Source organism: Lynx rufus, unplaced genomic scaffold (assembly GCF_022079265.1).
Source record: "Lynx rufus isolate CCGP_SWC_20201006 ecotype Redwood Valley unplaced genomic scaffold, mLynRuf1.p SCAF_8, whole genome shotgun sequence".
Taxonomy (NCBI): domain Eukaryota; kingdom Metazoa; phylum Chordata; class Mammalia; order Carnivora; family Felidae; genus Lynx; species Lynx rufus.
In genome coordinates, this window is record NW_025814896.1 from 57,605,281 (window position 1) to 57,677,369 (window position 72,089).

Below are 72,089 nucleotides of genomic sequence, written 5' to 3' on the forward strand. Positions count from 1 at the left end.
ATCACCCTCTTCTCTGGACAGAATGATTTTCAAAAGAGGCAAACTCGCTCTCATTTTCCCAGGTCTTAAGAATGCTTTCTCTGGACCTCACACTCCCTTCTCTCCAATTCCATGACCCTTTGCCCTCCTTGAAGATAGACAGTCTTTTTCTAGAAGCGGCCCAGCATGCATTCTCCACATGCTCATCTCTCAGTGACTCCCCACACCAATCAGATCCAGCTTCTGTCCCCACCACTATGCCAAGATTTCTGTCATCATTGTCACAAACAATCTCCAAGCTTCCACGGCCAGAGGCTCCCTTTCTTTCCCTGTCACAGCCATCTTGCCAACAGTGTTGGGAAAGTACAAAACTTAGTCCCTTCTCAAAACATTCTCCCCACTGGCCTTCCCAAACCTATCAACCCTTCTATATCTCTTTCTGGCCTCTCTTCAGGCTCCACCTTCTCTTCACCCTATAAATGCTGGGTTCGCCAGTGCAAAGAGAGTTCCTCTCTCTAGCCATCCTCCCTTGCAGCCTCATCCTTCCCATGCTTTTCAGTGTGGTGACTTCCAGATGTGAGTCTCCAGCTCAGACTGCTCACAATTACTCTTTGCTGAATAAACAAGTAAATATTTTAGATGAAGCTACTGAGTGAAAGTAAAGTGGAAGAAGTTTTCAAAGTATAAGTTTAAAATCCAGGATTGGAATGCCGGTCTTCAGGCACAGATTTAAAACTTTTGCCACCACACCAGAGGTGTGACCTGAGTCACCAGAGGATCTTCCCTACAGGTGACTCAGATAAGGAGTTCATGAGACATCCAGTTGGCTTAACCTTCTGTAAGGGCATTAAAAAAATGTATCAACCAAGGCATGCTGCTTTAGAAAGGAACTCTTTTACTTGGCAAAACTTATTAGTGTTACACAAATATTCACTAGCGGTTATCAATTGCTAGATATCAGTTGTTAGAAGGTGTTCAAAGACAAGGGCATTGCCATTAGGCATCCATAGGGTCAGACACGACCAATCCATTGCACATGCATCGTCACATATGCCCTGGATCCAAGGAAGAGAGGCTATGGGAGCACTCACTGAGTCTCCCCTTTATCCCCCACTCACCCCTGGGACAGGCTTGCTACAGCATAAAAATAAAATAAGCCCCCACTTCGGCAAACCTTATGAGACTGACAGACATTTGCAGAAGTATGCATGCACATATGAGAGAAACATAGGCATTTATTATGTACATATATATATTATAGATGTATAAAATATTTCATAAACATACATGTATTATGCATCTATGTGTATGTACGTTTAGACCTGTCTATTGACAAATGTAGATGCAGCGTTATCCAAATCCATATTTACACATGCACACATAACACATATATGCAGAAATAAAACCATACATAGGTTCATGGGTGTATGTTTACAAAACACACACATATAGGTTAATCCAGCTTTCTGTTTGACATCTCTCCAGGAATTTACACAAACCCATAAAATTCTTGAGGAAAAAGTTCTTGCGTTGGGGGGGAGTGAAGACAACATATCAGTACTTCATACAGTGTCTGTATATGCCGCACAAAAATATAAGGCAACAAGCATTGTTCCTTATATATCACTCTTCTTATTATTCTTTTTAAAGGTATATTGTTCAAATACCTATTTGTTTAGATGGTTTGCAGTGACGACACAATCTGTAAGCATTGGTGAATTTTTTTTTAACAGTGGCAGTCTCTTTTTAGAATAAATGGACAAAGAAATGCTAAGGAAAAAAACCCAATTGCCAAAGGGGGAGCTATCTACATTTTCAGTGAATTATGTCACAATAACTCGTAGACTCCCAGAAGAATGAGACTATTAAAATGTTTGCTGTGTATGTATTTATTTTATTCCAGTGAGCCTTCTCTCCCCTACATTATCTACATAATACTCGGGATCAATACAGGATGCCAATTACCCCACGCACTCTTATTTCATAAGAACAATTGAGACTATTCCTATCATTTGTGCAAACAAGAAAAATTATTACTTGAAGAATTCAAAATCATTCTAATGTGTTTACTTACAGATAGATGCCTTATAAATAGAATCGACTGGTTAGACATAATATATGATTCTCTATATCCTAAGGCGTATCATTTTAGAAAGTTCAACCCGCCAACTGCCCCTTCAATTGTTCACAGCCATGGGGACACACCTGTGAGACAAATGACCCCTGAGAAGCCAGAGTTGGACTCTTAGTACTCCTCCGCTGTCATTTCAGACTTGTCCTCTCTAATACTTCCCACCCTCACACACTGGTCCAGGCTGATCTCAACGTTCCCAAAGACAGAGGTCCTAGCACTTGCCTTGATGGAGCTAGCTCAGAAACTCTAAGCTCTAGTAGGACCTTTGTTCTTTCTTTCCTTTTATCCTGCCAACCAGGTTAAGTGTGCCAGCTTGCTTTATGCTTACTATAATATGTATGACGTTTAATATTTCCTCACCCTCCTTGGTTTTTAACATCTAATACACTGTCTTCCCAAGTTTTTGTTGGAATTTCTGTACCTACTCTGGGTCATCGCCGAGGAAATGTCTCTATGTATTTAATTCTTTTGGACAATCAACAAAAAATGTAGTTTCTATTTCATCTCTTTTGTATGAGCCCCTTCATTCCTGGTGGCCTTTCACCAAAATCAAATTGGGGACCTATCCTCTTACTCAATATATTTCTTTCCATGTAAGCCCAGTACTACGGGTCTTTCTCCACAATGCTACTTTCTTACAGATGTATGTACAGCTTATGTTTACTGGCACCTCATATCTGTCTAATCCTTATGACATTCTAAGCCTCTTTGTAAGCTTAATCTGGTTGCTTTTCATGAAAATATAAGTCAAATTATGTACTGAACTGAAGAGACCATCATCAATTGAGTAAAACAGTTAAAGTGGTACTCAGGGACATACAGCTATATTACTGTCCCCCGAGAGAAACGGATTTGTAAAATTTTGCTTATCTCAATTATATTGATTTCCATCATTCACTTTATCTCTTTGTATCCAAATTTATAATTCTGGGTGGACACACACACACACACACACACACACACACACACACTTATGTGTTGATGATAGATACACAGATAAGTACCAAATGCTGACACCTCATCCACCATGCACCTTTCTAAGTGGATTTAATATTCAACTTCAATAAATACATTTCATGTATTAGTCAAAACAGTGACTAAATGGCCAGGAATATCACACCTAGTAGCATTTTTTTAAGTCGTACCCTCCACCCCCAAACTGAACACCATCATTCAGCTTCTCTGCACAGTTTTTCCAGCCAGTTCCAGTGCATGTACCACCTGCTGCCCGACCAAACTGAACCCCCAGAGCAAATACAGTATGGAAAGACAACAGCTTTCCCCAAGTCCAAGGGCGTGAGGCACTGCCCTCTTATTTCACTCCTTCCAGGATGGCACCAAAAAGACATCTCATTTGTTACACTGAAACTTTATGATGCAAAATCAACACACTTACAAAGGGTTTTGACATATTATTTGGAAGCTTCTGAAAATTAATCAGTACACCGAATAGAGGCAAACACACTATCCCAAATCACACATGAGGCTGTTACGAGAATATACTGCATATTCCTGCTATTTTAAAGTATATTTTACTTACAGACACAGCACACAGAACTCACCTTCCTTCCTTCTGCAGATTGCTGGTAAGTAGATGGGGAAATGCATCTGAATTAATGTGATTGATGCATTACAACTATGAAATACTTCCAAAGTGTGTATCTGTGTAAAAGTGTCATACACATCAGATATTCAGCCAATTGCCTTGTGATAAATATATGGTAGCCGCATAAGTGTATTAGAAAACGAGGATAACCATCTGAAATTTATAAATATTCAAACCTTTACTGAAAGCAGCTTGTATGTGAAATTTAAATGACATATAATACACTAGAAAAAAGGCTCCATTCCAAAGTTCTACAAAAAGGAATTGTATTTACAGATGACATGAACTAATCAAATACATCTAGCATCGTCTGGAAAACTTAATGGCATGCCATAACTTAATATCACAGCAAATATGCATAACAGAACCCATAATTATTTTTCTAATAATCAGGCCAAAAGCAAAGTAAACGGAGCAATATAAAAATGAAAACAGAAAAAGACAAAGGCAAGGATCACAAAAAACATTTATGATATAACTCAGATGGCTTGAGAAACCAGTTAAACCCCTGAAGCTTTTTTTTTTGTCTTGTATTCTTGTATTTGGTTTTTATTGCATGCAAATCCTATCTGTCACTAAACATTAAAATGCCCTCATGATTCTGCAGATACCTCAGACGGTGGCGATCCCTCCAGAAATCCCTCCCACTGAAACAGGTTAACGGAAAGGATAAATGTGTAAGAAGACAGGCGATCTCTCCCATCAGGGGAACCGAGGAATGGAAAGCAATAGCCCCTCTATCCCACAGCATCTTCTCGGCGGTCACTCTTAATTTGTCTCTGAGTCCTGCCTTAGGTATTCACAACAGCCGCAGAGCAAAATGCTGTGTCCAGAACAAAGCTCTCATACCACACAGGTTCTCTATTCCCTCACCAACACCAAACTGCTCCTTGGTGGAGGTTTCCAAGATGCAAATTCAACGTGGGCTTCTCAGATGGATTTGATTTCAATGAAAATTAGTGCCAAACAAACATCTTTGATATGCAAAACATCTACATGTCTACACTAGCAAGTAAGAAAGAATTATTCACCAACCAGCACAAAGTTTTCTTCCAGGAGGTTAAAGGAAATAGATCTGTAAATGTTAAAATATCTATTGTAAAGATGAAGGAACTGAGAGACAATAATTAAGGGAATCAAATTATCAGAAGAACTACAACCTAGAAAATCTTGGGGAAAGTTACTATTTCATGGTCTTTAATACAGCAAAGCTATTATTTCATGTGGAAATATTTTGAAAGTTTATAGCTAGTGCATATTAAAAGCACATTTCATCAATAAATTTTCACATGCTGAACATATTAGCCTATAATTTTAAATAGGAATTTTAAAATATCAAACAGAACTCTGAACTAAGCTAAGGTGCTTGGTTGTTACATATTTTCAGCCATGTTACATATAATTAATCCACTGAGCTCGTGAAAACCCAGTCTGCATCATATGTAATTTGGCAGTGCAGATTTGCCACTTTTAAACATAGTTTAAGGTTTATGTAAGCATGCACAATTAAGTAACCTAAGTGATTAAGTAAGTAACCAAACTACTGTTGGGGAGAATGTGGAATAAGCACACATTCTCAGTCTGGTTGTGGCCCATTTCAGCCGATGTGTTTAACTGATAGCACACTGCTATCTATTTTTAAGTCATAAATAATTGGCTCACAGGAGTCAGTGAATGTGTATGGGGATACGCATGTGTGTGGAGAAGAAATGGAGTAAGTTCTCTGACAGCATTTGTATTCCGTTCTTAATTATTCTCCAAAGATTTTTTTTTAATAGCAGCAGAAGTGAACGCCAAGAAGGAAGCTTTCAATCAAAGCTTCATTGGCCCAGGTGGTGGTGTTATTCCATTAACAGGCCTTTGTAACCTGCGTGAGCTTTAACAGGTGCAATGAAAGGGAGGCCCATGTTACCTGCTCCTTACAGAACTAGGTTCTTGATAGCACCTATGTGAGATGGACACATGTGGCTGTCGGGAAAGACTCTAGGACCTTCCTATTAGGGGAAATCACAAGTAAAATATAAAAGTGAACTTCAAATAGCAACTAAATAGCTCACCAACTAATTCTATGCTGGGATCACCAAAACAAAATGAAAAAAAAAAATTCTCTCTTCTAAAACCTCTCAAGAAAACATGGGTGGCAACAGGTTGATTAGTGATGTATCTGAATATGCTCAAGAAAACATGGGAAGCAACTGTTTGATTAGTGATGTATCTGAATATGCCGTCCAATAACTAGAAATAGTAATCCTGCTAGCAAAGAAAAAAATATCCCCGCTGGGGCCAGAAAAAATGACCAGCCATAGAGAACAGAAGGGGTGAACTCCAAGCAGTCTCTCATTTTCATGTTTTTGTAGCCTTCCATGTCAGCCACTGCCTGGACCCAGATGACATACAGCATCACCACCAGGGAAAACAGGATGCCTGGGAAGGACAAAACGAAAGACCTTTAGGCTTTATGAAGATGTTTTCCCAAGAATGCTAACCAATCATTTGCCTGATGATATGTCTCTAAAAATACAATCCTAGCCAAGTCACCTACTTTGTGTCAGACTTTTTATTTATGTGTTTTATATGTACATTGTCTATCTTTAATTTTCAAAGCATTGAGATGAGAGCTATGGCAACATAAGAACAATGGCAACAGCTGTCATGCATTTACTGAGTACTTACTGTATGCCAGGCTGTGTATTAGGCGTTTGTGAACATAAGAGTCAAAGATCCTGCCTGGTGGAATTTCTTCTAACATTTCCCATCTGTACTGTATGTCTGGTTTGGGGTGAGCACTGTAATATATTATTTATTGCAGTATACAATAAACTGGTAAAAATAGGTACCATTAACCCTTGGTTTTTAACTAGCAGTTTTCAGAACTGATTTTCAGCTCAGGTCTTTCTGACTGTTGTTATGTTATTATAACACAGCTGACTGGTGCTACGGGTAATTGTGTCAATGAAAACAGAAGCTGAAGTGAGTACCAGACAAGAACAGAGATGAAAGCACTGGACTAATGTAAAAGAATATACATGATTCTTTCGAATTGAAATATATACGGTAAGATGGATCACGGCATAAAGGAAACATTGCCTGGAAAAAGTTCAGTGGACTATAAAACCACAGGTTTAAGAGCAAAAGCCTTACCAAACAAAAGAAAGGAAGTAAAAAGAATGTGGGGATGTGGGGAGGGAGCAATATGACAGGAGAGCTTCACGGATGCTAAAATTTGAGAACACCACAAAGCATATACTTTTCCATGTGGCAGCTACTGAAAAAAAAACAAAAGGGAGCAGCACTTCTGAGCTGCAAACCCAGGTGAGTCAGCTGGCTGACTCACTCACTAGTGACAGATCTGGAGCAGGACGCAGCCTGAGGGATTCAAATCTGTCCCTAAGCAAAATATACTTGAGGTCATTTGCTAGCTGTTCAAAAGTTCAATTCAAACCTGTCAAGGACCTATTAGTTTTTGAATTAAGGAACAGAAGCATCAGGCATCAAATCTCCATATTCTAATTGCCAGTCAGTCTGAAAGGTAAACATAACCCTGGGACTGAGAGCAGAGATGGTGGCATATTGGTAGGACACAGTAGCTTTTAGGAGCCTAGCCATTAATCACCCTTCCCCAGTTGATTGTGCTCCTACAGTATTTAGGATGCCCTCTCTCTCTTGGGCCATCAATTGCATAAAGAATCTTGAGAAGCACTCACAAAAGAAGAAGGGCTCATAAATATGCCGAGGTGAGTCTCAAACTTTCTCATAATCGTGATACAAAGTACAGAGCAATGAAGAATCAACATAGATGCTTCACTAATAGGAAACATCCTTCACACTGTGGTCTGTAATGTAAATGCAAATATGGCAGCACAGAAGAGTGCAATTTAACCACCGAACAACAGCGATGTCAGAGAGAAATAGTAAAGTCATAGCCGGCGAGCAAACTCCTCGCAAAGCCGTACCTCAGATGTTGACAACAATATGGCAAGGCCATGTGTTGTCGAGCAACTCTGTGCATTTCAATACATTTTCCTGCAAATATATAGACACCGTTCTCTCCTAATGTAAAAGTTTGGCTTAGTTATTTGCATACCATTTGCCTTATGCAAACACACTGCAAACCTTTGTTATTATTTGCGGATATGTTTCTTTATCTCTCTTCCGTCATATGAATCTCTTGTGCTTTCAGGTATTTTTACTAAAAAAAAAAAAAAAAAAAAGAAAACTGCCTTTGTGAAAAACTAGAAGCCTTATTTGTATATCCTTTCAAAAGTTACAAAACTCATTACTGAATTTAGAGTATTCAAAAAAACACATTGCAGGTAATCATGTGGAGATTTTTTATAAGGAAGAATTAACTTATACTTAAAATATACTTAAATATTAAAAAATATACTTAAAAACTGCTGTTATTCGAGAGCATTTGCATCCTGAAAGCAATGAAAATAGGCATTTCTATCACTGCAGTCTTTAACTTGTTCACCAACTGAGGATACTGTCCATTTAATTCATATCATACCAGCTTCTAATTATATCTTCCCATGGGGTAAGACAGAGTTTCCTTACCTATTAAAATTGCCAGTGTTTTATACCAGTGTGTGTATGTGTGCATGTATACACTTGCACATGGAGACAGAGACAGACAGAAAGAAAATGAACTAACAGACATTGAAAAGTAAGAATTTATGATGGGGAGTCTGCGTGAGACATCTGGCCAACAGAGGAATCAGGAGACTGTTACATAGAGGTAGACTGATGAAACAAATAAATATATTGAGGTTAGTTGGAATCATGTTCTTCACCGCCTGAAAGGGGAGTTACAAATTTAGAAAGGGGGAAAGTTAGAATAAACTCTATTCTATTTGTTTGGAGTTAAATATATCAGTGTGAATTTATGGTTCTAGGTAGATAGACAGATAGATGATGGATAGATAGATAATAGATAGAGAAGTAAAAGTGTGTGTGTGTGTGTGTGTGTGTGTGTGTGTGTGTTAAAATATACCCGTGTGTATATGCCTACATATATTACCTGGTTCTGTTCCCTGAGAGGGTCTGAGAGCAGTAACACCCCAGTAGCATGGAACATACCAAGTACCCAGATCTTCGCTTCTAAATATCAGACCCAAGCATCTCAAAGAAATAGTTGTATCCAGGCTGGGACAGAAAGTACCAGGTAAGTCAGGAACATCAGATGTGCTCAAGGAATTGTGGGAGTGTCTCAGAAGTGAGCTTCAGGGACTTCCCCAGACAGTTCTGAGGCAATCTGACTATCAAACAACAAATGATAATGGTACATTATACCTCACTGAATAAAATAGAAATCTGAGCCCACAGTGATATAAATAAATGAATAAATAAATTAGCAGGGAGACGGGAAAGCTTTTCCTTACAGAATGCTAACTTATAAATGTAGAAGGAATAGTTGAGTTAGAAATCGCCATTTGGCAATCATTTAAGTAATAATTCAGGCAAGAAACAAAAATGGATGCTAAAACTAGTAAATGAAATGTAGATGAGAAATAAATATTTACACAGGCTCAAAGTCTCTTCCCACAAGACACTTATCAATTTGTAAAGGGGAAAACAGTAATTTTATACTGAAGAAACCTAGCAAATATCACCTTATTCAAATGATCAAAGTGAACATCACCAGTGGCATCACATATTCATGTCACTAACCACCTTGTCAGACACAATGAGAATAGCACAGCATCACTGCTGTGATGCAGCCAAAAATGAAGAGCCTAAATCCAGCCATAGGAAAACATCAGACACGCCAACTCAGGAACACTGTAGAAAATCACAGGCCTGTACTCTTGTAGAGTCAAAGTCATGAAGGTCTACCTAGGATTTATTCTGGTCTGATGGAGATTCGAATGACACAACTACTAAATGCAAAGCCTGTTCCAGGACTGGATCCTTTTGCTGTGAAAGACATTATTGAGATGGTTAGTGAAACGTGAATGGAGTCTCTGGGTGAAGAGACTTTCAAGTTCAATGTAAATGTGAAAATATTTCAAAACAAAAGCCAAAATGAATGAATAAAAAAAAGTGTAGTGGGAATCTGTGGCTATGCGTGTTAGAAAGAGCATACATATGCTCTATATATATGGGGGAATGGGAGGAGGGTATGTGTGTTCATATACCCAGCAAGATACATCTTCTTTCTGCAACTTTATTTGTGACTATTACTGAACAGTAATATTACTGATCCGGTTCACCTACCAAGTGGAGAGTCTCATCTGGGAGAATACTAACAGCAAAATACTAGGGAGAAATCTTAATTATTATCCCGTGATATCTTAAAGGACTCTCATTCATGAAAATATAACTAATAACTGTCTTGAACAACAAGTGATTTGCATTTCAAGCTCACCCGCCACTATGATTTTAGCAGAACTAGAAAATATTGCTAGTATTTAGGTAATAATTTACTTCTAAAATTAAGTTAGATTTAAGTTTGGTCATATTTTGAAAGCATGATTTATTTCCAATTAAATTTAAAAATACCTAGTTTTTGGAAGACCAACAAAAATTCATAAAACAGCTCACTGGAGGCATAATCAAAGTAAGGTACCAAAACCCATGAAGATTTGTGATAATAAAATCATGGACAAATAAGTCACAAGAACCTGTTGGTTCCCTTATTAATTAGCAGTGTGAGGAAGAGCCATTAAACTTATGATTTCACATGGATTCTCTTACGAAGTTGAAAACTTTTCCCTCTAAATATCAAGAATTCAGGGAATCTGGGTGGCTCAGTCAGTTAAGCATCCAACTTGATTTTGGCTCAGGTCATGATCTCATGGTTCATGGGTTCGAGCTCCACATGGGGCTCTGTGCTGACAGCATGGAGTCTGCTTGGGATTCTCTCTCTCTCTCTCTCTCTCTCTCTCTCTCTCTCTCTCCTGTCTCTCTACCCCTCCCCTGCTCGCTCTCTCACTCTCTCTCTCTAAAAAATAAATAAACAAACATTAAAAAAATTAAAAAATATCAAAAATTCAATTTGGAAAGCATTTTCTCTGAAACAAAAGTCACATAAAATTTAGTCAAAAATGGCCATCAGGAACACAATTGCTAATGATAAACAATATGGAAATGATCACAATGTGGAAAAAAAATACAAAAGAATTTTCCCCAACACCAAGTCACAGACTGAAAAATAAAACTACATGTCCTCAATATTTCATAGAAAAAAGTATGGAAAAATAAGACACACTATGAAGATTTTGTATACTATCTTATAAAAAACAAATTTAAAAATGTAGTCCTAGGGAAAAGTTAGCCACAAGAATGGAAACTCTTCAAAAAGACAGGCAAATGTCAAACCCTTATATCCTTGCCTAGAAATAGACATATTTGTATTAAAAAACAAAAGCCTTTTGGAGTTACTGAAAAACGATAAGCTTGATCTTTAACTGCTTAGATGTAACTGAACTGCCTCGAAATGTGTTTTAAAACTTCTTTTTTTAATGTTTATTTATTTTTGAGAGAGACAGAGACAGAATGCGAGTGGGGAGGGGCAGAGAGAGAGGGAGACACAGAATCGGAAGTAGGCTCCAGGCTCTGAGCTGTCAGCACAGAGCCTGACGTGGGGCTCGAACTCCCGAGCTATGAGATCATGACCTGAGCAGAAGTCAGACGCTCAACCGACTGAGCCACCCACGCACCCCTTGAAATGTGTTTTAACAACTTGAATCACAAGCAGCTATTGGTCACTTGGGAAAGAATCATAAACTCAAGATGCTTCCATTGGTCTCTCTGTGTCATGCTCCCACACAAATTCAGTGGCAACTCATTTCAGCTTTCATTGGGCACTGAAAATGTCACAGAATTCCGTAGTCAAAAAAATGCATTATGTAGAAAGCTGAAGTGAACAATAAATTAGAATTAGAAAAAAATTGCCTTTTCTCTACCTGGAGGATGCATGTACTCTAGAGACAGGGCAATATTCAGCAAGGGAATCTACACAGAACTACAAAGTAAGCTTCAAAAAATTTTAGGATGGGGTGCTTAGTGGCTAAGTCAGTTAAGTGTCTGATTCAGCTCATGTCATGGTCTCATGGTTCGTGGGTTCAAGCGCCGCATTGGGCTCTGTGCTGACAGCTTGAAGCCTGCTTTGGATTCTGTGTCTCCCTCTCTCTCTGCCTACAACCCCCCAACCCCTATTGTTCTCTGTCTCTCCCTCTCTATCAAAAATAAACATTAAATGGGGCGCCTGGGTGGCGCAGTCGGTTAAGCGTCCGACTTCAGCCAGGTCACGATCTCGTGGTCTGTGAGTTCGAGCCCCGCGTCGGGCTCTGGGCTGATGGCTCGGAGCCTGGAGCCTGCTTCCGATTCTGTGTCTCCCTCTCTCTCTGCCCCTCCCCCGTTCATGCTCCGTCTCTCTCTGTCCCAAAAATAAATAAAAATATTAAAAATAAATAAATAAATAAACATTAAAAAAAATTTAGGATGATAGCTTCAGCTTGCTTCTTGCATCTATTTTCAGAAGATGAAAATGAGGTCTGCAATAGTCAACTGCCACAAGGTCAAAGTAGCCTGTGGCATAACACAAACGGACACCCTGATACACCCTGATAGCAGGTATAACACACTAGGCTGAAGACATTCAAAAGACATTCTACAATATAGAGAAAATATTCCAAGGAGGTGGTGGGAGATGAGGTTACTTTTCTAGGTGGAGTTCCCTGGAGGGCAGGGAGAGGGTTCATGCTAATGACAGAAATGAAGAAAAAATCTGGAGTGTGGGTAAGAGTACAAAGGATAGCATGGCAACTGTGGATCTGACATGCCCAGAAGAAAGAACAAAAATGAAACAAAAAGCAATGCATTTACTGTCATTTTCTAAAAGGAAACACAGCAATTAATCAAGAAATACATAACGAATGCCTTCTTTGTTCTGCATAGGGACACAGAGAAGCATGACTGACAAAGTCCCCAAAAGGGGCTTTTGCAGAAGATCCATAAATAGTTTTCATACAAACATGTTTTAACTTATCCCGTACTCATATTTGAAAGTATTATATTAAGCCCCAAAGGTTTGAAGTTTGTTCCAATGTGTAAAAAGCATTCCAGGCTCATTGTTTCTCTTTCTCATTTTTTTAAAACCGAGGTATAATTCACATAGAGAAAAATGTACAAATTTTAAGTGTATGGTTTGATGAGCTTTGATAAATGTAAACATCAGTGTAGCCACAGTCCATTGAAAACAGAACATATTCATCACTGTCACTACAGAAAGGTTCTTCACGCCTCCTCACACCCCTCACCCAAAGCATCTATCACTATAGCAGAGTTTTGCCCTCAGAACTCCATAGGAATGAAAGCACGACCGCATGCAGTTTTTGTCTCTGGCTGTTCATACTCAACATGATGACTGAGAATTCACCCACGTTGTACATGTGCTAGCCATTCCCAGCTTTTTACTGCTGAGCACTGTCCCATTGTAGGAACAGACCACATTTTACTCATCCATTTATCTATGGGTCACCACGTGGGTTCTTTCTAGGTCTTGGGGATAATGAATTAAGCCACCACTATGAATATTTTGGTTTGCGATGCTCCAACTCAAACATAGAATCTTGAAGTGATGGCTACATCTCCTTAGACAAATGGCTTTGTCCCTTCCCTTTCATTATCTGGCCTCATGTTTTTATTTAGTCAACCAAACCGATACAATGTCTATCAGATTTCCCAAATATTTATTACTTTCTTAGATTGGCATGATCATCATAGGCATTAAACATTCTGCGTATCCGATAGTCTGTTCTCTCTCGAGAAAGAGTTATTGATACAGAATGATCATGAGGGTTTATCCATCCATACAAGTCATTAGGGATTTCATCCGGAAAGCGGTTTTCGCTTAACTCCACGGAAGTATTTACTCACAGTCACACTCACTAAGCAGCAAGCGGCTGAACAGTACAGGCCTGGATTCTGACTGCCCTGGTTTAAACCTGACCTCAAAGGTACACAGGTTAGAAAGCTTCACACTTTCCCAGCTGAGCAACCTTGACAAAGTTCTGTACTTCTCTCTGTCTCAGGGTCTTTGCTGGTAAAATAGAGATGGTGCCAGTGCTTCCCACAGAGAGCAGTCATGGAGAATGAATGGAAGTAAAACACTTAGCAAGGTGTCTGGAACAGGACAAGCATATAACAGGCATGGGCTAGTTTGGTTATTATCATTGTTTTTATTGAGCTTTGGCATGAGCTCCTGCTAATAGCTAGCAAATATTATTCTCTGAAATCTTTTAAAGCATCAGAGCTTCTCATATGACTGGGCTATTTCAGGACTGGCCAAGAGGCAAGAAGATAAATTGCCATGGTGCCTTCCAGTTCTGAGATTTCAGAAGTGAGGGAGTGCCCATGTCTTATTAGAATGCTCCACCAGGTGGCACCAGTCACCCCGCAGGCCCATTGCTGAATATTTCAGAAAGGGTAACAGGTGAATCCAGACTTATGCTCACTTCTATATACTAAGGACATTTTCTTTTTCTTTTTTTTCCCTTTTTAAAAAACTTTATTTATTTATTTTTTAGTTTACATCCAAGTTAGCTAGCATACAGTGCAATAATGATTTCAGTAGTAGATTCCAGTGATTTATCCCCTATGTATAACACCCAGTGCTCATCCCAACAAGTGTCTTCCTTAATTCCCCTTACCCATTTAGCCCATCCCCCCACCCAAAACCCCTCCAGCAGCCCTGAGTTGGTTCTCTTATTTAAGAGTCTCTTATGTTTTGCCCCTTCCTTTTTTTATATATTAATATCTTTTGCTTCCCTTCTATATATTAAGGACATTTTCTGCTTTAAGTATCCAGTGAGCAAACTTCTTGTCCCTCCCCAACAGCACTTTAGTTATAGAAATTTCTATGACAGACTCTTAGCATATGTCAATCTGGTCATTTGGAGGAGTCTGTATCTAATGTGCTTCTCTTTCCTACAAGTAACTATAAAGGGGGGAAAAGGCCTCAGAAAATACCTAAAAATTTTACTAAAAAAGGCAATATGCCTTTTTCATGCACTACTAGTTATTCTGAGCAATGTGACTATTTGGGGGAAGGATGTTGAACAAAACAGAATATCTGGAAAGAAATTGAGTCCCTCCTAGCTAAATCCCTGCCTCTAAATTGGGTCCCTCCTAGCTACAGATGTTAATGATACACATACTTTAAAAAAGGAGAATGAAGTGATGGAAACTCATTCTGCCTTCCCACCATAGCAAAATCTAACCCCACACCAGAGATGCCATTTATAAACAGGAAAGGATCTTGTCACCCTACACATCTGAAAATTCCCTTTTGTTGTGATTAATTATACTCCCAAAATACAATGACATATGAGTAAAAGCATTCATCTGCCAGGCTTGTAGCTCTAGTTCTCAGAAGGAACCACACAGATGCATTTTTAAAAGGTTATGGAGAGCATTTATTCATGTTTGCAATTCAAGGTTTTCCAGAAAGTCCCAGTAACACTATTACCGAACTGAGCTCTCATACCCTAGGTTTATCTGGGCAGTAGTGGGACCATCACCCTGGAAGTCTCCAATGAGGACACACATACACACCAAGCTCAGGGTGGAGACTCAGGAGCATAAGAGCTCTCTTCCTCACACCCCTCGTCCCTTCCCAGCCTTCAGGTGGCTGGGGTGGTGGAGATTCGCAGACCTGGGTCTCACTCATCCCTTCTGAACTCTCCTCTGGGGACCTGCCCCTTCACTCCAGCATCATATACCTACCACAGTGGTGCCCTGTTTGAGCCAGGACACGTCTGGTCCTAACAGCCTGTTACACACATTCCAACTGATAAGGCCATGTGGGAAAAAATAAACTTTCAAAGAAGTATCCAAGAAAGAAAAGTAATAAGGTTTTAAAGTATTCTTGTAAATAAAAATTCTTCAGAGTTCTTTCCTATTTAGTATCGACCAAGGTTGACTTATTCCAGCACTTGACGTTTACATGAAATGTCATAGAGAGGACATTTAAAATTCCACATCAAAATTTGAAGGGAGGCCTTCCCACATTATAATAGTATCAGTATCCAAAACAATACTTTTCCTGAACAAATTCCCAAATATTACAACTGAAGGCACAAATCCTGAATACAAGGCAAGTACTTCTAGAAAGTTGTCACAGCAAGTACGAAGCAGGTACTTAGAAAGCAGATCTCGTGTACTAAGCATTTTTACTGAGCAAAAGAGAAATCCAAGCTGTCATTCTGTATTTCATAAAAATCAGAGACACTAATTCTACTATAAGAAGTACATCTGGCTGACGTATCAGTATCCTACAGTTTTCATTAGTCCCCCCTTCCTTTCCTCCTCCACTCGCCTCCAACAAAACACAGCTATGAGTAAAATGTTAAGTCCTGGACTTTGGTAAAATATTCTGTTCCCCACTGGGAGGTCATGTTTGTGATCCTCTCCTAAGAGCCTACCTCTGGTGCACTAGGAAAGACCCAGAAGCTCTAGAAAAGCCATTCTGGCAAGCATTTGCCGGTCTTCCAGGTCTGTTATGCTAACACAGAGGCCCCTTTGCTTGTCCAGGGTTAAGTGGCTGTTTATAGCCTGGATCTCTCACTATATAGACATGGAGACAGCAGGTGCAAGCAGGGCGATGCGTATGCCTGTAAGTTTAGAGCGCCTGCCTCTAGACCGTCAGCAATTCTTCCCTAATCCCTTCCTGCCCATGGTCTTCTGTTTCCTCCACATACTCTTCTCTTGCTCTGCTTTATCTGGAGGAAGACGTGAGAAGCAAGGAATGACACTGAGTACTTCCTGGAAGCCATGTGTTCACTATCAGCCAAAAAAAAAAAAAAAGAGAGAGAGAGAGAGAACATCTGAAATATGCCCCTTGGCTTTATGACCTATTTTTTCTAGGATTCAGGTGAAAAAGTATCTTGTAGTTTGCAACCATGACATCTATCTTATCTCATATAGAAATAAATGTGCTTAACTGATGAGCTACTACAAATTCCATTGACCTTTTGAAAGAAAAAGGAAAACAAACCACAAATCCGATTTAACTGATTCAGTATTTTATGTTATATTTTGGATTCTGAATTTTATATTCCCTTCATATCCGCTCACCTTTCTTATGCTACTTTTTAAAAAGGGTTCGCATCACTACGCTTTTAGAAAGCACTGCCCTCCAGATCTGAAGGGAGCAGGGATGAGCTGTGGAGGGATGTGCTTCAGGCAGAGGATTTATACAATTCACCCAACTCACTCAGTTTGTATCCCTGGTGACCAGTAATAGCTTGGGCAACAGCTGTCTAGGTAACTCTGTGGTCACAGAATGGGGTGGGAGTCAAAACACTACTTTGCCTCCAGGGGACTAATTGTTCCAAAGGGCCAATCACACTGCAGAGGTACCATTTACTTCCATTAATACATCCTGGGTCTACTAAAACAAAGGCTGCTATATTCCTGACTTCTAAGAGGTCCCCGTAGTCTCACCAGCCTGAGGGTCCCACAAGGGATTTAGTCAAGATTCAGAAGCTTTTCAGGCACCTCTACCCAGGAGGGACTCAGTCTAGCTCTACAATCAGCAGAAAAACATACTTCCACTTTGTCACTCAGGAAGAGGTGATTTCAATTATGAAATAAAAATCTTTGTACCCTAATATGCTGCTAAGATGCTGATCTCTACATTTTATGGCTTATCACCCAATGTCAGTGTCCCCGAACTTCCAGATCATGTCATTATTCTTTCCTGTTCACTTAGAAGTCTTACTCAGGCACAACAATTCCTGTATTGATATCACTTTGCCCAGGCACTAGGAATATTCTGTGGTATAATAATTTCCTCCATATAACCTAAATGTTTTGTAATGCAATGCCTACCCATTCTAACTTCTCCTGCATCTTTCCTATAACCTCCAGTATCACAGGGTTAGGAGAAGACCAGTGTCAGCCCCCTTTGGATCTGAAAGTTCTCTGGGAGCCAACATTAAAACAAATTTCAGCACTTGTTTAGGCATTGTAGTGTGTATGATTAGACTCACTGAAACAGGTTCTGTAATATAACAATCCTGACAATTACCATGCACTTGGTTCATACCCGAACCTACTTGGGGAGCACATGGCCAGAGACTGCCTGAAGAGGAATCTGCCCAGCTGCAAGGAGTGGCCACATATGTCCTCTAAGTTTTGCTCTGAGCCTGTTGACAGAGCAAGAAGAATACCATGGACCCCACTCCTTACTCACACCAACAACTGTGACATCAGCATGACTCAGCTATGCATGGAATGCCCCAAAGCAATCTTCTTGCTAATGCCAAGGAGTCTTTCTACATACACACACAGCCAGCAATGGCCATTTGGAATTTGGGTATCCCCTGTCCTAAAGTCATCTGTCCAAATAGAGAGAGTATGCAATCTTGTTTGTGGCATTGATAAAGCTGCCACGGCAACCCTGGGCCCAAGCTGCACCTGTCACTAACTGCCCAGCAGAGCACAGAGCATTGGCACAGGCCAGCATGGGAGATTCAGGCAAGGAATGATGAGGCCCATAAAAAAAAACAAAGAGAGGGGCGCCTGGGTGGCGCAGTCGGTTGGGCCTCCGACTTCAGCCAGGTCACGATCTCGCGGTCCGTGAATTCGAGCCCCGCGTCAGGCTCTGGGCTGATGGCTCGGAGCCTGGAGCCTGTTTCCAATTCTGTGTCTCCCTCTCTCTCTGCCCCTCGCCCGTTCATGCTCTGTCTCTCTCTGTCCCAAAAATAAATGAACGTTGAAAAAAAAATTAAAAAAAAAAAACAAAAAGAAAAACAAAAGAGATTGTATAATACCAGATGCATGGAATGAGATCTCTTCATTTTGAAAATATAAAATCTGACCAAAGAAAGCATTATAAATTCAATTCTATTAAATTCAGTAGATGATCATATGCATGGGTCCATATTAAATGTGGTACACAAAAATCCGGCTGGCCCCAAAACCTAGTGTTTAGTACATATTTTCCTAGTGTTCATATAGCATAGCATGTAAGTTTCCATCTTCAGCTTTGAAAGGATAACTTGCTTATTAACATCACCTGAGAATGTCAATATAGACAAAAGGTTTTACAAATTCTTCTATCAAAGTACTCAAGCTTCAGGATAATTTATTAGCCCCATAACTGCCTTAACAAAATTGTGCTTCATTGTGGAAATTGCCACTGAACCATAAACTTTAGTTATTCCTGAGAACATCACTTTTTCTGCCCGAGCTAATAAAATGAACAGTAATATTTTGTCCCATCCAACAGAATATCTCTCTGTGTTTTGGGGAAACAAATAGCCCTATATAAACACTAAAGAATTCTGCCCTGAAGAAAATTAAAAGTCAAATTTGAAAGGACGTGTCCTCATAATTGTCCAGTTCAGTTGCTTTCAGAATGGGTCCCAGAATACCATGGGCACCTCTCAATTCCCAGGGGCTATTGCATGAAGACTTGGCAAGGAGGACCTCAGCCCCATACCCACATACAGCAAAGATTCATTGAAAAGAGAAAACCCACTGGTCATAAGCATAGGAGTATATATCAAATGCTTTACCTTCCTATAGAGTTCTCAGCCAAATATAATTCTCTGAATATACTATTTTCTTGTACAATTTAAAAATGACCAACTTTTTCTTTTTCAAAAGCACTAAACACACACAGAGACACATAATTCTTCGATCAGACTAAACCAAGGATCAGAGCACTTCTGAGTATAAAGCAACTATGCTATCCATAATATGTACTAAACTAATGCTATTACAGTTAACCCTTGAACAATGTAGCATTAGGAGCGCTGACCTTATGTGCAGTTGAAAATCTGCCTATATCTTTTAACTCCCCCAAATTTATCTGCAGTTGAAAATTTGCCTATAACTTTTAACTCCCCTAAACTTAATGACTAATAGCCTACTCGACCAGAAGTTTTACTGATAAGTCGATTAACACATACTTTGTATATGTATTACATATCGTATTCTTACAATAAAGTAAGCTAAGAATAGAAAATGTCACTAATAAAAACATGAGGAAGAAAAAATACATTTACAGAACTGTACTGTATTTATCAAAAAAAGAAATCTGTGTGTAAGTGGACCCAAACAGTTCAAACTATATTGTTCAAGGGTCAACTCTACATAGTTCCCTTATTGGAAAAGATTAAAAAAGAAAAGCAAGGAATGAGAAGAAACAAATATTTACAAACTCTAGCAGACAGCTGCTATTTCTGGGAAGACCATGGAAAAATATAAACCTTCACTAGACCTTTGAATGAAGCAAAGGTAGAATGTGGTTTTCCCTCCCTCCTTGAGGGAGAAAAAAAATTTGGCTCAGAAAATGGTCAGTTTTAAGATATATAAGGGGTTTAGTCTTATGGAATTATGAATGAAAGAAAGGACATTATAAGTTATGAGACTGAAATGGACCGACACAAAAGGCCACACATTGTCTGAATCCATTTATATGAAATTTCCAGAGGAGGCAAACCCACAGAGACAGAAAGTAGATGATTGTTTACTCAGGGCCAGAAGGAGAAAAAGAGGGGAGATGATGAGGTCTCTTTGTGAGGTGATAAAAATATTCTGGAATCAGAGAGTGGTAATATTTGTACAACTCTGGAAACATATTTAAAAACACTGCATTGTATACCTTAAAAGTTTTTTAATGTTTCTTTATTTTTGACAGAGAGAGAGAGAGAGAAAGAGAGAGAGAGAGAGAGAGCATGAACAGAGGAGGGGCAGAGAGAGAGGGAAACACAGAATCTGAAACAGACTCCAGGCTCCGAGCTGTCAGCACAGAGCCGACCTGGGGCTCAGACTCACGGACCACGAGATCATGACCTGAGCTGAAGTCGAATGCTCAACCGACTGAGCTACCCAGGAGCCCTGCATTGTTTATTTTATAAAGGTAAATTTTGTGAAGAAATCCAGGCCCTTGAAAACAAGGTCCTTGAAAAAACAGTGAGGAAAAGAATTGAATATAAGACAAAAGAATGACAGAATGGGTTAAACAGGACTCTGATTTGATGGGGTTTTTTCTTTTTTCTTTTTTCTTTTTTTTTTTTTTTTTTGAGGTCTTTGAATGCAGGATCTGTATCTGATTATTCTTGTTTTTATTCCCTCTACAGAATTAAGTACAATATTATGTAAAAAGTGTGCTCAAAGGAACTGTGAATTGACCATCGATTAAATGAGGGAACACATGAGGAGCTGTCTCTGAAATGATTTAGAGACAACAAAGCTATCCATCCTGTTTCTTTACTGTCATTACCATTTCTACAGAAACACTCTGTCCTTCTTATCTGACATTATAGTATAGCTTAGTCATGTGCAATTTGGTCTTACTATAGTGAAGTTTGTCTAATTTTCTAGAACTGTTATCTTTACAAATCACCTGTGCACTTATGTTTTTGGATTAGACTTCTGGCTTTTACTTCCCAATTAAATGAAAAAGATGGAACATTCACAAGACACACCTAGTCGATTATTTTTCTATTTGTGCTATGATCACCATAAGCAGGCATTAAAAACACTAGTTGTAAAGCCAACTAAAACAAACGCAGGTTTTGCCAGGGAGAGAATGTGTTTCGCTAATGCCCATGAACACAGTTAAGAAAACTGAATGGGGACATTGTAGAAAGAGATGTTTTTTACCTGTGATGCCGGTTTGTAATATCATCAGGAGGTTATCTCTTTTAAGATCACCCAGAAAAGTTCACCCACATCCTGATATTACAGTTATGACCCCATTTTACAGAGAGAGTAAACAGGTTAATTTCCCTTCTAGTGTCCTCTTAATACAATATGGATACAGTGAGGAAAGGCTGTGGAGCATGTAGCAGGCGCTCAAGAAATACTGTATATAAATATCATTGTATTACCACTACTAGAAGCCTGAAATCTGAAACTAGAAAAGGAGAATATGAAGATATGGAGGAAACCCATGGCTGGAAATCACACCCTTTGCCCAGTGCGTACCTGCAGCAATGTACCCGCCTCCGCCAGCTTTATAGAGAACATGGCTCGCGAAGGGGGCTGCACAGATGATCAGAAAGCTTGCAGTCACCACGGCGACGACCCCCAGAAGCATCAGGACTGCCCAGAAACCACGGTAAACTGGAGACCCGGGGGTAGGGTGAAGGAGAAAAGAAAAACAAACTTAGATTGTGAACACCACTTAGATTGTACCAGGCAGTTTCTTTTCTCTTTATGGTTCTGATTTCAGCCATAGCACGGATGCGCACAATCCCAAACCACAGATCTTGAATTACAGTCCAAGGGAAACCTTACTAGATAACTCCATACTCAATGATATCAACCTTCAATCAACTCGTGCTCGGTGTTTGCACCGCACACATGCTCAGTATATTCTAGGAGCTCATTTTCCGGACCAGATTTTCCATTTTAGAAGTGGAGATATTCCAAAATTCTGGAAAGAGTACCTTTGAGTAAGGATCTAATTGGGTCACAGATAGCGTTCCATACGAAACGTACAAAGACATGAAGACGCATTCACATTTACAAACATGGCCTCTTACTACCACTATAATCACTAGAAGGTAATACTCACTCCAATCCCCTAACAAAAAAGTACACTTCTGTTTAGACTGTGACGCCATTGGAAAGTAGCCTTCAGGTAATAAAAATAGAAAGCAAAAATAAAAATAAAAATTTGTACAGACTGAGATTTTAAGTCCGATATATTTAAGGCATACTACTTTCTACCAATATTTTTCTTAGAAAGACTCAAAATGAGAAGTTAGAGTAGTCTCTTATGCATGGACCAGCAAGGCTGAATTAATGGATGCAGCTGGTGATAAATGGGTTGTGCGTTTGGTGATACATAGTAATCAAATACAGAGGAATTCTAATGATCATTTTTGAGCGGGATAATTACCAATCTATTAAACAAATTCATCATTTCCCAAGGGATAAAACACTAAAATAAGTACCTTTTGGTATAAATGAGAGAAAGCTCTGTGAAACACATTAGTCAAGTTACCTTTTTTAAATTTTTTTTTTTAACGTTTATTTATTTTTGAGACAGAGAGAGACAGAGCATGAACAGGGGAGGGACAGAGAGAGAGGGAGACACAGAATCCGAAACGGGCTCCAGGCTCTGAGCTGTCAGCACAGAGCCCGATGCGGGGCTTGAACTCACGGACCGTGATATCATGACCTGAGCCGAAGTCGGATGCTTAACCGACCAAGCCACCCAGGCGCCCCCAAGTTACCTTTTTTCATGAAAATATAGACTTTATATAAGAGAGAAAAAAAGAAGATTTTATTTTTCTCCACAAGCCCATTTGGCAAAGAAAAAAACACGTCCATCACCTGCAATCTTACAGAAAAGATGGGAAGGTGGAAACGTACAGGGAGAAGCCACTGCAGTTAAATGGGAAAGGCAGGCTGCACATTTTGTGTGGACACATCTGAAAGCCCGGGTACAAGGCCGGCTTGTCCCCCATATGCCGTGCTATCCACCTGACAGTGGCTTCCTGGTCTGTGGTGTAGGAATATTCTGTGGCTGCGTTCAGGCTCCACAGGCAGCCAAGCAGTGGAGAAGTGCTGATCATATCTGAGCGTGGGAAGAGTGGCAGACTGTGAGCCAAACATGTGCCGTCCAGGTCCTACCAGAATTTGCTAGAGAATTGGCAAGCTTCACGGTTTACATTTTCATTCACACACACACACACACACACACACACACACACGCACAAATATTCCCTTCACATTGGGGAGCCTCACATTTTACATTTGTATTCACTTCATTTGCTTTATTGTCTATCATGTGACAGGTTCTGAGGCAAGTGCTAGGGGTGAAAACGTGAATTAGAGGCAGTCCAGTGAGTAAGGAGCCCATTCTGTCGTTCCCCTGATCACGACTAAAACGTGGACCCACATGGCAAACAACTATCTGAGGAGTCTGAAATGTAAACAGTAGCAAGTGGATTAAGGAGAGAAGTCTAGCTAGCCTTAAGGAAAGATAAAATTGGCTACAAAGAGTTTTCTGAGTTTTTCCTTTTTTTCTCTTCCTAGATTGGACCTGAAGGCAAGTCAGATTGGGAACTTTGTAAAAGTGTAAAAGGTGCAAACAGAAAACAAAACAAAACAAAACAAAAATCCCCATATGATCATCATTCTCACTAGATCAGCAGGAAAGGGGGCTGCTGTAAGCCAGAGTATAGGGAAAGTCCCCATGTTGAAGTCTTCTCTTTTTATTCTCCCAGTCCTGCCTTCAAGGCCTCAAAAGTAGATCTGCACTGCTACCCGAGGGGAGGCATGGACACTTAAGATCCCAAATGACGATTTAACCCTTTTGCTATAAGAATGAGAAAAAGGAACCCTCAATTTTCAAAGAGTGAGGGGAAAAAAAAGAGAGGTTTTCTCTTTTCTTTCACTGCTTTGCACTGTGCTACAATTGCATGGAACTGGGCCATGGCTCAGGAGGCCAAAACTCAGAAAACCTAATCTTTCCAGCCAGAAAAACTGGAAATGTGGGCCTTGGAAGCCTGAGGGTGTGGGAGAAACCCCACAGATGAGAGGGAGCCAGAGAAGAGAATCTCTAATTCTGTGTTTGAATCTACACAAGTGATGAGCTTACTCCCCAAGTCGTGCATGCACAGAAAATGCCCAGAGAAGCGCAGTGAAGGCTCTGAGAACAAATTACAGTATCAAAACCACCCAAGTACCAGAGCCCTGAGTAGCACATTACCCCAGGCAGACCCAAACAGCATAGCAAAGGCTTTGAAAACAGAATTGACCTTGCAAAGACTCCCACAGAAGAAAAGGACAGACATGCAGGCGGATCACTCCTTCAAACAACAAATCAATATTCTCCAGAGAAGTTTTTACAATATGCAAAGTCTAGCAATGTATGTTCAAAATGTCTAGGCTATAATCCAAAATTACTTGATATACTAACATCCATGATAATCTGACCAATTCTCAAAGGAATGAGCAATCAGCAGACGCCAACCCAAAGACAGCTCAGATGTGTGAATTCTCATACAGACTTTAAAGCAGCTACTAGAACCATTTGCTATGAACTAAGGTAAACACTGTTGAAATGAATAGATAGAAATTCTTAGAAGAGAAATAGAGTCTTTAAAAAAAAGAACTAAACTGAAGTGAAAAATATAATATCTGAAATTTAAAATCCATGAAATGAACTCAAGAGCAGAATGGAGATGAAAACGAGCAGGCGAAACATGAGGAGAGAGCAGTAGAAATTATCCCAATCAGAATAACAGGAAGAAAAAAAGTGATTGGAACCAAAAATAGCTAGGGTCTCAGAGACTTGAGAGACAATATCAAAAGATATCACATTTGTGTCACTGGAGTCCCTAAGGAAGAGGCAAATAATGTTGGTACAGAAAGAACATTCATAGAAATAATGCCTGAAAACTTCCCAGACTTGCTATAGATGACGGAAACTCAACAAACTCCAAAGGGAATAAACTAAAAAAAAAAAAAAAAAAATTAGCCCAGAAACATAACAAAATCACTGAAAACCATGGATAAAGAAAAAAGTTTTGAATGTAGTCACAGGAAGGTGGGGGGCGGGGAATGACATATTAAATGCAGGAGAACAATAATCCCAAGGACGGAAGTTTCTCATCAGATATGATGGAGGCCAGGAGACAGTAGAACATCTTCAAGGTGCCAAAAGAAAAGAACTATCAACCTCGAATTCTGTTTCTAGTGAAGATATCTTTGAGGGATGAAGGTGAATTTATCAAAGCAGACCTGTTCTGTAAAGACATGCGAAAATGGATTTCTTTAGGTGGAAAGAAATGACGCCAGGGTTCACTTGAAACTTCAGGGAAAAGGAAGTGAAACAGAAAAGGTGGATATCTGCATAAATGCAGTCTAGTATTTTTCTCATCTTAATTTCTTTAAAATATACTTGCCTGTTGAAATGCAAAAATATATTGTCAGCAAAATATGGTAAAGAAGTAGAGCTTTTAGAGTACTTACCATTTCCATGGAATATAACCAGTTACTTAAGTTTCCTGACCAGTTACTTACTTAAGCTTCCTGAACCTCTAACTCTTCTGTAAAATACAGATGTCTGTATCCACCCTTTACAGTTACTGGAGAAATTATTAATGATGCATAGGAAGTGTGCAACACACAATAAGAGATCAATGAATGGCATTTATTTTGTGGTTGCTTTTATTCACATTATTATTTAAACTGTGCTAACACTATGCAGCGGGTAGTACTGTGTTCAATACTAGGAAAAGTGAATTACTTCCCTCAGAGATCCTTACATACTGCTTTTATGTACCATCGATGTTTAGAAATTCCTTTAGATTACTACACAGGATGCAGTAAAGAAGTTGTGTTTGACAAAGGTCTCTCATACCGTCTTCCTTGGGAAGTTTTCTCATCCCCTAACCTCCAAGAAGGCATTGGGCATGTTTTATAACATGTAACTCTATTTCTAAATACCTGAAATACAAACAAATGGGGTCAGACACCGAACAAAAGACAGCTCAGACATGGTGACTTCAGATCCATGCCTTATGACCAACGTTTTGTAAGGATGAGTTGGGCTCATCAGTGTGATCCCTGCAGAACTGGAAAGCTAGAAACATGAGGTGATTAGTAGCAGGGTTGAAGTTGAAGGAAGCATTGGTCATTGGGTCCAAAAGAGCCACATGTGAAGAAGAAGGCAGGCATTATGAATTGGGCCACAGACAGAGCGGAAACAGCAGGACATGCCTCCCCACAGAGAAGAGCAGAAGGACTGAAAGAAGGAGAGAAAGTACCTGGTGAGGGAGAGAGAGAAAGAGAGCAAGACAGAAACGCAGATAAATGCTCCCCAGAGTTGCTGTCGTTCCTGAGAGCTGCCAGTTCCTGTCCTGTCATTTGCTCTAACAAAATAGCCTGACTTTTAATTCTGAGTCCCGTGTAAAAGGCAGGAACAACAGATCTGTATTTAAGGGAAGGGGGAACCTTGCGCCTGGAGAGTTGTGAGCATACAGAAATCGCTTCCAAGTGAGTTTCCTTATTGCAGTCACTGTGTGCTTTATTTTTCTGCTTGTGTTTCAGCATTCAAAAGTGCGTAACTTCAGGCCTATTTCAAAATGTTTTGGAACTTCCTGTTCCTTGGCTAATTATATTACCTTGTTTGCATATGTGGCACACTTTGATTCCAGAATTAAAATGTTCACTCGTAATTAAGAATCATCTCATGGAATTGGGTAGGGTTCTTTCACTGTCTGAAGTAAACCTGAGGCAATCAGGCAACCTTCAACATAAAGTGAATTAAGTATATGTGTTTTGGGAGTCAAACATGATATTGGGGCCCTTCCAATTACTAATTGTGTGACTCTGATAGACCACAGTTTTCTAAGATGGAAAATAATATCCTTCACATAAGTTTATAGAAAGAGTTGAGAAAATATAAGTAGCTGCATGCCATAAGTACTCATATACATTTGCTATTACTAGTATTAATTAATACTCACCCTGTAATAAAATGTCAACAATATAGTTGACACATAAAAGACATTTTACTAATTTCATGGATCTAGGATGGACAAGATTTCAGTTGTAATATATCTATGCCTTTTAAATTTTGGCAGGGAGCATGTTTTTGTTTGGTCAGTAGTTTGTATTATTTAAGTCTCCTAGACTGTGAATGTTTCTCAGAGATCACTTCATTTGTTTCGTGGTTCCTTATATGAGCCCATAAAAACTGTGAAGTTTTGTCTTTGAAAGCTTTGGACTGTGCCGAGTGAAAACATCTCTAAAAATCCATTTGAACCATTAAGGACAATTCAATGCTTAACTTAAACCATATTGGATTTCTATTAATTCCTATTAGAACATGAAGCAAGATGTACAATGTAAATAGATTTACATGTAATCTATATCATCACAATTTGGATTAATTAAAAGAAAGCTTCATCTGAATCTGTGAAAGTCCAGAATTAACAGCTATTTTCAAAGCAATGGAGTTCTGTTGATTCTAAATAAATTGGTGAACTGACCTAACAAAGTGCCCCTTGTTCAGGTGTTGTAATGAGGATGAGTAGTAATTAGTGTGACAACAGATGTTATAGGGATGGTTCTTCTAGAGTATTCAGCTTATTTTCCTCAGTGGATGAAGCTTTTACCCTGACAGTATTACTTGCACCACCAATTTACTTAGTAACTCCATCTTCGTGGGTCTAGATTAAAAATCATCAGTCTCGGGTATGCTGAAATGTCATGTCACTATATCCTGTTTGTCACTTCACATTTTATAATATTTTCACTCACATATGATATTTTGTAGTTTTCTTTTGAGGACTATCCTGTTGCTTTTTTAGTGGAGAAAAGAGACCAGTCATTAGAGACTGTCTAGGGTGTTAAATAAGAGTGTTATTTGGAATGCAAAACTATGTTCACAATGTGTTTTACTCTTAAAAAGTACATAACAGAAAGAGTATTAACTGCATTGCAAATTCAAATTTCAGACTAAAACATGTACCAAGAGGAGCTCATATCCTGGGTATACCTAAAAGTCAAATTCCAAAATGACATTAATTAGAAACTGAAGGGAGACATCTACTAAGCATCCTTCAGGGAGAAAACAGAAAAATCACCCAAAACTGTAGGACAATGAAGGCCATGAAATAAAGTGGACTATTAACTGTGCACATCAGTATGTGTGCATATGTATGAGTGTGTGTGTGTGTGTGTGTGTGTGTGTGTGTACACATTTACACTATGTGTGCAGGTTCCCACAGACCACAGACAGGAAGCTAATGGCAGAATTGGCATCTGTTCTGAATTCCATCTACATGGTTAGTATTTTTTTCCACTAAGAATGTAATAAAATGCACTAAAACCCATTAATTTTGATGATAGAGCAACCTGAAGTTTTAATTCTGGATTATTTTTTTAAGAAGTTCCATTCCAAGACATTCACATCCATCCAGTAATTCAAGCCGGCGTCTTACAAGGGACCGCAAAGAGAGACCCTGCCAGGCTTGCTTGGCGAATGGGGGTGTTGTTGACAACTATAAGTTACTTAATTTAGCAAACATATTTCTATGGCTCTCTAGGCACCAAAACCTGCTAGAGTAAGACACATTCCTTGCCCTCACAAGTTCAGTCCAGTGATGGAAAAACAAGTAAGTTTCACACTGTGTTGATAGGTGCCTCAGCAGAGGTATGCACAGAATATCATGGAGCCCGATGGACCACAGCCCAGAGAAGCCGCTATTTCAGGGCTGAATGGTAATGAGTAAAGCCCTACAGTTCTGATTCTAGTTGAACTGGGTCTTATTTGAACTGTCAGAAGGCAAGAGGGAAGGTCAGTCTAATCACAGTAGGAAAGAGTTCCACGGATCAGCAAACAGAAAACAGCTCCCTGCAGCTGCTTCCTATATGGATGAAGGGAACAGAAAACGAGGGATAGAAAGGTCGTCAAGGCCTTGTGTGCCACTCAGCAAGACAGTCCTTGTCATACTGGTCCTAGGGAGCCCCTGAAGGTCAGTTATCAGAAATTATAGCCACACCTGTATCAGAATACCGCTCCTGTAGCTGTCCAGAGACAAACTGGCAGGAAAAAGAATAGAAGAAGGGAAACCAGTTAGGTAGGTGCCATAGTAATCCAAGTGGGGCCTAAAACGGGCAGTAGGGATAGAGACGAAACAAGCTTTAGTGAGAAGCTGTTGTTACAGGAGCTGAGAACCCAGCAAGAACAAAGTCTATCTTTATGGATTTTTCCTTTGCATGCCGGAACAGCGTGTTCTGTTAAGATAGTAACAAACCTCCTCTTGATTTTGTAATATTACAATGTAAACATCAAACCTCCTTCCACACAGAGTGGAGAGGGAAAAGTCAACCCACACGATCACAATTCCAAATTCGTAGTGTTTTGATAGATTATTTTGTTGTGTATACAAAAATGTAAATATTGTATTTGCAGTTTAAAGATAAACTTAAGTGTTATTCATGTTTCAAAACTTGCTATCTTGCCTCAGACACCTCACAAAGCTGGTTCATAAAGCTAATCCTATGTTTCGACACATCCTCAAGCACACAGTGTGAAGTGCTATAAAATGTTTTATAAGAAGCCAAAACAAAACGCGCCACCCCCCGCCCCTCCACCATCGTCAGCAGCAAATGAGAACCTCCAGCATATGTTGCCGTTGCTTTAGGCAAGACGCTTCTGTTACACAGGCCAGCAAGCCTGTCCTGCATCTCCATACACTACTGGTCTTGGCAGCATTGGGCAGGTCTAAAAATACAGTCATCCCTTCACCAAAGCAGAAGGACAGGCTGTACAGTGTGTCCGCGTCTGAGCTCTGCAACTGTGGACGTGCCAAGTCACGTGCTCTGCATGGTCCATTGATTTTTTTTTTTTCCAGAACAAAAAGAACATTGAAAGGCCTGATGGAGTTTATTTACTTCCCTACTGTAAACACAGGCAGTGAAGGAACGGCTGAGAGGGAGGAGTGTCTTGAGCAACCGGGGCAGAGTCCTCACCGTCCATGCCGGCTGTGACCTTGGGACAGTCCCCGAAGCAGGAGAAGCGTGGGTTTCTTCACATGGTTTCGTGGGCTTTCCAGGTTGGAGGATGCGTCTATGGTCACTATCTTGTTTCTCCTCCTGACCATCTTGGGGGGTGGGAAGGGAGGCTTTGTGGGTGCTGGGCTTGGCAGTAGCAGAGGTAGAAGTGGTGGTGACCGCAGTGACAGGGGTACTAGCACAGTGCGGCTTGACCGCAGAAGCAGCCAGAATACTCAAGTCACAGCCAGGAGGAACTGAGGCACTCAGAAGTGAGGTGAAGGGGAATCAGAATGTGTCACCCCAAAATGCGCCACTTTGGGTAAGGATTATCTGAGCTGGAAGCGAGTAAGAGTCAGTGCACGCAGAAAGAAACCTGGGGGGAGTTTTCATCACCTGGCTTAAAGCAGAAACATTTGAGACATGAAGTCTGCTCTTCGAGAGGAGTTTTATGGCCATGACAGAGACAGCAAGTCAGTACCAAGATGGGATGACAAACACATCTACCAACGTACCCTTCCTGTCCATTAGTCTCTCCCGTACAGTTCCTAGTCACCGTCCCACCGTTTACCACCTCTAGCCCAAACCCGTTTCCTCTGTCTTGTCACATCACCATGTTCTTTGTTAAAAAGGCATATAAGCTCTCAGGCTTATCTGCTTCTTTGGCCCTTCTTCTTCTTTTTTTTTTTTTTAAGTAAGCTTCATGCCCCGAGCAGAACCCAACATGGGGCTTGAAATCATGAAAATCACGACCCTGACACTGGGACCTGAGCCAAGATCGAGAGTCAGATGCTTAACCAACTAAGCCACCCAGGCAGCCCAGCTCTTCGTTTTTCCATGAAGGCCTCCATATGCATACAGACTAATAAATCTTTTCTCATCTCCTCTGTCTTTTTATAGTATAATTTGCAGGGCCACAGTCCCTGAACCCAAGGGGATAGAATAAAGTTTCCCTACAGAGGTATTGTATAAAAAGACACTCGGATTCTAATACAAGGGACCAGATTAACCTCCAGCTCCAGGTCTTGCTCTGACCCCTGCTGCCTCCAAGGGCCTAGATTTGCAGCCCCACCCCTGCCGGAGCATCAGAGCCACCTGCAGGTTTCTAATGTCATACCCAGGCCAGGATTCCAAACCAGCCCAATTAGGTGAGAATCTCTCTGGGAGGGCACATGCAATCATATTTCTTCCAGCCTCTAGGAGAATGGAATGTGCACCAGGTTGAGAACCACTGGCCTCTTGGGTCTCTCTGGAGCTGCCAACAGCATTGTGAAGGTGCTATATGCCATGAAGTGGCTCAGCCTTTCCAGATGTCCTTCCCTCTGTCATCAGAGCAATCCCTACTCTGTATTTTACTGATGAGGCTGGGGAGCTTAAGGAAAGTTCCAAAAATTAAAACAGCCACTAAATGACAAGGTCAAGATTTGAACTCAGGGCTGTCTGATCTCAGTCTGAGACACCGTTAGTCTCTGTGTTTCAGGGGTGTGTGTGTGTGTGTGTGTGTGTGTGTGTGTGTGTGTGTGTTGCAAATAAATTTCCACTGCTCCATCAGAACTTCTAGGTTCAAATCCTCCCACTTTGGTTCCTCTCACCTTATCCTCCAGGAATCCTGAAATTATACTGAAGTTTCCTGTTGGGAAGGGGGAATGCTGTTATGCCTCTAGGCTTTTGTTTCCCCTCACTAGAATGATTAAACCTTCCTACTTGTCACTTGAGATCCGTTTAAACTGCTTCCTTCCTTGAAGGGACATAGTAGAGTTACTTCCTCACCTCCACCAAAAGGCAGGAGAGCCCTGAACCAGCTAGACGAAAGAGGTAGAATAATAACCCTAACCAGCTGTATGACCTTCAGCAAGTCACTTAGCTTCTCCGTGCCTTAGTTTCCTTTCCTAGAATGTGATAATAATGATACTTATGGTATTGTAAGAGGACTGAAAGAGTGCCTGGCCCCCTACTCAGTCAGTGTTCTTAACACACGCCAGTCCCTGGACTTAGCACTCTGTGCTGTCTTCTCACTTCTCACATCCTCCTCCACTGCTAGACTGTGAGTTGCTTCAGGGCAAAGACTCAGTCTTGCTCATTTTTCTAACACTAGGGAAAGCTCAAGTTATGCAGCCAAGGCTAGGGGAATATTTAAGGGCCGGGGGACAGAATGAAGCAAACTCATTCAAAACAGAAAGGAATCCATGGTCTCGTCTCACTACCACAATGGCTGGGGAGCCTTTATTACCTGAATCCCTACTAGGGAGAAAGAGGCCCTTGAAAATGAAGAGCTGAGGAATCAAGTAATGAGACACTAACACCTGGTGGCTAAGTAAAGGTACCAAGGACTATGTGACTGCCCTTCCCATGCTCCTGAATACCCAGTACATAGAAATTAAGAACATCAGGGATTCGTGTAAGTTTTCCCACTCAACTCTAAAGATGACAGAAAAGAGACACATTTCCTTATTCTCTGAGTCCCTTAAAAAAAAAAATCTGATCTACACCTGAGAAGTCTTGTTATCCTTTATATTAAGCCACGAAAAGAACATTTTTAGAACCGCTTTACTCATATACTTTTTTTTAGTGTTTATTTTTGAGAGAGATAGAAACAATGCGAGAGAGCGAGGGGCAAAGAGAGAGGGAGACACAGAATCCGAAGCAGGCTCCAGGCTCCAAGCTGTCAGCACAGAGCCCGATGTGGGACTTGAACTCAGGAACCATGAGATCATGACCTGAGCCAAAGTTGGACACTTAACAGACTGAGCAACCCAGGCTTCCCTATTCATATAGTTTTTTTAACATTAAATTTGAACCTGCTTGCCCAAATCTTTTGTACAGACAATAGAAAATAATTGCAGCAAAGACTTTCTTACTTAGCTGTAAGTATTGTATTATTATTATCCTAGGACTCCTGAGTCTTCATGTTCTTATCTTTCAGATGGTTTGACTCTACAAATCTCTAACATCTTAGAACCACATTTCTCCAGGGAATTTTGTGATATTTTATCATATTGACATTATATATCTAAGAACCTTTTCTTAGAGATGTGACTCAAAAGTAGTTTCCACTATTTCCACATCAGGAAAGTTGGTTTAGGAATTCCATAACAATAAAATGACTTGATATGTTCCCTCTATTTTTATCACAAAACACCCAACCAAAGAAGTGATTAACAGCTAAACTGAATTCCACTCTTTCGCTTACCTATGCTCAGACATTGATCGAAAAATATCTACCTTGTATCAGGCACTATGCTAGGTAAGCACTTATTGGTGATATTCCATGAATAAAAATACAATATGTTATCAAGCAGTCTAATAGGAGAGAATTGCACAATCTGATGGTTATTGGCTATGCCAAGTGCAAGGAGAGAATGCAATGAATGGTGTATTACACAAGAATAGAGTAAGGGTATTTGACCCAATCTTGGCATATTGCAGAGGGCTTCCTGGAGGAAGTGATGCTTAGAGGGGAGAGTTGGCATGCAGAAAATGGAGGCAGAAAGCACAAAGGAGACCAAGGCGGAATGCAGGTGTGTGCAAGGAGCTTAGTGTGAAAGCACAGAGAGAGCAAACCTTTGGTGGCAGGGGAAGTGGCTAGAGAAAAAGGTAGGAGGCAGATCACAACGGTCCATGTAGGATACAGTCATTTTCCAGTGGAATATTTTTGGCCCATGTTATGTAAAACTTTCCCTACAAATGACATAAAAAATCACTGATTAACGTAAATCAAAATAGGCTTTTTGTCCCCACAAAGCTTCTGTCTATCAATAATCAAACCATTGGCAGGAGGTTTACAGTCTGGATTGTGGGGGGCAGTGTGTTCAGTGAGAAAGACAAAGAGAAAAACAGAAAAACACAAACCCCTTTTCTTTCTTATAGAAATTTGTATTTTCCTGGTTTTGTTTTTCTGAAGGAGTAAAATATCATGATGCAACCACCAAAAAAATCTGACCATACTTCTGGGAAACTAGCCTGCCCTGTGGCGAAAACTAAATGGACAAAGAAACCTTTTCAAGGAATTAGGATAAAAGAGAAATGAAGCAACCAAGTTTCTAGGAAGACAATGAAGGGATGAGAGTCACCACCAGCTGCCGGGATGACAGGATTCAGCAGGCAACTAGTGGCCTGTCCCTGCCAGCAAATGCCTTGGAAAACTACGTGACCAGCTCTGGAGAAGATCATGCGTGGTTTGGGATGGGAACCCCGCACACAAGGAGTGTTAGCACAGTCAGCGAAGGTGAGTGTCACATGGGGACAGATGACATAGCTGGCAAGCCGCCAGCATCTCGGCAGGGCAATGCCTCCATTCCCTCCAGAACAAACATTTGCACTTTGCTCGTCCACGAACAGACTGACAGTCGTATTTTCTCCACTTAGCAAGAAACAGGACCTTTGGTGTTCAAGGTCGGCATCCAGCAAGTATAGTACATAAGCCCTTCTCGGGCATCTTTCAATGACTCGGCATCCTCTAGGGGTCAATCTGAGGGAACGTGTCAGAAATGCTTACTGGCCTTGAGTTCTCACAGAACTGCCAACTATTTGCTGTGTGTGCCTTAGAAGCCAGCCACGTAACCAGCCTCCCTAATTTTCTGTTTGATTCTTAATAAACAGGTAGCCATCTCAAGTCTCATCTCCAGCTCTTCCAGTTAGAGTCCTGGCAAGCATATGGTCGATATTTCCCTTTGATAATGAACTGCATAGATTGAACTTCCAAGTCTCCCCTTGAAAGGACCAGTCTTCCAAAATTGCCCATTTTAAGCAGAAATTCATCGAGAAGATCAAACATAGCATCCCCACAGCTTCTCTGTACATGGTCTAGTGGGGGATTTGGTTTTATTTATTTATTTGCAGTGATAGGATACATCTTTGGAAAACTTCCCTCTCTAGCTACTCAACATAGCAAACTGTTACAGCAAATACCCTTCTTATTGCATAACAACAGCTGTTGCTCTGGAAACAAGTTAACCCTTTGCTTTCCATAAAACGTATCTATATCTTCCCTTAAAAATACTGAATCAATGCTCCGTGGGTGTGAAGAATAGCCTTGGCCACGCACAGCCCTGAAGCAATGAATTTGTGGACTAGGAAAAACACTCTAAAGATCAATCATATTTTAAAATAAATATATTTAAAAGTCACTTTGGTTTTACTTCTGTACCCCTAGACTTGTTTGTAAAGAGTAATAAGTAGTAAAAGAAAAACCGACATTGACTCACCACACTAAAACTAAAAAGTGAAAGAACAGATTATGTAATTAAGCAATGGATTTTGTTTCAAAGTATGTATTGCTTGCTAGGTAAATGAAACATAATTTCTCCTACAATGTTATCAAGAAGGTGGTTATGGAGAAGCAGGCAGCTCATTGCAGAGCCTGATCTTTGGGGTGAGAAACTTAAGCACTCTCAGTTTCCTTGGCTTTGAGATGGCAGCAATAAATCCTACCTCGTAGTGCTGTCACCAGATCCAGGGAGCTATCTATGTAATGTCAAGTAAGTGGGCGAGCACCAGGATGGGCTCCCCTCAATCCATTTAACTTGTAATCAGAAATGAAATACGCCATTCTGTTGTGATAAGAATGATTTTGATAAAATAAATAAAATTAATTATTATCTATTATACATTAATATTTATTAAGAAATCAATATTTTATTGACATAATAAATAAAAATAACAAAATGTTCCTTTAACATCTGTTAATAGTCTAGTGTGTTTAAATAAGCAGAAATAAGGAGAGAAACAAATAGCTTTGAAGGAATTATGATGGTGTCTCTGGGAAATGTATGGCCTCAATGACTGACAAATTCATTTGTTCTCATTCATGCCAGCACTGGAATTTATCAAGTAGTATTTGTGTTCATCGTTCATACATCATCATTTACAGATGGAAGAAAGAAAAAAAAGAGTGCAAAAAAATATATAATCTGTGAAAAGGGAAATAAGAGTAGTGAGCCTCAGAAGAAGGAAGTCCAGGTTGTGAAACAGGAGGTGAAGTTGCTGAGGACAGCCTGTTCAACCCAAGGGTCGGACCACACTCCATACCTGCCTCTACCTCCTGGCAGCATTTAACAAAACTTATCACTTCCTCCTCTGAGGAAAACTTAACCATGGAACATCCTTGGCCTCAGTCCTTGGACTGACCTTCTTTCTCACTACACTCACTCCCCCAAATGGTCTCATCTTGTCTCATGACTTTAAATACACCGCCACACAATGACTCCCAAAGGTACACTTCCTGCCCAGACTTCCACCTTTAACTCTGGACTCTGTGATCCAAGAGCCCACATAATGTCTGTACTAGGCAGCCTCAATTTAACACATCTGAAAACTTCCAAAGCTTCCTCTTAAAGATCAGCTCCACCTCAGCCCTCTGCATCTCTAGTAATAGCAACATCATCCCTCCAGTTGGCAAAGACAAAAGAGGGTCACTATCAACTCTGCTCTTTCCCTCACACCCCACACCCAATCCATTAGTCAATTATTCCTCCATTATACAATCAGATATAGTGACCTTCTGCTTTTTTTTCAGCCAGGACTAAAATCTCTAGAGATTATCTATGAAACAGAAGAGGATTCAGAAAGATAAATATAAGATGCAGATGTCAACAAGGGGGCTTAGAGCCCAAGTAATGGCACAGTGTGTGGGGGGGGGGGTTCCCTGGGTTTTCTTTTTGCCTCATTCCTCTCATACTTGACACTAGAGAAGTAGAGAGCCAGAAAATGGCAAAAGCACAGGTCAACCTGGACAAAGTGCCAGGAAGGGGGCTATCTATCATGACAGAAAACGTTTAGACGATAACTGTTCTACTACACTCAAACACCACAGAAGATTTCAACACAGTCTGAATGAAGAGCCTACATTCCCCCTCACCAGAGTATATGAACCACTTCAATACAGTGCTGGGTTGGTTTCAGGGAAGAAAGGGAGGTGAGACTTTCATCACCACCAGGTGGGAACATCCAGCCCCTATCCTGTGGTGTTTGAGGAGATGGAAAAGCCGGACACCCAGAAATGGCAACTATCATAGGCAAAAAACAAACAAACAAACAAACAAACAAACAAACAAACAAAAAACCGTAACAAAAACTGTTTATCTAAAGGACAAGGTAAGGGGCTGCCTAGTAAGGCAGGAAACTTTCAGGAAATAAGCATACTACAGTAGTAGAACTTGGGCTCCCAACCTTACTCTGATCAGCAAAGACCAAGAAAGGAGCCTAGACTTTGCCCCTTGATAGGCTGTAACAAGGTGCTCCAAACACTACTGCCTCTGTAATACACACACACACACACACACACACACACACACACACACACACAAGGATGGGTCAAAGAAGGCTAAATAAGGAGTCAGGACTTTCATCTTTGCAGGGGTAATGAGGTTACCAATCACAGTGACAGGAGAGACCGTGTGTGGAGCCTGGACTTCCACCCCTAAAAGGTGAAAATAAGACATTCCTTCCACCTAGGGTGGTATCAGAGAAGGTAGAGTGGAGAGTCAGGACCACCCCTGCCTACTCTCCATGTCAGTGGAAGCCATTGTAGAGGCTGCAATGACTGAATCCTGCCCCTTCTGGATAGGATGGCATCAGGGAAAGCACAGTAGAAAGCCAGAACTCTCATTACTGCCCAGCAGTAGCACAGCATCTCCTCCCGTCAACACATACTAAGTGGGGAACCTGGAATTCTGCTCCTGCCTGACTTTCCCTGAGACAGTACCCATCCCTTCTCCTGCAGAAGCTGTGCCAAAAAAGCCAACCAAAACAAAACATCTAGAGTTTCATAACATAATACCCCCAAACTCCAGCTTTAGTTGAAAAAAAAAATGTCTAGTCATACCAAGAACCAGGAGAATCACCACTTAAATGAAGAACATCAGTCAATAGATGCCAACAGACAGAGTGGAGATGGTAGTATTTGCTAATGAATATTTTTAATGAGCCATGATAAAAATGTCTTGGGGTGCCTGGGTGGCTCAGTCGATTAAGCATCTGACTTCGATGCAGGTCATGATCTCACGGTTTGTGAGTTCAAGCCCTGCATTGCATTCTGTGCTGACAGCTCAGAGCCTGGAGCCTGTTTCGTATTCTGTGTCTCCTCCTCTCTCTGTCCCTCCCATGCTCATGCTCTGTCTTTCTCTATCTCTCAATAATAAATAAGTGTTAAAAAAATTTTTTTAATGTCTTAAAGAAAATAGGGATTAAATTGAAGAGAAAATTAAATCTTGGCAAAGAAATAGAAGATATAAAGAAGAAACAAAAGAAAATCTTAAGAATGAAAAAATATAGTAGCCAAAAATAAAAACTCAATGGATGGTCTGGAAAGTGGGATAAAGTAGAAAAAGGGGATATACTCAAAAACACTATAGATAAATCAAAATGGAATGAAATTCTAAAAAAATTTAAATAACCCATAGTAAGGCAGGAACAAGAAAACAGAGAAATTAAAACAAAACAAAACAAAAAAACAGAACTGAGATGCCTGGGTAGCTCAGTCGGTTGAGCGACTGACTCTTCATTTTGGCTCAGGTCATGATCTCACAGTTGTGAGATGGAGGCCCACACCAGGCTCCACACTGAGCGTGGAGCCTGCTTGAGATTCTCACTCTCTCTCCCTCTGCCCCTCTCCCCTGCTTGCGCTCTCTTTGGGGCGGGGGGTGGGGATCAAAGGTAAGAGAAAATAAAAATTTAAATGGCAGGGTTAATTCCTAACATATCAATAATGGCATTAAATATAAAGAGCATAAATACACTAATTAAAGAACAGCTTTACCTTAATGTGTATGTGCTTAACAAGAGAGTGCCAAATTACTTGAGGCAGAAACTGACAGAACTGAAAGAGAAAAGAATGGATCCACTGTTACAGTTGGAGACTTCAACTCTTCTCCATAAGAAATGGACAGCTCCAACAGGTAGAAAATCAGTAAGGTCATAGCTGGGCTCAGCAACACCATCAATTAACTGGATATAATTGACATCTATAGACTACTTCACCAAACAAGAGCAGAATACATATTTTCTCAAGCTTACATGAAACAGTCACTAAGATAGACCACATTCCAGACCATAATGCACTCCTTAACAAATTTAAAATAGAGATCAAACAATGTCTTCTCTCAGACCATAGCAGAGTTAAATTAGAACCAATAACAAAGATAACTGGAAAATCCCAAAATATATAGAGATTAAAAACACACTTCTAAATAACACAGGGGTCAAAGAATAATATCAAGAGAAATGTAAAACATTTTCAACTAAATGAAAATGAAAACACAACTTGCCAAAATATGTGGGATTCGGAGAAAACAGTGCCTAAGGGAAATTTAAAGCACTAAATGCATATGTTAAAAAAGAAGAAAGATCTAATATCATTTATCTAAGTTTCAACCTTAAAAAACTAGAAAAAGTTGAGTGAATTAAATCCAAAGTAAGCAAAAGCAAAGAAGTAATAGAATTATAATGAAAATCAATTAATTTGAAAACAGAAAAAATAGAATAAAATAATAGAAAAATAGAATAAAAAATAAAATAGAATAAAAAAATAGAAAAAATCAACAAAACCAAGATGGTCTTTGAAATGATCAACAAAATTGATAAGCCTCTAGCCAATCTGTCTAACAAAAAAAAGGAGGACAGAAATTACCAATATCAAAAATGAAAGAGAGAACATCAGTACATTTTGCAAGGACAGTAAAAGGGCAGTAAAAATAGCTGGATTTATCATACTCATCACTTCATAATGTTGAATCACTAAGTTGTACACTTGAAGTTAATATAACACTGTCAGCTACACTTCAATAAAAAATTAATAAGCAGCCAAAAAATGGGATAATAAAGGAATACTATGAAATATTCTATGCCTACAAATTTGATAATATTGAGGAAATGGACTAATTCCTTGAAAGACACAATCTGCCAATACTCAACGTATAAAGACAAATGTCTATTAAAGAAATGGGATTAGCAGTTAATAATCTTCCTAAACAGAAAGGACCAGGCCCAGATGGTTCCCTGGTGAATTTTGCCAAATATTTAAGGAAAAAGTCTATCAATCTCTACAATATCTCAGAGGATAGAAACAGAGGTAGTACCTCCTAAATCACTCTAGGAGGCCAACATTATCCTAACACCAAAACTAAAGACCAATATCTCTCATGAACATGGATGCAAAAATTACCAACAAAATATCAGCCAATTGAATCCAACAATGTGTATAAAGAATTATGCACCATGATAAAGTGAGATTTATCCTAGATATGCAAGGCTGATTCAACATTAAGAAAATCAATTAATATAATCCATCACATCGACAAGCTTAAAAAAGAAAAATCACATGATCATATCAATAGATGCAGTAAAAGCATTTGACAAATTCCAATAAAACATGGTCAAAAAACAAAACAAAACAAAACAAACAAACAAACAAAAACCTCTCAGGAAACTAGGAATAGAGGGGAAATTCCTTAAAATGATAATGTGCATGTACAAAAATCCTGCAGCTAAAATTATATTTAACAATGAGAAACTCGAAGCTATTCCACTAATACTCAAGAATGTTCCCTTTTAACACTCCTTGCCAAAATCACACTGGAAGTCTTTGCTAATGCAGTAAGACAAGAAAATAAAATAAAAGGTATAAGGATTGGGAAGGAAGAAATAAAACTCTGTTCATTGATGATATGATCATCTATGAAGAAAATCTAAAATAATCTACAAAAAAAAAAAATACTCCAGGAACTAATAACAACAAGGCTATAGCAAGATTGATACACAAAAGTCAACTGATTTCCTATATGCTGGCAATGAAAAAATAAATTTGAAATTAAAACTAAAATACCATTTACATTAACACCCCCAAAATCAAATAGTTAGGTTTAAATTGAACAACATATGTATAAGATCTATATGAGGATAAGCAGAAAACACTGTTGAACAAAATCCAAGGACTAAATAAATGGAGATATCCCATGTTCATTGGTAGGAAGATTCAGTATTGTCAAGATGTCACTCTTCCTAACTCGGTCTATAGAGGCAATGCAATCCCAATCAAAATCCCATCAAAATATTCTGTGGATATCAATAAACTGACTCCAAAGTTTGTATGGAGAAGCAAAAGACCAAGAAGAGCCAGCAAAATATTTAAGCAGAAGAACAAGGTTGGAGGACTGATACTATTTAAGTTCAAGATTTACTATGAAGCTATAGTAACCAAGAGAGTGTGGTAATGAAAAAATAATTGACATATTTAGATCAATGGAACATAATATTTAGCCCAGAAACAGATGCATATAAATATAGTCAACTGATCTTTGACAAAGGATCAAAGAATGGACAAATGGAGCAAGGAAAGTGCTACTGGAACAGGTGGACATCTGCATGCAATGAAATGTATGTAGACACAGAACTCACACCCTTCATGAAAATTAACTCAAAATGGATCATAGACCTAAAAGTAAAACACAAAACTATAAAACTCCTAGGGGCACCCAGGTGGTCAGTCGGTTGAGCATCTGACTTCAGCTCAGGTCACGATCTCACAGTTTGTGAGTTTGAGCCCGCGTTGGGCTCTGTGCTTACAGCTCAGAGCCTGGAGCCTGCTTCAGATTCTGTGTCTCCCTCTCTCTCTTCCCCATCCCCACTCATGCTCTGTCTCTCTCTGTCTTAAAAATAAGTAAAACATTAAAAAAATTTAAACTCCTAGAATGTAGCAGAAAACCTAGATGTCCTTGGGTATAGTGATGGCTTTTTAGATACAACACAAAGGCACAATCCATGAAAAAAATACTTGATAAGCTCAACTTCATTAAAATTAAAAATTCTTCCGCAAAAGATGCTCAATGTCCGTCCTCATCAGGGAAATACAAATGCAAGCTGGTGCAGCCACTCTGGAAAACAGTGTGGAGGTTCCTCAAAAAATTAAAAATAGATCTACCCTATGACCCAGCAATAGCACTGCTAAGAATTTACCCAAGGGATACAGGAGTGCTGATGCATAGGGGCACTTGTACCCCAATGTTTATAGCAGCACTTTCAACAATAGCCAAATTATGCACTTGACCTTAGCCAAAAGGCCGAGAAGTGGTAACAATAGTCAAATTATGGAAAGAGCCTAAATGCCCATCAACTGATGAATGGACAAAGAAGATGTGGTTTATATATACAATGGAATACTACTTGGCCAAGAGAAAGAATGAAATCATGCCATTTGCAACAACGTGGATGGAACTGGAAGGTATTATGCTAAGTGAAATAACCAGGCAGAGAAAGACAGATACCATATGTTTTCACTCATATGTGGATCCTGAGAAACTTAACAGAAGACCAGGGGGGAGGGGAAGGGAAAAAAAAAGTTACAGAGAGGGAAGGAGGCAAACCATAAGGGACTCTTAAATACTGAGAACAAACTGAGGGTTGATAGGGGGTGGGGAGAGGGGAAAGTGGGTGATGGGCATTGAGGAGGGCACCTGCTGGGATGAGCACTGGGTGTTGTATGGAAACCAATTTTTTTTTAATTTTTTTTTCAACGTTTATTTATTTTTGGGACAGAGAGAGACAGAGCATGAACGGGGGAGGGGCAGAGAGAGAGGGAGACACAGAATCGGAAACAGGCTCCAGGCTCTGAGCCATCAGCCCAGAGCCTGACGTGGGGCTCGAACTCACGGACCGCGAGATCGTGACCTGGCTGAAGTCGGACGTTTAACCGACTGCGCCACCCAGGCGCCCCGAAACCAATTTGACAATAAATTATATTTAATAATAAAAAATTCTCCTGCAAAACACAATGTCAAGAAAATGAGAAAACAAGCCACAGAATGGGAGAAAATATTTGCAAAAGGCACATCCAATAAATGACTGTGAGCCAAAGTATACAATGAACTCCTAAAACTCAAGAATAAGAAGACAAAAAGCTCAATTAAAAAGTAGACAAAGATCTTAAGAGAAACAAAGAAGATATAAAGATGGCAAACAAGCTTATGAAAAGATGCACCACAGTATTTGTCATTAGGGAAGTGCAAATTAAAGCAACAAGATACCACTACACACCTATCAAAGTGGCCAAAATTCAGAATATTAACAATATCAAATTCCAGAGAGGATTGGAGCAATAGGAAATCTCAATGCTAGTGAGAATGCAAAATGTTTTAACCACTGTGCAGGAGAGTTTAGAAGTATTTTATAAAATGAAAGATATACTTGCTATGCTACCTAGCAGTCATGCTCCTTGGTATTAAAACTTGTGTCCACATAAAAACCTGCATGCAGATGTTTATAGCAGCTGTATTCATAACGGCAAAAACTTGGAAGCAACGGAGTTGTCTTTCAATAGGTAAACGGATAAATAAACTGTGGTGAAGTCAGCCAATGAAATACTACTCAGTGCTAACAAGAGATGAACTACCAGGACATGATAATAACATGAAGAAAAACTAAATGCATGTTACTAAGTGAAAGAAACCAATCTGAAAAGGCAACATGCTCTATGATTCCTACAATGTGACATTCTAGAAAAGATAAAACTATGGAGACAGTAAAAATATCAGTGGTTGCCAGATGTTGGGGTGGAGCAGAGGGGTAAATAGGCAGAGCATGCGGGATTTCTAGGGCAATGAAATGTTATGTGATAATGTAATAATGGATACATGTCATTATACATTTGTCTAAACCCATAAAATGAACAACATCAAGAGTAAGCCCTAAGGTAAAAAAATGGACTCTCAGTGATTATGGTGTATCAATGTAGGTTCATCGGTTGTAACAAATGTACCACTCTGGTAGGGGGATGCTGATAACGGGCGAAGCCTGAAAGTGTGGGGGCAGTGGGTAAATGAAAAACCCCTGGACCTTCTCTCAATTTTGCTGTGAACCTAAAATTTCTCTAAAAAATTATATTTAAGTTGAAAAGAGATAGCTTAGCAGACTCGATTAAAAAAATCTTCCAACTATATGCTGTGTATAAACTCACTTCAAATATAATAATATAGAAATATTGAAAGTAAAAAAAAATGAGAAATTACATACCATGTAAATACTAATTCAAAGAATTAAGGAGTGGAGATATTTTATCCATATCAGATAAAATAGATTTTAGAATAAAGAAAATTATTGGCAACATTAACTAATGATAAAAGGGTGACTCTACCAAAAAGACATAGCAACACCAAATGTGTATGCATCTGACAAAAAAGGAGCAGCATATGTAAAGCAAAAACTGCTACATATGAAAAGAGAAGTAGATAAATCCACAATTATAGCTGGGGACTTCTATATCCCTTCTCACCAATTACTAGAAAACCTAGACAGAAAATCAGTCAGAATATAGAAGAATTCAACAATGCCATCAACCAATAAGCTCTAACTGACATTCACAACACATTCCATTCAACAGCAGTACATTCTTTCAAGTGCCATGGAATACAGAGAAAAATAGACCATACCCTGGGCCACAAAACAAATCTCATTAACTTTAAAATAATTTAAATTATACAGAGTATGGTCTTTAATCACAAGGGAATCAGACTGAATATTCATAACAGAAAGATTGAAAGGAAATCTCCAAACTTTTGGAAACTAAACAACACACTTCTAAATAATCTAGGAGTCAAACAATAAAGTATCAAGAGAAATGAGACAACACAGAGTTGAATGAAAAGAAAAATAAAACATATCAAAAGTGTAGGAAGCAGCTAAAGCAGTGCTGACAGTGAAATCTATACCCGTAAATGCTTATATTAGAAAAGAGGATAAAAGACCAATAACCTAATTTTTCATTTCAAAACGAAGAGCAAGACAAACCTACAGCAATCAGAAAGAATGAAATAATAAAGAGCAGAAATCAATGAAATTCAAAACAGAAAATTAATAGGAAAACAAAGAAACAAACAAACAGAAGCAGGATCTTTGAAAAGTTCAACAAAATTAACACTGTTTTAACAATACTGACAAAGAAAAAATAAGACACAAGTTTCCAATATCAGGAATGAAACATGAGATATCACCACAGATACAGCATACATAAAAAATAATAAAGGAATATTTTGAACAACTCTCTCTCTATATATATTTTTTTACAACTTAGATGAAATGAACCAATTCCTAGAAAAACACAAACCATCACAAATCACACAATGTTAACTACATAATTTGAATAGCCCTGTAACTATTGAGTAAAATGAATTTATAATTTTAAATTTCCTGAAAGTTAAATCTCCTGGTCAAGATTATCTCACTGGTGAATTCTATCAAACATAAGCATTTAAAGAGAACTAACACCAATTCTCCACAATCTCTTCTTGTATACAGAAGAAGATACTTCCCAATTTACTTTATGAAATCATTTTTACACAGATACTAAACCCAGAAAAAGGAGTTAAAAAAAGGAAAACTATAGACCAATATCCTTCATAAATACAAATGAAAAAATCCTTACAAAATATTAACAAATAGAATTCAGCAATATATGAAATGAATTATTTATCATGACCATATGGAGTTTATTCCAATGGTAAGAGGCTGGTTCAATATTTGAAAATCAATAAATGTAATATGTGATATTAGTATGCTAAAGAAGAATAAAAATTGTGATCATATCGGGGCGCCTGGGTGGCGCAGTCGGTTAAGCGTCCGACTTCAGCCAGGTCACGATCTCGCGTTCCGTGAGTTCGAGCCCCGCGTCGGGCTCTGGGCTGATGGCTCAGAGCCTGGAGCCTGTTTCCGATGCTGTGTCTCCCTCTCTCTCTGCCCCTCCCCCGTTCATGCTCTGTCTCTCTCTGTCCCAAAAATAAATAAACGTTGGAAAAAAAAAAATTGTGATCATATCAACTGATGCAAAAAAATTAACAAAATTCATCATTCACTTATTATAAATACTCTCAGTAAATAAGGAATAGAGGGGAATTTCAAGTTAATAAAGAATGTATGTAAAAAAAAAAAAGGCCTATAGCAAACATCATACTTGAGGAGAAAATACTGAATGCTTTCTCCTAAAGACTAGAAATGAGGCAAAAGTATCTTCTTTCTCTGCTGCTATTCACCATGGTACTGGAAGTTACAGCCCATGCAACAAGGTAAGAAAAGGAAATAAAAGGTATATAAATAAGCAAGGAAGAAATAAAACTGGTTTATGTGCCAATGACATGAATGTTTATGTAGAAAATCCAAAGTAATCTACAAAAAAACAAATACAAAACCTCTTAAAACTACTAAGTAAATTCAGCAAGGTCTCACTATACAATATACACATTAAAAATCAATTATATTCCTATTATCAATAAATATATGGAAACCACAATTAAAATATATAGCAGTTTTAATTTCTAAAAAAATTTTAAATACTTAGATGGAAATCTAACAGCATAAGCTGAAAACTACAAAATGCTGGTGAAAGAAATTAAAGATCTAAATAAATGGAAAGATATACTGCATTCACAGTTTGGAAGGCTCAACATAATAAAATGAATTCTTCCCAAATTGATACAGGCAATTCTATCATCCAAGAAAGGCTTACTATAGATATAGATACAACTATCCTAAATTTTAATTTAAAGGAAAAGGATCTAGAATAGCTAAAATAATTTTGAAGAAAGAACTGAATAGGAGGAATCATTCACCCCAACTTCAAGATACAGCTGAAGTAATCGGGATGGTGTGGCTCTGGCAGAGGGACAGACACATACGTCAATGCAACAGAATACATAATCCAAAAATAGTCCAACACAAGTATGACCTACTACTTTTTAATGTGTGCAAAATCAATTCAATGGCGGAAAGATAGTCTTTACAAAAAAAATGGTGCTAGGGAAATGGGACACATGTTTGAAAAATTATAAATCATACACTTTATACAAAAAGTACCTCAAACTGGATCATAGATTTAAATATAAAACATAAAACTATAAAACTTTTGGAAGAAAAGAGGAGACAAACTTCAGAACCTGGGGTTTGGTAAACAGTTCTCAGAGATGACACTAAAAACACGATCCATAAAAGAAAAACTCCATAAACTGAACTTCATAAAAATTCACAACTTTTACTCTGTGAAAGACCTGTTTTCAAGGTCTTTTCAAGATGATGAAAAAAGCTACAGAGCGGGAGGAAATGTTTGGAAACTATGTATTCAATAAATGACTTATACCTAGAATATACAAAGAACTCTCAAAATTCACAGTAATGATCATTCAATTAGAAAATATGTTAATAATTACTATGTTTGAGAGTTTCTACAATAAAATACTTTTTTAAAATTTAAAAAAAGGGAAAATCTGGAATCCAGGACTGATATTTTAAGGTATATAGCAGCCTGGACATAAGAGTTTTTTTGTTGTGTTGTGCTTTGCTAATGATACTGATAGATATTCTTACTGGTTCGAAACAATTTTAAGGGACCATGGCAGATTCAAACAAATTTTCACCTTTTAATATCTTTTTCTTAGCCATCTGAAATATAGCAAACCTCCTAACTAACTAGTCCCCTGATTCCACATTTGACTAGTCTGTTAACAATGCAATAATCGGAGATATTCTTTTACGACACAAATCAGGTCGAAATCATCCATTAGCCCCCTTCTTCTCTCATTCAGAACATGAGCCAAGGTCTTTACACTGGCCCAACCTCTCCCTGAACCCACCATCTCTCTGATCATCTCCTCTACTCTCTACTCACTCAATCTCTTCCTGCCATACTGGCTTCTTTTGTGCTCTTTGCACACATCAGCCATGTTCCAGCCTCTGGGCCTTTGCATCTCATGTTCTATCTGGAACACTCTTCTTCTGGATATCACACAGATCACTCCCTCACTTTCTACAAGTCTCCACTAAATATCATTTTCTCAGAGCCAAGCTTTCTTCTTAGCACATTACAGAGTTTTTATCACCCTCACTTCTGCCAGCTTCTAGTCTCCAGCCTCTTTTCAGGTGTCATGCTTTTCCAGAGCACTTTTCATCTTCCAACATACTATAAAATTGACTTATTTTATCTTGTCTTGTGTGTCTCCCCTCTCAAGACTGTCAGCCCCACAAGGACAGAGATTTCCATCTGTTTTTGTGCACTGCTGTTCCCCAGAACCCAATGCCTGGCACATAGTATGTGCTCAATAAATATTTGTTGAATGAATTTTAATCAAAATTACTAGATAAAAAGTGACAAAGCTTGGCCATTACAGATGGTAATATTAAGTATCTTGTACTAGGATGAGGAAAGCCACTTTTGAAGCCCTTATTCTTTGCCAGAGCTCTACCAAATGCTTGATGTCACTGCGCACACACACGCACACACATGTGTATACACACACACACACACACACACACACACTACCCACAAACACACACACACAGTCCAGAGAGCTGGAGCATTTCACTAGGGAGAAGCCATGAGGAATTAACGTGCCCTCATGAGGACTTATCATCAGTGCTCTAAATTGGCGTATTGCCCTAGAAATAGCTGACATTTATTGAGTACTACATAGCAACTACTCTGCTAAGCATTTGTATTTTTACCTATTCTCATTTTAACAACTGTGTGAGTTGATACTATACTAATTTCCCTTTCACAAACAAGTGCAGGGAGTTTTGTTGAGATAAAGAAGCCAGAGGCAGGAAGTGGTGGCTTCAGGTAGTGAACACAGATACACTGACTGAAAGCCCAGCTTCTAACTCCCATAGAACCCTTACCACAAGCCGGCTCCACTGCTAAGTACTCTGTGCACAGCATCCACCTAGCCTCAAAAGAAGGATTGTGAACCATGACAGCTTAGCTGGATGACAGAGCCCCATTCAACCAGGGCTGGCCAACTCAAAACACACATCACCTTCGCTATGAGGCCTGTCACCTTATTTAATATTGAGGTTGCTTCCACACACACTATACCCCCTTTTATTTCTCCCCAAGTACTTAACTGATTTATTTTGTTTGTCATCTGCCTCCCCCCATAATGAAAGTTCCATAAGTGTAAGTTTAGGGCTGACACTAAAGCCTGCAGAACAGTGCCCAGCCTACAGCAGTCATTTGATATTTTTTTCCACTGGAACTAGTAAATATTTTTTCTATGACAAGATCCACAACTTGGAGTAGAAATGGTAATATTTAAAGATGAGAGAGACCCAGACCAGATCCTTGCTCCTTTTTTGGGATTATCTGGCCACAAATGTCAATACTGCCAAGGCACCAAGAGATTCTCTATGATTGGAGAATATTTCTACTTCTGAGTGTGGTTGACATTTCAATAGCTATCACCAGAAGCCTCTGTAGAGGCTAGAGCCTGTCCTCCATGAAGGAAAGTCAAGCCACACTATGGTAAATAACCACACAGTCTTGTTTTCAGAAGGCAATCTCCCCGCATTAGTGCAGGGATGTCACATAAGCTGTCAATCAATCCTTAGATGTCCATGAATCAGTTGTAGAGAACACAAAACACCCTCTGAAAAAGTGATTTTTAATTACAGCTTTGATATTGGGACCTCGACCTGAAAGCCAACTGTATCCTCATGACCTGCAGCTTTGGAAGACGGGGCGAGCTGCCCTATGAGTGCCCTGTGATCTGAATGCAGGGGAGCCTTCACTGGGTCACAGGTGAAAAGTCAGCCAGAAATCGGGAACTGCAGTCACCCCGTAATATCACGCTGTGTCTGTGGCTGTGGCTGTGTAATCCCAAATGTCTGAATGAATAGTAGCACATTGAGTGAATGTCAAGGTATTTCTAAATATCTAGGTACTTGACATTTTTGACCAAAAAACAAAACAAAAGAAAAAAGGAACTGATTTCCATTATATTTTACAATGTATGTTTTTTTGCTATATAACTAAAGCAGAACAGAAGGAAATTTGGTAAATTTAAGACAACGTCCAGATTCACCATATTGAACATGGGAAAATTTGTAAATAGGACCCAGCTACGGAAGCATAATTGGTCTGGAAGCAGGAGGTCATCCCAATGAAATCAGGTGCCTCAGGTGTGTTGATGTGCCTTCGTAGTTATGTAAGTGTTTGCATTAACTTTAGACTCAAATCTAAAATATTAAAGAAATAAAATTGTCAGATATGGTATTTATATTTTATTTTGCCTTGCATAGCAAAGCAAGATGGTGTGTGTGTGTGTGTGTGTGTGTGTGTGTGTGTGTGTGTGTGTGTGACTGTTTTTATAAGGACTTAGTATTCTCTGTAAATGTGTACTCTTGGGAGCTACTCCAAGTCCAAGTGCTGGCTCCTCACAAAGGTCTCAACTTGTTCATTGCCCATCCCCTAACCACCCTGTATGAGGTTTCATGCCCCCATCATTCTGTGGCTCTGCCCCTTTATGAGCATCACTGCTTTCTCACCTCTTCTCCTGGGACAAGTGAAGGAGGAAGAAGCCTGGGATAGGGCTAGGCCCTCAGGAGGACTGTTGGGTGACAAAATGTGCAGGAAAATGGAACGGTTCCTGGAGGAGGAAGGGCATTGCCAGGAAAGAGGGCAGGGCCCTCAGGTCCCATCTGAGGGAACAGGCAGTGAGCAGGAATGGGATACAGAGCAGAAGGCCTCAGGTCTCAGGCCAAACCAGCAGGGCATTGTGGGTTTACATTTAGAAAGAGATGCCTGTAAAGAGCCTTTGAGGGCCTCTGTAGCTGAGCCTTCAGTAGGCACAGCTATGAGTGGCCATGGGAACCCCTGCATTATCAGTATTATCCAGTTCCTTTCTGCTTCTGCATTTGTCACTGAGGGACACCACCTCCTTCCCAAGACTCTTCCTGTCTACCCACAGGCCCCTGGAACAGTGTTGACAGCCTGCTCATCAGCTTCTTTCTCAAGGCTTCTTTCTCTTTCTCCTTTGTGGGCTGCCTTTGCTTATTTTTTCTCCTCCTAAATATAATTGATATTTTACCACCTCCTTTTCTATGATTTTTTTCTTAAAGATTATATCTGATATCAAAAACTACCTCTATGGAAGGCTTCCTTAGAAAACTGATGTATGGGGCCCCCAGGGTGGCTCAGTTGGTTAAGCATCCGACTTTGGCTCAGGTCATGATCTTGTGGTCCATGAGTTTGAGCCCCATGTTGGGCTCTGTGTTGACAGCTCAGAGCCTGGAACCTGCTTTGGTTTCTGTGTCTCCCTCTCTCTCTGCTCCTCCCCTGCTCATGCTCTCTTTCTCAAAAAATAAACATTTTTTGAGAAAAATAAACATTTAAATAAACATTTAAAAAAAATTAAAAAAAAAAACAAAGAAAGAAAACTGAAGTATGTATTAGCTCAGAGAATGGGCTTGCTTTGTTAGAGAAGTGAAGGGAGGAGGGGTTGGGAAAAGAGGAACAGCATTTGGGGAGGAGGGACGGCAGGTACAAAGGCCCTAACGCAGGAGGGCAAACACTGATTCTGAAGAACTCAAAGAAGGCCATCATGTATGCATTTGTTCCAACTCATGAAGGAAGGGACACATCATGTTCAATATATTCTGCTGAATAAGAAGGCCAAGGAATTTTTGCACTTAGTCATTCCATAGAAATATTTAAGCACTTACTAAGTACCACTCACTATACTAGGTTCTGGGGGTATAAATATGAGTATGTTACATCCTGTGTCTCTAGGGAGCTCCAACAAATAATAAAGAAACTAAGGTGAACAATTGCAGTTACATGCAATGAGCACTTTGATATAGGTGTGGCCAAAGGCTATGGGGATAGCAAGAAAATTATTAATTCACTCAAGAGCTGAATTATCTTGAAAATTAATCTGTGTTCTATACATCATCACCAAATGATACCAAATAAATGAATTGTTATTGAGTTTAGTCATGAAGCAAACCAGAAAATCTAAATTCTGACAGATATCAAAAGGCAATAGAATTGTTTAAAGGATGTCAAAGTGGGGCGTCTGGGTGGCTTAGTCAGTTAAGCATCTGACTTCAAGTCAGGTCATGATCTCACAGCTCATGGCTTCGAGCCCCACATCGGGCTCTGTGCTGACAGCTCAGAGCCTGGAGCCTACTTCAGATTCTGTGTCTCCCTCTCTTCTGCCCCTTCCCTGCTCACACTCTGTCTCTGTCTCCTTCAAAAATAAATAAACATTAAAAAAATATTAAAAAAAAATAAAGGAAGTCAAAGTATACAATCCTACCTCAAAACTTCTCTAGGCTTGGGCAACCATTCAAATAACTAAAGTTGAGCATAATTGAATTTTAGAATGTGTACTTGAGACAAAAAATAAATAAAGGAAACACTGAATTAGACCTGACTGTATACACAGGTCAGGATCAGATAGAAAAGGAGAGAAAGGCAACATAAATTTAAAATTGCTCTTTTGTTGAGATCCAACTAAAAAACTCATACTTAGAAAGATTTAATGGCAAATACTAAGATTTGCCTTTTCATTCACTGTAGTTTATAATAAGATTATCAATAAATAAAATGCAGAGACTTGGACCTTTGCATTAGTTCTGCCAAGGATCAGCTGTGTGAAAACCAAGTCACAAGGTTCCTCTGAGTTTCAGTCTCCATATTATGAAATAGAACAATTTCATCAGTAGCATTCAATGATTGTAAAATAGTCTTTCCAGAACAATCAAACGCTGCTATATTATTTTCACTGATTTCGACACTGGCTAACTGTAACTGCAAAAACTAAGGAAAATACAAAGCTATTTTACCAATTATATTTGCCAGGCTGGAATGCATCCAATTTTTACAAACAAGACTGAATTTACCCAAGATAAATTGGCAAATGTATAATGCCTGATAATTATGAGGCTATATGAAACCCAAGAGTACATATGGGGTCTGGTGAAGACTAGATAGCCTCACTAACTAGGAAACACTCACTTTTCAGTCAGATAAAACCTTTCTCACGATATCGATGGCCCTTCTCTTAGATAAGGGAACCATAAAAAAAATCACCCAAATATAATGTCAGATACCATTGTATGTTACTATGAATGTAAATGAAATGTGTATAAGCTGTTTCTTTGTAGGACATCCTTCCTCCCGTCTTGGTCACGTTTGCTAAAATGTTTGATAAAGCTGCTTAAAGTGAATAGGGAGTTACAATATGTGAGCCAAGGGGAGTGTGATCATTTAAAACAAAAAAAAAATTGGAATATGGTTTTGTCATTAGATCCAAAAATGACACAGTAATTATATGCAGTGCTACATAATGATTCTAACTGTAATTGCAGTATAATTTTGGGGGCATGCACGTACACTCCACCTCCATCATAATTATTATGTTTAGATCATGTCACCTTGTGTTTCAAGTTCTCCGCTAATTCCTTGAGCTACAGACTCTTCAAATATGTAGATTCATTTAAACATATATAGCGCCCATGATACCTATCCGATCATCACAGGACCTGAACATATACATGAGTTATCAACAGAACACTAATAGCTATGCAAACACCTAATGTTGTGGAAAGCCAACCCTGTTCTACTCTGCTACTTCTTGGTCAATTTTCCAAAAGTAAGAATGTCAGGGAAGGGATACCTTTTTTGCAACTTTTTGTGAGACAGAATAGTTTATACACTCTCCTATGTCATCTCTTCTCTTATCAGTGAAAAGGTCCATGTCACACAATGCAAAATGCTTTGACAAATGGAAGCACCTTTTGCAGTTATTAATGGGAAGGAACATTCACACCGCTCGTTCTCAAGGCCAAAAGCCAGAGCCCTTTTAAGCACAAGCGACTATGATGGATAAGCATGGCTGTATGACAGCTTATCTCATTTGCTATTCAGACCCCACTTCCACTCCATAAAGTGTCATGTTAATTGTGTCATATGAGCAAATGCTACATCCTTTGACAAACTTAAAATTATAAGGCATATAATTTGCAATGGTTAATTTTATGCATTAATGTGGTTAAACTACCCATAATGGGGGTGGGCCTCATCTAATCAGTTGAAGGCCTTAAGAATAAAGACTGAGGTTACCTGAAGAAAAACTTCTACCAGAGTTTCTAGGCTTCAGATTCAAGACTACAACAGCAACTCTTATCCAGCCTGAAATCTTGCCCTATAGATTTTAGACTTGCCAGCCTCCACAATCACATAAGCCCATTCTTTAAAATCTCTCCATCAATCCATCCATCCATCCATCATTCTCTCTTCCCAACCTCCACCCCTACCTATATATCTCCTATTGATTCTCTGGGGACTACTAATATAAGTTTATTCAGAAAAGTAAATATGCTGCTTACTCTCTTTGAAAAAAAACAAATATTTTTTTGTCTTTATTTATGACATTGGTAAATAACGAACCAATTCTTAGTTTTAAGATTACAAGAAACACCCTTTGTTAAAAACTTCATGAAACCAGCTGAGAATCAAGTTGTCATATTGAGCTTTTGTACTTTGTATAAAACTACACTTAAGTATATATGATATATTTTCCATACCAACTAAGTTTGTGTACCTTCCATAGGACAAAGAGGATGTAAATACCAAGGAACTCGGTAATCACGACTCTCAGTTAATGACATCTGACTATTCTTCGTTGAGATATCACATATAAGGAAGTCCAGTCATTTTGCAGGAAACCAGTAGCATAATCATATTCTTATGTGTAACAATTACAAAAACTATGTTTTTAAAGCAGGGTGTGGATTATAATATTTCCCATTATAAGACTAGCTTTAGGTCTGTTAAACCCACAAGAAGCAGTTATTCCTAATAAACATCATTATTTCCACACCAGAAGACACACTTAAAAAAAAAAAATCTTTATAAGCAGCAAGCAAGTTACAATGGCTTTACTTTTAACTCTGAGCTATATTCTATTAGAGTTATAAATATTGTATTAAAAATGGTATTTTATTATTTATATATAACAGATTGATTCCAGAGAAAATGTTGAAATTATATATGTTAAATTAGTTTTTTTTCAGAAAAGGAAGTCTTTCTTGGAGGCATTCTCTAGACAAAGGTACTTACTAACAGCAGAGTCATAGGAGGTTGAATTGTGTTCCCCTCTCGTGAAGGGATATGGTGACAGGTAAGCGTGCATGCAGTTCTTGGACGGTGGCTGATTGGCTAGGAAGGAGAGCAAATGATGGTAGTTGTTATTGAGATGCTGAGTGAATACTTCCTAACAAGAGACATACAGGACCTGGGATACACAAGTTAAATAAACTGTGGGTGGGAGCAACAGATTCAGAGAACTGATGAGTGGGGGGGTGGGGAACTCACATCAAGCAGCTCAGGGGACCTGGAAAATAGATTCATCCAAAACATCTAGTTCATGACATAGTTCAATGCTGGGAATGCCCCTAATATCACCTTAAGATTAAAGGCACTACACTTCATTTATTTTCACAGCCATATTCTCCAGTTCCCAACATGATGCCTAGCACATAGTATTCAAAAAGTAATTGTTTTAAAACTCTAATAAACTTAGATTTACCCATTGTCAGCTCTGATTAATATAAAATGTATCCTATATTCTATTTTTAGGGAAAAGCTGGAAATGATAGGTCGTACAAGCTAATAATTTAAATGCATTTTTAGTATTTGGAGAAAACACAAGAAAAAAACTTTTATGTTGTTGGAAAACTTGAAGCTTTCACTGTGTACCCTTTAAGGAGGAGTGAAATATTCTTTCTTTCTCTAAGTCCTTGGCAAAATCTTCCTCTTGCACAGTCTGACTTACTCTGCCAGAGTCTGAATGCTTTTCATTGGCAGATTCCATGCTCATTCTCCTCTCCAAAAGGACTACAAGATAGCCTACCAACTATTTCTTGCAAAATTCCATTTCATCATTACTTTGTTCCTTTCACATATGCCAACTTGCTGTCAGCTTGCTTACGTCTTCCAAGATCTCATCTCTTTATTATATATTATTTTATCATATAATCTTGACTAGTGTGTAAATGCCATATTTTGATATATCACAGGAGTATTGGATAAGGAGACTAATAATTTCAACCTACAATAACCTTGAGGGTAATAAATAGTTCTTTTATTGTTGAATGCAATAAGATAAAAGCTAGTTATTTTCAATGAATTTACTTTCAGAGATTAATATAATATAGGAAATACAGTGAAAAGAATGTACTGTATTTTTAAGAAGCTATTCTACATCAAAAAGGAACTCTCAAGTTTCTATGAGAGAACACAGACATCAGAAGCCAGGCATTTCTTGATAATTCCCACTACCTTGGTTAAAGCCCAAACAGTGTGCTTTCATCCACCGCTGCTGGTAAGTAAGTTTCATTATAACAAACAAAAAAAAAAGATATTTTTTAACTTTAAAGCCACCAATATAAAATATCTGATCTCTATATCTTAATTTTTAAATTTGACATTTAAAGGGTTGATAGCCAAAAATAAAACTAATTTATTTGCAACACAGCAATAACAGACACAGCAATAATAGACAAGAAAAATACTATAGGTAATACCTAGTTTTTTGTTGTTGTTGTTAGGGTGAGTGTATTTTAAATATGAGCAAGGAAACAGAAGATAATTCAGTTTTGCCATAAATATTCAGACCCCTATTTAGGTTAGAAAATAAAATAATTATTCATATAGCCATTTCTACTTACTGAAAAAGAATCACTTCATGAATCTTTTGAAGACATTCTATCAGGATTCTACATTTAAGAATCCAATCCTATTTGTAAGTGATCTATACTAAATAAGAAGCTTCTCATTCTTATTTTAATGACGAGGGGAAATAAAGCTAAATTGCACTTACTGTACCAGAACTTCCAGATACTGGAATCATTCTCTTCCGCAATCCCATTAAACCAACATCTCCAGAAGAATCCTTCATGGTGGAAAGTGACATTCTCTATCTGTACAGGACACAAAGAAAGTAATTTGCCATCAACACAAAGCACATAACCTAAATTATCACATCCAGGAAAATATTACAACAATGGATTTTATCCCAAATAATGATGGTCAGTAGCTTGCTACCTATCTCTTCTGTGAAGAAATAGGCACTCCACCACTATTCTCTGATTTCAAGAGGATACATAAGGCTACCCTCATCCCTACCAAGTACATCAGTATTTGGAAGAAGAAACGCACATTCTGTTCACCTGAACACTTCCCCACTTCAGTTGCAAGAAGCCAGTAATCCGATCCAAAAGCCACCAAAAAGAGTAAAACCCCCAAAGCACCAAAGAGAGCCCCAAAGAAGATGGCAATATTTAGTCTCATCTTCAAGCCACTGGTTTCCCTTTAAATAAACTTAGAAATTAAAAAAAATGGCAGACACGTAGCTTCTCAATTAAAAAAAAATAAGAAAAATAAGAAAGATTTTTCAGTAGGCAGGATCTTCTTTAGAAGCCTCTCCTAGCTCATGTTTTGGTGACTTCTCACTCGCACCCAGTGGGTGGATTTGTATTCCCTTTGCTCTCCCCTGGAGGGACTCCAGCCCAGCAGCTGAGAATGGCCAGCTATTTTAGGATACTGATTGAGGAGCTGTCTCTCTCCCGTGGGGATCAAAAAATAGCTGACCTTCCCCTGACTGTAGAGAGGAATATCAGGGGCTGGCTAGAATGACCATTTTTGCTGTTGGGTAATCCATAGAAGTGGAAAGAAGATGAAGTGGTATGAAGTCATTGGCAGTATTGGCCCAAAGTCTTAAGTGTCTGAACAAGCTCCTCAGTCTAGAATGACCATTACAACACCAAAGCCAAAGACACTTAAGATTCTCTTTGAAGACAGATAAAGAACAGCTATAAGGAACCACAAAGAGTTTTCTTGGATATAATTAAAGTTGTAATTAATTTCTTAATTCCTTTTGGATACTTTAGGGATACAAAATAATCTGCAGGTCAAGTGGTCTAACGTATCATGGAGTACAGCTCAAGTGTATAACCTAGACATTCAGATGTATACTTAAAAGATCAAGAAAAAAGTAACATAGGCTATTTAAAGTACAAAAAAGTACCTTCATGCTACCCACACTATTGACATAAAAACAGCACTTTCTACAGCAGCTCCAATATCTTGTACAAGTTACTCCAAATAACCATCCCTAAAGTGAACCGAAGAAAAACAGAGTCCCAAAGTATATTGTTGTCTGGATTAAGATGAAAGAATCTGGTCTACTCTTTATTTTTGTTTCCTTCGTTTTAAATGTTCAACTTCGTCAAAACATCCTGGATTCTGATACAAACCACCTCATGAATCTATACTTTCTCCATGCCTTATCTCTATTGTTGTTTTCTTTTCATGTCTGAGTATACAAGAGTATTTTTAAGTACTTGTGTAGCATTTTAAACTTTGTACTGTCTCTATGGCTACTGTTTTTGGTTTTTCCTTCTAAATATATATTCTCAACAATAATGTGAGTTAGTGCATCTTCTGAAGAGGCATCAGCTCTACCAGCTTCCTTCACCACTTCTGCTTGGTATGGGACAGATCCTTAAATACAGATCCACGGAGGGCAAAAGATGACTCTTCAGTAGGGAGGCAGGGCCTTCGCCAGTCCTGGCTATATGTAGTCAGAGGTACCCGAAGGTCATGAATGGAATTCTAGGTCACAGAATCAGTGGCTGCGAGGGCTAAATGGAATTCAACACAACACCTCAGCTGATTCCTTATCTAATGCTCAAATCTCTTTTGTAAGAACCCCCACGGCATGGAGCCATGCCATCTCTAGCCTGCTGTCTTGAAAGACATCAGGAATGTCCACACAGCCCAACCTTAAGTTCTGCCAAAAGCTGCTTTCCTAAAGTTTCCAGTATTAATCCTATTTGGTCCTCTAAGATTGCATAGCACAGGTGTGCAATCTTCTGTCATGTGACAGAATTTCCTGGTATTTTTCTGATGAAGAAGCAGTCATCCCAAGCCTCCTCAAACCAGAACTGCTACTGGACCCCTAAATTGAGGTCTTTTTCTTCTAAGCTAAACATCCTATTCTTTTAAACATCCTAAGGGTTGGCACAACTCCAAATTTCCCTGTTATTCTTCTTCTTTGCTAAAATCTTCAAGGATTTGATTGAAGTGAGGCATAGTATAATCTTCTGCATAGAGCCTAGCACCTGAATACCACCACCTTTCTAATTTGGAGGCTGTGATAAGCAGAATAATAGTCTCCCAAAGATGTCCACACCCTAATCCTAACTGTAATCACATAATCTGTGAATAGGTTATGTGGCAATATCCTGGATTACACAGGTAGGCCCAATCTAATCACATGAACCCTTTAAAGTAGAGAATCTCTTCTAACAGAGTAGGCAGAGAAAGGAATGTGGCAAGAAAAAGAGTCAAAGAGTTGCTGGTTTGAAGGGGTCACAAGCCAAGTAATGTGGCTGGCTTCTAGTGCCTGGAAGAGGAAAGAACAGATTCCCCCTGGGCCCCTCCCCCACTAAGGAAGAAACATAGCTTTACCAACACCTTGATTTGGGAGGTTTCTGACCTCTGGAACTGTAGGGATAGTAAATTTGTATTCTTTTAAGCCACCAATTTTTTTTTTTTATTAAATTTTTTTTTTCAACATTTATTTTTTGGGACAGAGAGAGACAGAGCATGAACGGGGGAGGGGCAGAGAGAGAGGGAGACACAGAATCGGAAACAGGCTCCAGGCTCTGAGCCATCAGCCCAGAGCCCGACGCGGGGCTCGAACTCACGGCCGCGAGATCGTGACCTGGCTGAAGTCGGACGCTTAACCGACTGCGCCACCCAGGCGCCCCTTAAGCCACCAATTTTTTATTCATTTGTTGCAGCAACAATAAGAGACTAATACAGATGCTGTTCGGTAATTAATGCAATACCAGATCAAATTAAGGGTTTTGGGGGGGTGGGGGGAGAAAATACATCTTGAAGAAGTGCTTATTGAGAACTTGTGAGGGCCCAGGCATTTTGCCAGACATTAAGGTTACAGTACATAGGCCCTGACCTTGAGGAATTCATGCCCTAGTGGGAAAAAATAAGTGATTCATTAGAATGAAGTACATAGAGGTTTAATAATGAGCTTTGGGCCAACCTGGACACATTCTCCTCCTTCCCAGCCCACCCCTCTCCCAGTGTCAGTGTGGTTGTGTAGTTGTGGTCATAGACACCAACACTGCTCTCTGGAGAGGAGGAGGAATTTCTTCATGAGGATTTTATTTATTTTATTTATATCCCAAAGGTTTATGGTAAACATCTATGCATCAATACTAAATCTTTAACACACACACATTAACAAACATACACACATACAAACAACTAGATTTTTTTAAGTAAGCAGGAAGGAGTGTGGAACTTTGTCATTGTTATAATTCATCTCAATTTTGGTCTTTGTCACACACAAAAATCATCTTTCTGGATTAGGTCCATCAACTAATGACATTTTCTCACCATTTCTGGTTTATCCAAAAATGCATAAGCATCATTATAAAAATGTGTGTTTATTAAATCAATTATGAGTAAGCAATCTAATTATTTCCACCATTCATTTGTGTGCATCTATTTGATATCACAGAGTACTTCTCACGTCATGAAACTAAACTGCTTTAGCTCCATTATCCCCAGTGCTTATCACAGTGCTTGACATGCAACAGGTACTAAAATAAAATAAAAATCAATTTGTATTAGGACACTTGGCTGAGATACAAGTCCATGACCTTCTGAGCCATCCAACTGGTAATCCGTCCCAGAAGAAAGCACCCTGATCTGGCATGGCCTGTTCTTTGTGAAACCTGGAGGGATGAATTTTAGTGGGGTGTGTGTTTCCTCTTTTTGAGAATCTCCATTAGACTCTTACTGATAAATGCAATGAAACTTACTCTCCAGGGGTCAAAACGTGTTTCCTTTCTTTAGAAAACTGGACCATTTGCTTGTCATTTGCCACTCCCCTAATTTTGCATGATTCTTAAAATATTTCCAAATACTTTTTTTAAGTTTATTTATTTTGAGAGAGAGCATGAGCTGCGGAGGGGCAGAGAATCCCAAGCAGGCTCTGTGCTGTCAGTGCAGAGCCCAACATGGGGCTTGAACTCACAAACCACAAGATTGTGACCTGAGCCCAAATCAAGAGCCGGAGGCTTAACCGACTGAGCCACCCAGGCACCCGTGCAGCTTCCTCAGGTTCTTTCAGCAGCCTGAACAATTGTCCATGCACCAGGAAGATGCCTAAAAAGCTGCTGGGTTCTTATCATCTCCACGGATTTGGGCAGAGGGCCTCTTTTTCCCTTCACACTCTTTTCTGGTGAAAGGCCAAGAGATGAGGAGAAACAGACATACTCAGGCACCAACCTCAACTTGTAATACCCTATAATAAAACCACTCCATTGCCTATCCTTTAGGTAATACTGAATCTATTTTTATGTTGATATGATTATCACACTGAATCTGCAAGACCACAAACCTAAGCATAGTATCTCAGGTTTGATCCTGTGGGAAAGCTGGATTTTCAAAAATGTGAACTGAGGTCAAAAATAACAGCTGATATCCATGAGCATCTACCAGGTAGCAGATGGAAACCTAAGCACATTAATCCACTCAACAACCTTGAATACAGGACAACCTTCAGTAGACAGACTATGAAACAACCACTTTCTCTATGGGCGTCCACTCTCTTGAGCAGGAATCTTAGCATCTAAAAGTCTTTTTGGTGGTAGGAGTCAAAGATGGTCTAGGTCACATGAAAGATGGCCAGAGGTAAGCCAAGAGAGATCTGCTTGGAGTCTCACTGCCAAAGGCAATTCTCAATAATTAACGGGTTATGTTTCTACGTTTGGACCCTAGAGGTGACCCCTTTGTTATGATGCTCAATTGTTCTCTGTGCCCCCAAGGCTAAATGAGGAGGCTAGGTGGCTGACTGCAGACTTAGGACCAGTCCTCCAGAATACAACAAACCTGGACACAAGAGCAGGAGCCAGCTCTCCCCCACTGGCAGTTTTCAGAATGAGGATTTCATTGAATTAAGAAGAGTGGGAATTGTCTTTCATAGAAGATGATTTGTGCTTGGGCAAATCACTCAAATCTCTGAGCTTTGGCTTCCCACATGGAAAAACAGGAACAATGCTTCAGAGGATAATTGGGGATATTAGGAAAGAGGACGTGTCAAATGAGTCGGTGGAATACCCACATTAGGTTTCTCTTCTATCCTGCCTTTAGCTGAAGACCATTTTTTGATGAAATTTAAAAAAAAAAAAATCATAATACAAGATAAAACTCCCTCTGCTAGCATTCCAGATAGGACTCGGGTTTATTTCAACAGACTAACCTCTCAGCAAGTGCCCCTAGCCCTCCCCACACCCATATACATCATTCTCTCCCCTAGGCCACCTGCAGCATTTTCCCAAATCCTTGCCTATCCTGTTCCCTTCTGATTAGAACTCTCTTCTCTTCCACCTGTCTGATGAACTCTTCCTTAATCCACTCAACAAATACATAGCAAGTCCCTACTCTGTGTTACATGTTCTTGTGGGTGTTGAGTACTAGCAGTGCTCTCCAAGAAGACTGTATTGTACAACCTATAACACTTTCCCGTATTTAATTACACTCTTGTCTTCTATAGACACTTTTTGAATCCCTGCGTCTTGGGAAAACTTGGGTCAAGACATGTTTCCTCAATGAACACATTAATAATGAATAAACAAATAAATGAAAGCCCCCCCATAAAATATGCCCCATTATTCTTCAAAATGTTATCAAGAATGTTAGCCCCTGTATCTACAGTGCCTTCTTATGAAGACCAGGAGGAAATTTCTGAATACTGAAAGAAGTTGTGTTTCCATAGACCACTGCTGTTATTTTTAATCTTAGAGACACTATAAATTGTATCCTTTTGATAAATATTTATCAAATGCCTGTTTTAAGGCAGATTGCTGTGTCCCAGAATGATGGTAGTGAATAAAATGTGCTCTCTAATCTCAATGAGCTTATATTCTTATGACACCAAGAGTACTTCTGTCTCCACCCGGGTACCTGGAAAGCTCAGAGACAAATGTACAAAGGTGATGTCCCAGCTTCCCACACCCTTCCCAAGGTGCCTTCCTTAGTTTCCTTCCTGTGTGCCCCCGACTTTCTCTCCCACACACACTTGTTTAACATGTCATTTTATATATGTTTATGTAAGCTGCTTCAAGTACTTTTGAGAACAACATAAAGAATAAACAAGGAAACAAACATAGACACTTTGTGAAATCAGATATTAGAAAACATGATGTAACTGCCCCAGCCAAGAAAGCTGGTCTGGTTTTATTGTTCCATTCGAAAAGCTCCCTGAACTCTTTGGTCATCCCTGCCTTTTTCCTCTCATCCTGATCATTCTACTGTCACAATTTCATTTGGAGAGCCTCCTGACTTCATGGAAATAACTTTCCTTTTAGAGTCTTTTGTCACTTAAAGAAATTGACAAAAACCTTTTTAATTTTTTTAATTAAAAAAAAGTTTAAAAATCAACCTTCTAAAATCTAGAGTATAGGAAGATCATTAGCACTCCAAGTTAGGGTGGTAAGTTTCCTTCTTGTTTTTTACAAGTTAAATAAAACTTGACAACCAAAGACTGGACAACTAAACAATGGAAGGCTTTGATCCACTATTTTGATCTAATGTCTTTTTTTTTTTTTAATTAACTGTGTTTTTTTTCCAATTGGTAAATACACTGAAACTTAGCAGAAATCTCAAGTCATGATAATGAGCAAACATTCTTTTTTCTAAGGTCATAATTTCTAATTCTGATACTGTAATACTCTTAATTATCTCAAAATATCTAATTAAACTAAGCATTTTGAAAACAAAATTAATTCTGGTTCACTTTAGCTTAAAAATATTCAAGAATGACAATACCCAGGACCTAAAAATGGTAAACAAATTTGTAAAGAAATATGGGCCTACTTCAGAGATATTGTGAGTTTGGTTCTAGACCATGGCAATGAAATGAACAAATAACACAATAAAGCAAGCCAAATGAACTTTTTGGTTTCCCAGTTCGTAAAAGGTATGTTACACTATACTGTGGTCTTGTAAATGCGCAAGAGCATCATGTCTAAAAATACAATGTACATACCTTAATTAAAAGATACTTCATTGCAGGGTGCTTAGGTGGCTCAGTTGGTTGAGCATTTGACTTCAGCTCAGGTCATGAACTCACAGTTGGCGAGTTCCAGCCCCGCTTCAGATCCTTTGCCCCTCTCTTGCTCTTTCCCCCTCCCCTGCTCACACTCTCTCAAAAATAAATAAAACATTAAAAAAATATGCTAAGATATGCTGATCATTATCTGAGATTTCACATCATGGTTATCTTTTAAGTGTATTGGAGGGTCTTGTCCCCATGTTGATGGCTGCTGACTGATCAGGGTGGTTTGCTGAAGGCAATTTCTTAAAATAAGACAACAATAAAGTTTGCCACTGGGATTGATTCTTCCTGTCACAAGTGATTTCTCTGTAGCAGGCGATGCTATTTGATAGTATTTCATCCAGAGTAGAACTTCTTTCAAAATTGGAGTCCAGCTTCTCAAACTGTGGCTGTTGCTTTATCAACTAATTTTATGTGATATTCTAAGTCCTTTTTGTCATTTCAACCATCTTCACAGTATCTTCACCAGGAGTAGATTCATCTGGAAAAAACAACAAAACAAAACAAAACAAAACAAAACAAAACAAACACTTTCTTAGTTCATCCCTAAGAAGCAACTCCTCATCCATCAAAGTTTTATCATGATATCATGATACTGCAAAGTTTTATCATTTATATACAATTCAAGTATAATAATAATGAAAACGTTTGAAAGATTGTGAGAATTACCAAAATCTGACACAGAGACATGCAGTGAGCAAATATTACTGGAAAAATGGCACCAACAGACTTATTCGATGTAGGGTTGCCACAAAGCACCAATTTATAAAAACCACCATGTCGTTAAAGCACAATAAAGTATACTCCAATAAAACAAAGTATGCCTGTATATAAATCAAACTCTCACAAACTTCTATAGACTGAGAATCCATTTTCCAAAAAAAACTGGAATGGTTTTCTAGAGACTTGGGGTTGAATTCTTTTTTGTCATGGAATGATATAGATCCACAATATTTATCTGCCATTCAAAAACCTCTGAAAACCAAAAGCTGTTGGTAAAACAGACCTAATGGGCATAAGGGTATATATAAATTATAGTGTGAATTTCTCATGTATTTTATTGCAGAAGTATGAATGTGTTTGATTACAGGGCTCCCCAGCTTACAATGGGGGTATTAGGTAATATATAACATATTACTTTTCCAAAATCCCCAAAATTATGACTTCTAAACACACCTGGCCCTAAGGGTTACAGTAAGGGACTGTGGGACCACAGCCCTAAACATAAGACAACAGACCTGAAACATCAATTGCTTCCCAAGATCATTATTGAAAAAGATTGTTACTGCCAGTGAAACATTGCCATCTGTCTCTGTGACTCTACTGACCTTTTTAAGTTCTGTTTTTATAATGGTTCTTGGTTCTTGTGTGTGTTCCTCCTGACTACTCTCCCATCCACCAAGATGACAACAGGACCACATCCTGTAGTTTTAAGAGATTATTCACAGGCCTTGTCATCTTACACATAGTATGTAACAACAAATAAACTCACTGGACATTATTAGTGGTTCTGTTTTTGTTTACTGCTACACCCCTACCAGCTTGAGGTAGGTGCTCAGGGGAAAAACTTAACTAACCAAATAAATAAGCCAGCAATCTTATAGAGGTGAACTGAATTGGGTTGAACACTGCCATCTGCTGGCCACAGGTAAAATTTGCATTCTCTGGTCCACTATGGTCAGTTGTGGGAATTTTTATATAATACAAATATTCTACAATACAAATACAAGATTTGCTGTTTTCACAATAGTATTTGATGCTGATCAGCCTTTACTAAGATGGTTCCACCAAAGTACCAAGGCCCTGATGAACAGCCTACACTGAACGCAACTGCAGCAAGATCCATTGCCTCACTCACCTCAATAATTTGGGCAGTTAGTATTCCATTAAATTGAGAGCTACTTACACAAGTAACTCACACAAAGGGGATTATATTACAATGACATCCTTTACTTTGAAAGGGAGTTCACTATCTAGCTTCATAGAGCTCCATAAGGAACTCTATTAGTGAACTTAAGTGCATCAGCTCCTGAAAGAGGTAAAAAACTGAGAACTTATTTGTTAAAAACCTGCCTTCAACTGCAATCAAAACATAATAAACAATTTCAAAAACAAAACAGTGGACTAAAGGGGAAATATTTTTGATTTGTAAAACTAGAAATCAAACAGATATAACTTATCAGAATGTATCTATTATACAAATATACATCTTAAAGAATTGCTACCTTGAATTTACTCATCCCTTTGTTTCCTTGCAATTCTCTCTTGAGGGTACATGCTACACTCCACATGCCAGAAACCTGTGAATAAAAAGTTTCCCTTCTCCTGTCCCTCAGTTGTGAAAGTGCTTTCCATGAATCTTGTGTGCCATGATTTGAATCTTCATATAGAGAAAGACATGTTTGTCTTGGCTCTGGGGTGTGTTGCCTTGTCCTTCCACACCTTGGCCACTGGTCTTCTTTCTCAGTAAAAATGAAGATGGTCTTTTCATTCCCACTTCAGATGACTTTCCCAAAGCAAGAGGTTCAAATGGGCTCAGCGTCTGCAAGCCAGTTCTGTGCCCCAAAGGAAAGACAATCCAATCCAGGAGTAAGAGAGTGCAGGGTGGGGAGACACATCCATGTGACCTTTGTGCTACCAAGTCTCAAAGAGGAGAAATAGCTGGTGTTGCATTGGTGTGAAAATACAGTCAGAAGCTGTCCAGGGAGAGGCCGCTGTCTGCAGCACTGTTAAAGGTGCTGGTGGTTTCTGCATGGAGGGCTGCACAGACTTATCTTCATGTTTTGCTCAGCCAAGTCCTTTAAGTTCTGTAGATTTAATTCCATAGGAAGTATGGGGTAAGCACTTGAAAATCAGGACATATCAGGATACTCAAATAACACAACAGCTAAATAACAAAAATGACCACAGTGACAAATTAATAGCACCCAGCACTTACGTAGCGCTGGCTCTGTTCTAAGCACCGTTCTAAGTGCTTATTAACGCATTTAAACTTTACAATAACCCACTGTAATAAGTGCTATGATTTCCCCTATTTTATCAATAAGGAAACTGAGGCATCTCTCCATGGCAGGGTTTCTCATTATGCTAGTTTGTGTGCCCCCCAAAATTCATATGTTGAATCCTTAACCCCATTGTGACTTTCTTTGGATATAGTACTTGTTAGGAGGTAATTAGGATAAAATGAGGTCATAAGGGTGGGACCCTAAAGTGTTACCCCAGAACATAAAACTAAAGCCAGGAGTTAGATGCTCTTTGCAGACTGCAGTTCAATAGCAGTTGTCAAAGAATTAGAGCAATGTAAAAAAAAAAAAAAAAAAAGGAGTAAGTTCCATTTTCATCTTGGAAGTGTAGAAACTGGAAGGAACATTCTGCCACCCTTTCTACAAACAAAAGGTTAGACAAACTTTAAATGAATAACTTTTCTTGAACCCATGAGAGAATTGAGATCTCAGGTAAACAACTAACCAATCTGTATCTCTTGGGACAGACACGTGCCTCCAGGAAGAAAAAGGACCCATGCATATATAGTGGATCATGCTGAGTGGCATGTAAATTAGCTACAAATTCCTTATGAATTGCTACAGGCCAAGTGTGGCTAGCATAAAGATCTACCCATACACAGGGGGATTCCTATCAATTTGTTTCCATCAACAAACTCTTCCAGGTATTTCCAAAGACTGGGGAGAATCTCCATCCTCTCCTACCTCAGTATTGCCTGAGGCATCAGAAAAGTAGCCACTGCCAAACTCTACTGACAACTCTCCTGTGGAACAAAAGCCTAAATCCGAATGGAGAAGAGCAACAAAATTGTCACCTTAGGGCATTAGAGAAAACCCTTTGTAGCTGAGAAAAACAAAAGGGTTTTGTGTGTGTGTGTGTTTTGTGTGTGTGTGTGTGTGTGTGTGTGTGTGTTTTAAGCAAGAAAAAAAAAGGAGGTAAAAAGAAAGGAAGGAAAGAAGGAAGCAAAGAAGAAACTTTACCCCAAGAGAGAAGCAGGAGTAAGTAGAGTGTGCAGGATTGATAGAACAGTGAGGATATTCTGCATGATAGTATAATGCTGGATACATGCCTTTATGCATTTGTCCAAACCCGCAGACTGTACAACACAAAATGTAAACCATGGGCTTCGTGTGACCATGATGGGTCAATGCAAGTTCATTGATTATAACAAATATAGGCTGTGGCACAGGATACTGATAATAGGGCAGGCTCTGTGTGTGTGGAGGCAGGGGATATGTAGGAACTCTTTATGTTCCATTTATTTTTTCTATTAACCTAAAACTGATCTGAAAAATAAAGTCTATTAAAGAAATCTCTCTCCCTAAGTGAGGAACTAGAAATATTGGTGTCAGGCCTAGCATACAGCAGAATGAAAATGTGGACACTTGTGAAGGCCACACCCCAAGCCTCAGGTTCACAGAGCCTGGCTAAGACATAGTCAGAACATCAGAGAATGCTCCCCTCCCCTGCCAGCCACCCACAAGCTAACACGCATCCAAGTAGAAATAACAGTGGAATATACCTAGGAATTCCAAGAGAAATATGCTCTCTGAGGGACCGTGCAAAGCTGGCCAAGAGGACAGCAGATATAATAGGAAAACCCTCTAGCAAACTATGTGGAATTTCAGGTAGCTCTAGAGTAGTGTTTCCTAACTTTGGCACTACTGACATTATGTGCTGGATCATTTTTTGTTGTGGGTGCCGTCCTGTGAGGTGCAAGATGTTCAGCATTATCTCTGGTCTCTACTCACCAGAGGCTAGTAGCAACAGTCCCAGGCAGTCCCAAATGTCCCCCAGAAAGCAAAATCATCCTCAGCTGAGAACCCCTGCACTCAAGACCATGAAGTCTATGGTACAGAGAGGGTAACCAGCAAAGTAATTACTGAGGGTAACTGGGCAACAACAAACTTCCAGCTCAGTCAAGCTCCTGACTAGATGAACACACACCTTCACACTGAAGGATCAGCAGAAGGAAAGTTGTGCTCACCTCCAAGTATATAAGCAAAATGCACATATATATTTATATTTATCTCACTAACTAGTGTCCTATACAACATGCCAAGCATTTAACAAAAATATTACAGAACATGTGAAAAGCAAGAAGAAAATGGAGCCTGAGTTCCACTTCCAAAGTGGCAGCTTGAGGAGCTCCATCGACCCATTCCCCAATAACACAAGCATAACTGGTAAAAGCTATTTAAAACACTCAACCATTTACAGTCTGAGGAAATTGTCCTAAAGGACAATTACATAAACCAATGTAGAAACATTTAGTCAAAAATCTACTAAAAATTTGATACAAACAGCAAGAGTTCTTGACATTTGAGACATGGCCCACCCCCTTCCTCCCCTTCTCACAAAATACACAAAAATTTAATTCACTATGGATCAAAGGCTTAAACTGAAGAGCTGAACTATAAAGTTCTTAGAAAAAAAGTGAGCATAAATATTCATAACCATGGATTAGTCAATGTCATTTTAGATACTACAACAAAAGCAAAAGCAATTAAGAGACAAAAAATAAACTGGACATCCTCAAAGTTAAAAACTATTGTTCATCAAAGAACACTATCAAGAAAGTGAAAAGACAACCTGTAGAATAGGATATTAATAATACACATATCCATATGGAGATATAATAATAATCCGTATAAGAGATTTACATCTAGAATATATAAGGAACTTTTACAATTCAATGATAAAACGACAACCCAATTTAAAAATGGACAAAGTACCTGAACAGACATTTCTCCAAACAAGATATGCAAACAGCAAAAAGGGACATAAAAAGATGCTCAACAGTGTTGACCATCAGGAAAATGTAAATCCACACAACTACCATTAACTAATAAATGTTTGAGGACACGGAGAAATTAGAACTTCGATCCACTGCAGGTGGTAATATAAAACAATATAGCCACTTTTGAAAACAGTTTGACAGTTCTTCCGATGTTTAAACATAGAGTTACCACGAGCAATTATACTTCAAGAAAAATAGAAACATGTATATACACAAAAATTTGTACACAAATGTTCATAGCAGTATTAAACCTGTATTATCCCCAAATTGGAACAAACCCAAATGTCTATTAATCAATGAATGGATAAATAAAATGTGGTCCATCCACACAATGTCATTGGCATCCATGCTACCATAAGGACAAACCTTGAAATCAATATTAATAGAAGCTAGTCACAATGGAACACATATTGCATAATTCTATTTATTATTAAATGTCCAGAATAGGCAAATACATAGAGGTAGAAAGTAGATTAGTAGCCTCCTGGGGCCTAGGAGGGTTGGGGGTTTGTAGGGTGATGTCTAAGATGTACAGGTTGTCTTTTCAGGATGACTACAATATTCTAAAAGTAAGTTTTGTGTTTTTAAATTTATGTATTTATTTTGAGAGAGAGAAGGAAGAGCAGGGGAGGAGCAGAAAGAGAGGAGAGAAAGAATCCCAACCAGGCTCCTTTCTGTCAGTGTGGAGATCGTCCCACGAGCCACTGAGATCATGACATGAGCTGAAATCAAGAGTCGACCTCTTAACCAATTGAGCCACCCAGACATCCCTAACCTAAAATTGATTGAGGTGATGATTGCACTATCCCATGAGTATTCTAAAAGCTCTCGAATTGTAGGTGTTATATAGGCGAATGGTATAATATGTGAATTACCTTTTAAGAATGTTGTTGTAAAAGAAAAAACAAAGTCTGAAGAGACAAAATAATCATCATAACCAAGCCCAGACATAACCCAGATGTTGAATCTATCATAATATGGAATTAAAATAACAGATAAATATGTTAAAGATTATAATGGAAAAGGTAGACATTTAAGACTTGATATACATCTTCAGCAGAGATATGTAAACTATAAGACAGAATTGAATGCAAATCTAGACATCAAAACACAGTAGATGAAGATTGCCTTTATCAAATTCATCAGCATACAAAACACAGCCAAGGAAAGAAACATTGAACTTAAAGACAGATCAATAGAGATTACCCAAGTTGAAACGCAAAAAGAAAAAAGAGAAAAAAATAAAAATAAACAGAACACACCATTCAAAGTCTGATGGGCAGTAATAAATGGGTCTATGTATCACTGGAGTCCCAGCAGTAGAAGACAGAGAATGGGGCAGAAGAAATATTTGAAAAATAATGGCTGAGAATTTTCCTAAATTGGAGATATACCAAACAACAGATCCAAGAAACTCAGAGAATATCAAGCAATATTAATACCAAGAATAGAAAAAAAAAATAGACCTACCGTATTCAAACTGTTGAACATAAAAGACAAAGATAAAAATCCTAAAGGCAGCCACAGAAAAGAAGGCAAATTACCCAGAGGTTTAAGAGTTACAACAACTTTTCATTAGAAAACACAAGGGATGAAAAAACATGGAGTGAAATCTTTTAAGTGCTGGAAGAAGAAAAACCCACATGCCATACCAGAATTCTATACTTTTTAGAAGTGAAGGAAAAGGGGCCCCTAGGTGGCTCAGTCGGTTGAGCCTCTGACTCTTGATTTTGGCTCAGGTCATGATTTCACAGTTCTTGAGTTTGAGCCCTACATCTGTGCTGACAGTGCAGAGCTGCTTGGGATTCTCTCTCTCTCTTCCCCTCCCCTGCTTGTGCGCTCTCTCTCTCTCAAAATAAATAAATACATAAACAAACAAACAAACATGAAAGAAACAAGCAAACAAACACGGGAATGTACTGTGAAATCCATTCAATAGGGTTTCTCAAAAACCTATGAACAGGATTCTAAGGGATGAAGTAAAATTTGAAGGTGAAACAAACAAACAAACAAGTTCTACTCCTTGAATATGTTCAGAGTTAGAAATCCACTGGCAACAGGTCTACTTAAAGGGCATTTGGCTAAAAGGTGAAGTATGTGAGAAGTTACCAGAAATCTCCTTGG

At 39.0% G+C, this 72,089-nt stretch overlaps 1 protein-coding gene across 1 annotated transcript; it reads right to left on the bottom strand.

The window, feature by feature from the left end:
• Positions 1 to 3,911: 3,911 nt before the first annotated feature.
• On the bottom strand, positions 3,912 to 58,045 carry TMEM182 (transmembrane protein 182). Its single transcript, XM_047069175.1, has 5 exons — positions 58,040 to 58,045; positions 56,834 to 56,933; positions 55,072 to 55,170; positions 21,666 to 21,803; positions 3,912 to 6,143 (listed from the first exon to the last, which is right to left on the bottom strand). Exons 1-5 carry the CDS (start codon positions 58,043 to 58,045, stop codon positions 5,923 to 5,925), a joined length of 564 nt encoding a protein of 187 aa, XP_046925131.1. The 3' UTR covers positions 3,912 to 5,922.
• Positions 58,046 to 72,089: the final 14,044 nt, after the last annotated feature.

What these genes read in the sequence shown, in the direction of transcription:
- TMEM182 (XM_047069175.1), bottom strand. An exon ending in TATCTGGAAGTTCTGGTACA is followed by an intron (nt 55,171 to 56,833) that starts GTAAGTGCAATT and finishes TCTCCTTCCTAG; the next exon opens with CCAATCAGCCACCGTCCAAG. An exon ending in AGGCGGGTACATTGCTGCAG is followed by an intron (nt 6,144 to 21,665) that starts GTACGCACTGGG and finishes TGTCCTTCCCAG; the next exon opens with GCATCCTGTTTTCCCTGGTG.